Here is a 72089-nt window from a genome sequence, read left to right on the forward strand (position 1 = left end):
TAAATGTAACACCCCAAACCTGGCCTAGACGTTATGGCCGAATCCAAAGATGACACAAAGAAGGGTTTTGAAAACGAAGTCGTTACGATAAATCATTCCAGCTTTTAACTCATATTTGCTTATATCTATTGTCAAAAGTGTTATTTAATTATTTTATTTACCAAAACATGATTTACAATGAAATTTATAGAAAATTTTGTTTTTGAAAATCCTATTTGTAATTTTGGAAAACCTTTGTTTTAGTAAAAACCATGGTTTTAGATATTCGTCGCAAATAAAATGTTAAAACAAAAATTCAAATCCCAAAATTCAATCAAATAGTCTGGAGAGTCCAATTATTACAAAAATCCAGAAATAATCCTTAAATTAAAATAAAAACCATAAACTTAAACAGTTTACAAACTCGTAGTCACTGTGAGGCTTTGTCACACCGATCCGCCCAAGTCTATGGATTACCTGAATAGAACAGACAAACAGAGATAAGTCTTCATAAACTCAGTGTAACCCAACAGAAATAGACATGCAATACATACAGAAATCTCATGTACAGTCAGATATGGATTCGGACTTATGTCCTTTTTGGATACAGATAACAGAATCAGATAAGCGGTACAGATATGCAGAATTCTACCCCTATCCTCTACACACCATCTCCGACCACCCCATCACACCATGTGGGGTTAAAAACACTCATCCATCCCTACACACCATATAGTGTCGATGCGACACATTACAGATAATATGCAGTCAAGCTGTTAGAATATATTTGAAGTGCCACCGTATAAATCACTTCCTCCACATATACAAAACCCACCCAGTCACAGATACAGAAATAACAGATATAGTAATATCATGCATATCATGCTCATAAACAAATATCATATAAATTTGATTAGAACAGATATACTCATCAATATCCTACACAAGGCAGACTATCAGAATATCAGATCACATAGTTTACAGTTTGGTTAGCCCTTACAGACCCTATAGTAGGCCCGCAGTCGATCGGAACGAACCGTACGACCCTAGGGAAAATTTTAGAATTATAGGTCCACATGCACGTGTGCCTTGCCCGTGTGGGCCAACACGCCTAGATTGGCCTTGCCCGTGTGGGTCCACAAGCCCAGATTGGCCTTGCCCGTGTGGGCCCACACGCCCAGATTGGCCTTGCCTGTGTGGGCCCACATGCCCAGATTGGCCTTGCCCGTGTGACCCACACGATCTGGCCCAAAACCCACACGCCCAAATTGGCCTAGCTCATGTGGCCCACAAGGCCACACCCACACCACCACACGATCGTGTATTACGCACGACCTTGCTCTCGTCAAACACACAACCGTGTCTCGCACACGGCCAACCACACGGCCAGGCACACGCCCGTGTGGCATCGACAGTAAGGTTTTTGGTTTTCACTGAAGCTTGTTTTTCTGTGTTTTGGGAACACACCTAGTACGGTTTTGATGCGAAAACACTCTCAAGCCAACAAGCACCTAAAATCGATACAACAAAACTTCTAAAACCAGTCTAAACTCAAGGTTAAACCGAACTCACGGATCCAACAACAGTGAACTCTAGTGTTCAACACTTACCCAAATACACTGAACGACTTCGACTATAATTCTGTGATAAGAAAGTCCCATTCTGCACGAATTGCTGCTGCCAAAACCCAAATATCAAACTAACGCAAAGTAATAAAGATAATTCTTAAGAGTTGCCTCTAGAACGAGCAAAAACTCATTACCTTCAATTACCCTAACATGCGAAGAGTCAAAAGAACGTATAACCGCGACTTTGGAAGAATAATTTTTAGTAGACTAAAGAAAAAGAAAAGAATTTTTTGATGGATCGAAGTCATAGAGAAAACAACGTCAGAAATTTTTTTGAAAGAGAGAAAATCGAATTTTTTGAAAAAAAAACAAAAATAATATCATATAACCCCTATATCCCAACTCCCCATTATTCTCTCATCCACAACCACCCACTCACCCAGACTCCCACTCCCAACCAAACACTCTCATCCAACCGAAACAAAAAAAATAGCATCCACGCTCTCGCAAGGATTCGAACACAGGACCTCCAACACACTAACTCCTTACCACTCAAACCAGCAGGCTCATTCTAATATGGATTAACAGACAGTTTTATATAAGCCCACTCAACAAGGGTAAGGCTTTGGGTCTAAAAAAAAGTTTGCCAAAAGCAGGATTTGAACTCAAGACCTCACACACACTCCCAGAATACTTAACCACTTCAGCAGATACATAGTTGTGTCAGAATTTATAGAAACAAAAATAAATTTACCAAGGCGTTACAATGATAAAGAGTTTATATAAAGTGGTGGATTAATTACAAAGTGATGTTAATGCGAAATTATAGTAAATAATAAATCTTCATGATGTTAAGGATTAAATTGGTAAATTTTGTCAAACTTATAATTGAAACAAGTGATATGCTTGAAAAATTGTTATGTGAAATAAGATATTATAATGAATTATTTGATTAAAATTCTTAATGGTGAAAAATAAATTACATGACAATATGGACTAAATTGAAAAATGTACAAAAGTTTAAGCATGAAACAATTTAATATGTGAATAAGGAAATTATAATAAAAGTTTAATGGATGCGTTACGAGATGATGAAATATGCATAAAGTATTAAAAATATGAAATTTTTATGATGACAATGACTAAATAGTTAAACTTGAGAAAATATTTGGATGAAATAGTAAAAGTTAAATATATAGAAATTTGATATGTGAAATAAGATATTGAGATAAATTATGTGATTAAAGTGTAACAACAAAGAAAATTGATTTAATATGTTTAGTTAGCGAATATTGAACTTTTATGACAAAAAGGGACTAAATTGAAAAGTTATGAAACTTTATAAGAAAATTTTTGATAAATGGAGAATGTAGTAGAGAATGTAACGTTATAGTGCTTTGACTCGATGTCCGGGTCGAGTATGGGGGTGTTATAGTGAACAGAGCCTTACCGGTTTGGAAAATGTCTGACAAAAAAAAATTGGTAAGACATTTTATAGGAATAGGGGGTAATTTTATGTTGACTGGAAAACTTTTTACGTTGACCATCCTATTTTACATGAAACAAACATCGAAAAAGATTAAAAATATTTTCTGTAAAAGCTTTTACGTTGAAACAAACGGAGCCTTAATCTCTTTGGGTGAATTGGCTTTCTCTACACCACCATGATCCTCAAAAGCCACTTGTTTACCTTGTAAGGAAATCACCTTTTTGTTTTTAGGAAAACATTCATTATTTTTTTAAGTCAATTTCACTTAAGGATTCAATTTCTTCATTATACTCGTGGCATCTTGAAAACAGCTAAGGTTTTCGGAAAAAAGATTTATATGCCCATTTATTTTGAAAAATAACATAAATCATTTATTTTAAATAATAGTTTTCTAAACCAAAATTTCATCCAATTATCAAAAATTTAACCATGACATGCTTTAGTTGAGAAAGAAAACAAAATAGTTCTAATCCTATGATATAGAGGTAGAAATAATTAATAATTACAATCTTGAAAATAAATTGATTAAAGGAAACTTAAATGGAAGCTTAAAGAATAATAACTATGGTCGTCTAGTCTGAGTCCTTCCAATGCCGATTTGAGTCTTAATTCTTTGTGTTACCTAAGAGGGGAGAGAAAGAGGGAATGAGCTTACAATAGTTCAGTGTAAAACTAAATTCTAAATCATTACATATAATTGTTAAACAGTAAGGCATACAATAGCATAGTAGTAAACTAATCATTTCTCATAGACATGATTTTAATCAATGTATAACAGTTATATGGGATGTAATGCAATTTATAGATCAAGTTTCCACCCATCCATCCTATCTGTCCTCGAGCATTGCTCGACACTCCAAAAACCCACATTAATAACTGACCATCCCAGATCTGATTTCTAATGACGATGGTCGTTCACTTGTCATATTGTGTTGATGACTTTTACTACAATAACTTACCATCTCGATTGCCCGGTGTTAGTGGCTTTTTAAACTATCATCCTGGTTTGGTCTGATTTTAATAGTGTTTTTAAACTATCATCCCATCCTATCCGGTTTAGATGACATTACCGCTTAATTCATGCAGTACTGACTTTCTATATGGACCTAATTTGCCACTGTCTCCTACGAAACTCCTCCATCCTCTATACCCAAATTTATGTAAATATGCACATATACTTTGCATGTTTTATGCTTTTTATCATCAATTGATGCAACATTCAATATCTCATACTTAGCATGTAAGTAGCATGTGTTCATGCATTCATCAATTTCAGAAATACACCAATAATTTGTGCAAGTAAAACAAACAATCTTAGATGTATAGGATTTATTATAAACTAATAGGCTTAGTCATCTAGCATAATATATAGAGGTTCACATGACTTATAGGCTTCGCATGTACCTAGGGTTCACATGGCATATAGGCTTGCAGGTACTTAGGGTTTGCATGGTCATGTAGGCTCACATTCCTAGGGTTCACACTAGGGGGTCGCACCTAGGGGTCGCATTCTAACATATACAAGGTTTGCATAACTCTTATACAGGGTTTGCATTTTTAACACGAAAGGCTCGCATAAGCATGGTTTGCATTTACACATACATAAGGTTCACATAGTAATCATGTATAGGGTTCGCATATGCATATATATATATATAGTTCGCATACTGCTAACACATAGGTTCACATAAAAGATAGGTTTTTCATGCAATATACTTTTCGCATAAACAATCTCCTAGGGTTCACACATACATATATAGTTTGCATAATGCAAGGCTCGCACATGACGCATGCAAGGTTTGCAGGTAACAATATACAGGTTTGCATCATCTAGACTCACAAGCAGTAACATACAAGTTTGCATATAATAGCACACAGGCTCGCATGTATAATAGTTTATGGTTCACACATATTAACCTAGGGTTCACTTGTTAACCATACAAGGCTCGCATGAATATATTTAGGGTTCGCAAAGGTAATCCTCTATGGTTATGCATGGGGGTTCGCACAAGGCCTCTCACACAGATTCACGTATGGCTCGTACATACTGGGGGTTCTTCTTAGGTTTGTTTAATCTTTGTTCTCTACTTTCTAATATTTTCAATTATATACAAAGATTTAGGTTTAGATCCCACACATGTTTTGAAGACTTAAAAACCTTAGTTTTTGGAGAGGAGATTGAAGATCTACTTGAGGGATGATTTTGGCTCCTTAAGCTTGAAAGTTTGATTTGGAAAGAAAGTGTTCATAGATGTTTTCTTGAAATTTTGATGGATGAAGTTCTAGGTTTTGTTTTGAATTTGGTTATTTATAATAATTATTTTTTTTCCTAATTGGAATAGGTTTTAATAATTCATGTAAGATTGGGAAAAATTTTAAATCACTAACTTAATTTTTAAAAAGAAACAGTTTTTGGGTTGGGCTATTTTAAAATTCATCACTTTTGGTGGGGCAAAAATAAGGGAAAAAAAACTTTGGTTAAATGCTCAATAAGGGGTTAAAACTTGAAACCAGTAAGTGGGTTAAGGTCTTACCACTAAACTAGTAAGTTTAATTCCCTTACCCTATATTAAAAGGAAGATAAAAACTAAAATTTTCTGTTATTTTTTCTTGACCCAATTTTGAGGTGGGACACAAATGATATTAATAACAGAAGTTTAACATCTAATTTGATAAATTAAAAATTTATAAGCAACATGATAATTTATTTTTATAAGGAAAAATGATAGTCGATGTTCAACAATTCGTCAAGTTGTTCATTTTAATTAGCATAATAAAAAGCATTAACCATATAAAGAAATTAAAAGCACAGCTGGTAGAGACAATTACACTAACTATAAATTAACATTATTTTATTTTATTTTTAAAATCATGTAATGGCATCATCAGAGCCAAATATGAGTAGCCAACTAAAAGAAGTTTCTTTTGAGTTCACTACAAATCCCATTCTCTCAAAAACTTTTTTCAACCCTAAATTCACAATACTATTAATGAATTTATATTACATTCAAATATGTTGTATTTTAATATTCAAAGGTCTAATAATATATACACTAAACTCTCTTTATAATAGCTCCATCTGTTTTTCAATATTTGAGCTATTATAGACAAGTAATTGTTATACACCTATAACAACATTTGAGATTTAGATCACATATTTAATAAAAATTACAAATGTAATTATATTTTTTTAAAAATTATTTTCATTTAATAAAATTTTAGGTAAATTTTAAATATTTTATTGAAATAACATCTCAACTAAAATATATTATTTTTATTTTACTTAGGAATAGAATTAATTTCACTAAAATTTAGTACAAGAGGTTGTTATAGATAACTGATTTAGTAAAAAGTGTAATTCATAGTTTATAATTGTTGTTATAGGTGAAAAGTTGTTATAAACGATAAAAGGTAAAACATATAAAATGGATTCTACAACAAATTTAATTTAATTATTATAGTGAAATGTTGTTATAAAGGGTTGACTATATTCTGATTTAACAAAAGTTGTTAATAGAGTTATCGGTTGAACTTTAATTTTTAAATTGAAATGAAAATAGAGAGCCAGAGGTATGAGGTATAAGTAGACCATTTAATATTGTAATTAGAAACATTGAGAATTGAAAAGGTCAGTTGCCAAAAAAAACCAAAGTGTTTTGGGGTCAAAAATATTTGTTTTGGTGAAGATCAGCCTGAATCTTATGACGCCGTCTGAATTACTTACAACCACTTGGGTGTTGCTATGCATTTCTTTTGCTTCTTTGATTTTATTTCCCTCATCACGGGTTAAGTTTTTTTTTTTAGCTTATGATTGACTTTTAGCTTTTAATCACATCTTTGTTTTTGCAATAATTGAGTTTTAATATGTTTAAATGTGTAATTTAGGATTTAAGAATTATCTTTTTGGGTAATTTAAGTATTGTAACATTCTTTTCTTTACTTATAGATATAAAAAGTTTTTTTATAAAAAAATTTAATTACGTTCGTCAATTTAATTCGCACGTTATTGAGTTCTTGTTTTTAACCAAATAAAATCAATTAAGTCCCTTTGTTAATGACTTCCATCTTTAATCATGTTAAAATAAATTGACAGACCAATCGGATGGCAGCACGTGACAAATCTTGATATAATCTTTCATTTTTCTAATAAAAAAATCATAAAAAAAAGTTATACAAATATTAACAAAATAAAATTTTATAAAAATATTAAAATATAAGTTCATAAAAACTTGTAAATGTTATAAAGCTTATCAAAAGTTGTCATAAATTATAAAAATTATAAAATTATAAAAGATTATTAAAAACTTATAAATATTACCAAAACTTATAAAAATTCTAAAATATTATAAAATTATAAAATACATGTAAATTGTAAAAAAAGTCACTTACTGATTCTTCATTTTACAAATTAAACCCCTAAATCAAAACAAACATGTGGCATCAAACCAACAGTTGGATAATTAGAATAGTCGTAAGAATATTTCATGCTAATATTTGCAATAGTTGGATAATGAAATTTTAGTTTTATGATATCTAACCGTACCAAAAATATTGTATAACATGCAATAGTTAGCAAACAATTTTTAACTTTTCAAAGTTCAAACTATTATATTATACTTACAAATCTGAAGATCACAAATTTAAAAATAAAAACAATAAATTATTAATAAAAAAGAAATGATCTTGTAATTGTTGTTTTAACAATGGAAGGTCGAGAACATTTGATTTAACAAGAAAATGACGCAACGATATGACTACTATTCTCATTATTCAATTATTGGTTTTATGCTACATGTTTATTTTAATTTTTAGGAGTTTAATTTTTAAAATGAGGAACCAATATATGATTTTTTTTATAACTTTTATAAAATTTTAATAGTTTATTAGAATTTTTTACAAGTATTTATAATTTTTTATAAATTTATATATCATTTTTAATTTTTAGTATATTTTATATTTTATTATTTTTATAAATTATTTGTAATTTATTAAAAAGTTTATATGCTTTTATAATATTTATTAGTTTTTGTGAATTTTTAAATACTTTTTATAAGTTTTTATAATTCTTATGATTTGTTGATTTTTTTATTAGAAAAATGAAAAAGTAAATTAAGGATTGCCATGTTTTGTCATTTGATTAGTTAATCTGTTTATTTTAACAATTAATGTGGTTAAAGATTAAAATTGTTAATGAAAGTATTTATTTAGTTTTTTATTAATGATAAATAATTAATTAAATACGAATTAACGGTTTAATTGATTTTTTTTTCTTTAAGGACTTTGGATACCTATAAGATTTTTTTTTTTTTTTTTGGCTTTGGTGATCTCTTTTTTTCAGTCAATTTTGCCTGTTAATTATCGTCATTTGTAGCCAATTATTTTTAAATTTGTTTAAGCTGAATTTGATTAAATACCGATTAACAATGCAACTTGCGGAGCCTTTATTACTTATTAGCTACATTTTGTTTAATCACAGTAGAAAGACAACTTTAAAGCACGGATGAATGGGTTTTTTCGGGTTCATATTAGGTTGGATTAATTTGTATCCGCTTAATTTAAACTTTAATTTTTTTTAATTATTTGGGATTGAATAATTTAAAATTTTAATTATTTTGAATTTGAATAATTTCGAGTTCAAGTTAATTTCAGTTTTAAGTCGATGAGATCGGGTAATTAGGCTTTTTAAATTGACACTCGAGTTAAGTTCAATAGAGGTGGCAAATGTGGGGTTTAGGGTAGTTTCAAATCAGGTTACTTAAGGGATTTTAAATTGTTTCAAATTCAGATTATCTCAAGCTCACATCTACTTGAATAAGTCTATTTTACAAGTTATAAATATTTTATTTTACATGATTACTTTTAATCATTAGTGGCTTTGATTCTAACATTTTAAGTTAGCTTAGATCATATTGGGTTCAATCTCAAATGTTCTTTAGCTAGCTCAGGATTGTTTTACCAGCTCAATAGATCGCTTTTAAGTTACTTGTTTGAATTATTTCAAGTACAAATAATTTTAGTTCAATTTATTCTGATTTATGTATTTAAATTCGAGTTAGATAATTTTATGTTATCGAGATTTTTATAATCAAATTAGGTTTGACATCAAATTAATCGAATTGAGGCATGCTTAACCATTAGCATCATTCCCGTCACTTCTAAACATCTTTTAACTTGAAATTTTATTATTTAACATCATGTTTGCCTCAACGGAATTGCTATGCAGTTACATCCAAATTCTGTGGGGACCACCATTCCATTTTTTGGTTCAAATCATCCCACAGAATATGTAATCTTTATTCCCGCTCCATTCGTTAAAAATGTTGAATGGTTAGTCGGCACTTAGCCCATGTAATGGTTATTCAATAAATACAAGGAATAACTTATAATTTTTTCCTTCCCAGCATAAGACATGCTCAGTGGAAAAGACATTAACGATTTTGGTTGGGACGAGCATAGGCATATGGTTGTTGCTAAAAATGATGTATGGAACTCATATATAAGTGTAAGAATTATTTCATGTCTTTATTATCTTGTTTTGACCAAACTTATATCTAATGTGGATTCCTTCTTTTTTTTTATAGTCATAAAACAGCCGGTCAATGCAGACATCACATTTTCCCTTATTATGACCAACTTACTTCCATATATGCAAAAGATCGAGCCACTAGGAAAGATGCTCAAACATCTGCAGATATTGTTGAAGAAATAGATGTTGAGGATATACCTACTGCAAATAATCTTGAAGAAGGAAACAATTACCATGGATGCGAAGATGATGTTTCCTTGGATGAGATGGATGTCTCGACTACACAATCGCAACTGTCGAAGCCACACCAAGATGGTTCCACATTTTCAAAGAAGAAAAAAAATTATGATGGAAGTGAACAAATTTCTACTTCAATTACTGATGTTGTCGTGTTATTGAGGGAAAACATACGGACTATTGGCCTTGAACTAAGTAGGAGTATTGCCTCCAAGAAAGTGCTTCAAGAAAGCACTCAAAAATTATATACGGTCTTATATGAAATAGAAGGATTAATTGAGGATGAGCACTATCGTACATTGAGCAAAATTCCAGACCATCCAATGCAAATGCTCATTTTTTTTAGTCTACCTTCTTCTATGCGATTGAAATGGGTGAGAAGATTTCCTTCTGACTACTAAAAACCATGGTTGCGTTGGTGATGCTTTGGTAACTTTTTGTATTTGTAATATTTGGATGGTATAATGACATGATAGAATGCCACAGACAGTTGTAACTCTTTGATGTTGTAAAATTTAACATATAGATTATGACATATAAGCTAATGACATCATGTAACTTTTTGTTAATGTATGAATATTTGTTTGGATGTAAAATATAATTCTCAACCTATTCATTACTTTTAATATTTTGCTTTTTACTTTAGAAGATAATTAAATTATTTGTTTTGCTAATGATATTTTAGTATATTAAATATGCATTGCAGTTTAAAAATAATAAAGTAGGTTATATATTATTTTTATAATATTATATATTATGATTCTTATTAATTCATATTTTAATAATAATTATGTTAAAATATGATAAAATTATTTATTTTTATTTTTATTAAATTATATTTAATAATAATCTTATTAAAATTTAATAATAATAACAATAATCATCTAACTAAAAATTTTTGCTAAGGGTACTTTGGTCATTTAAGTCTTTTTCCTTATGCTATTATAACATATATTCCATTCAACCAAACATAATAATACTATTATAGCTCTATTTCATTCTATTGAACTAAACAATTGAATTACTGATTACAGCCCTATTGCATTCACCCTAACCAAACGTGCTGTAAAGTTATAAAAGTCGTAATACATTCATTTAATACAAGCACTAAATTAAATAAAGGGTAAACTACAAAAATAGTCACTTTTGTTTGCCTCAAGTTACATTTTAGTCACTTATGTTTGAAAAGTTACATTTTAGTCACTTATGTTATTATTTTGTTACGAAGTGATTACTCTGCCGTTAAGTTCCGTTATCTCCCTAACAATAATCCTACGTTGTAGTCCAACTAGATTTTAAGTGCCAACTTGGATTTCTAAATGGGATAAGTATAGATTTTTAATTAATTAAAATTTTAAACCCTAAACCTTAGATTGAAAAAACCGTCCATCTCTTCTCTTTTTTTAGTTTTCTTTTTCGCCTCTTTTTTTTTTTAGTTTTCTTTTTCATTTGATTGAAAAAAAACTATTATCATCTTTATTGAATCAAAATAGTAAAAATCAAATTGACTGTTTCATCACTTGATTGTATTTTTTATTCAACATAGAAAAACAAAAGATGGATTCAATGGAGGGTTTAGGTATGTCTTATTTGCATCTGTCTATCTCTTTTATTCAACATGGGAAAACAAAAGATTATATTTTTTATTTTTTAATGAAAACCCTAATTTAAAAATCTTAATATTTTTTCCTTTATGATATTTTCTTTACAAAAGAAGAAACCCTTAAAAATAACCCAAAAGATCCAATACTTAGTAAATATCCATGTGGTCTGAATACTGTATAGTTTAGAAGGATGTGTAGCACTTTGTTTCTTATCGTGAAAGTATGGAAAGGAAATGTTAATAATTGTAGAAAGTTTCATTAATTAGTAATACAATCGTTTAGTTTTTTATCATGAAAGTGTTGATTGCTAAACAATCTGTAAATGGTTTTTACAGAGGATTACAAATGTAGTTGTCTGACATTTTCTTGATATACATGTATTCAAGTCATAGTTTTTGCCATAGTTATGCTTATAACTATGCAAGTACTCTAATTTTGTTGCTCTTTACTTCATTTTCATCAGTTTATATTGTTGTGTTTTATTAGTAAATTGTTATGGGCGTTACAGGAAATGTTCAATTATATGAAAGAAAAAAGATATGTTTGATTATGTCAGACTTTATATTTCGTGTTATTTAGTTTCTTATTTCTTGTTTTGTTGATGTCTTTACTTCACGTTTTTGAAGTTGTGTCTTGGAGGTTGTCTGTCACAACCTAATTTATTTTCTTATAGACTTAATTTAGGTGATACTAAACTTAGGGCCTTTAATTATTTAATTATTTACGTATGATTTTAAAAACTTGTTTTCTAGTAATATTTGGTTAATTAAGTTAGTAAAGATGTAAGTAGAACCCATAAAGACTAACTAAACAAGTAAAGCTACCTAAAAATAAGTCATGAAGGTTAATTATATTATATTCATATAACATTGTTATGGGAGAATTTGTAAGTTCTCTTGGACTTCTTTTGGATAGCTGAATGAATAAAATGCCATGCATGGTTTGACAATGTAGTGTAACCAAATTTATGTTCAAAGATTTTTATTTAGGTGGTGTTTAAGTAAGGTAAGGCTCAAATTGTTAGTTGGTTAGTCAAATAAGTAAATTCAACTAACTTTTTTTTACGTAGCTTGAATTCTGTTACTTGGATGCAAAATTTTTAACTTTAAAATGTTATTTTGTTTGTAGCGTATGGCCAGTATATGCTGGAAACGAGAAGTATGAGGTAGACTGTGGATTAGGTAAGAAACATGTGGTTAACCTCCTCAACTCCTCCTGTTCATGCAGAAAATGGGACTTGTTAGGAGTCTCATGTAAGCATGCTATTTCTTGCATGCAAATACTTACTGTAAGCCCTGAAACTTATGTCAATACATGTTATACTATCACTACCTAGTTGAATATTTACAACCACTTGATTAACCCTGTAAAAGGTAATAGCCCTAAAACCGTAAACCTTTTTGAAATATTACTTATTTGTAAAATGTGTTTGACATCTTTAAATTTTTGCGTATAGGTCCTAACATGTGAGAGACATGGAACCCATTCCTCTTTTGATTAGAAGGCCCCCAAGAAGACCCAAACAAACAAGGAGGAAGAAAGTTGATGAAGCAAGAAAAAGTGGATCAAAACTAAGCAAGACAGGACAATAAGCTAACTGAACTAAATGTGGCAAACTACACCATAATACAAGGACTTGCAAAGGGATTGTTGGGGGAAACCAAATGGCAAACCAATCATCGAGCCTACAAATTTCAAACCAAGCCACTTCAATGGATAACACATCAAGCCAACCACCCTTAACCCAACAAAGCTCAAACCTTACAACAAATTTTAGGGCCAAATTACCTTTCAAAAGGAATGATCCACTTGGTCAACGAACAACAGTTAGATGGATGCCAACTCAATAGATCAATGACTCCAATCCAACACAACTATCACAATCTGAAAAACGCCCAAGGATGGATCAATTGCTTTAACTGAATTGGATTTCATTTTGTTGTACAGTTAGGAGTATATTTTGTTTGGGGAAATCTGTTTTGTGGACAAATATTATATCTTTTTGGAAGGGTTGTTGAATCATGTTAACAATAGTTAGATTATACGTTTTTTCTTAATTTAGGGTTTGCAAACATTTTTTTTGAAATGTTAAACTATTGAACAATTACTTGAGAAATGATTGCATATCCTTGAGGTAAGTAAACAATTTACATATCTCTGTTACTACCATAGTAGAGTTCTAAGAACTATCAAATGATTGCAGAGAAGGAATCAAATAGGTAAAAAAAACAAATAAGTTAATTTCACTTGATTATAAGTAAAAGTTACACAAATCTACTTTAACTGCAATGTAATCAATGCTTTCCAACTTTTTGGGGTACAAATGTTATAATATCTTAGCAATCAATGTAGCTTCAAACATTGTTTTCAGTCTCACTTCATATACTCTTTCAAAGGGGAGTAAAATAGTAAACAGTACATGAACCATAGATGTAACACCCCAAACCCGGCCTAGACGTTATGGCCGAATCTGGTAATGTTACAATAAAGGGTTTTGAAAACGGTGCTAATTCGTTACAGCTTTATATAGTTGTTCGATGAATCATTCAAGCTTTATAACCCATTTTCCACTAAATGTAACTTTTATTGAAAACATTATTTAACTAATTTATTTGCCAAACCATAATTTACAGTGAAAGTCTTAAAAACCGTTATCTTTTAGAAATTCAGCTCGTATTTTCAGAAAAATATCTGTTTTCGTAAAACCTAGATTGCAGTCAAACGTCAAATTAAAAGAATTAAAACGTATCCAAAACCAAATTAAAAACCAATAGTCCAGAGAGTCTAATAAATACAAAACTCCCAGAAATAATCCTTAATTTAATTAAAACCAATATTTAAAGACAATTTACGAACTCGTGGTCACCGTGAGACTCCGTCGCACTAATCCGCCTAAGTCTGTGGATTACCTGAACATAACAGACAAATAAATGTGAGTTTTCATAAACTCAGTGTGTAACCCAACAGAAATAGACATGCATTACAAATAGATATCACATTCACAGTCAGATTCAGATTTAGACTCGGACTTAAGTCCTTTAAAGATACAAATACAGATATAGATAGCAGAATCAGATATACAGAATAGCAATATGGAATCCTACCCCCATCCTCTACACACCAACTCCGACCATCCCATCATACCATGTGGGAATAAAAACACCCACCCATCCCTACACACCACATTGTGTCATTACGACACATATCAAATAATACGCAGCCAAGCTAACAAAATATAGGCAAGGTCGCCATACAAAACACTTCCTCTACATATACAAATCCCACCCCAGTCACAGATATAGAAACAACATATACAGTAATATCATGCATAGCATGCTCGTATACAGAGGTCATATGTATATACTTATCAACATAATCAGACATGCAAACAGTATCCTACCCACAACAGAATATCAGATTACCAGATCACATAAGTTTTAGGGTTTAATTAGCCTTTATCAACCCTATGGTAGACCCATAGTCGATCGGAATGACCCATGCGACACTAGGGAAAAATTTAAATTTATAGGCCCACATGCCCATGTGCCCACGCCCAGATTGGCCTCACCTGTGTGGCCCACACGGCCTAGTCCGTGTGGCCCACACGCCCAACTTGGCCTAGCCCGTATGACCCACACGGCCACACAGCCGTGTCTTGTACACGACCATACCTTCGTCAATCACATGGTCGTGTCTCGTACACAACCAATCACACGGTCAAGCACACGCTCGTGCAACGTCGATAGAATGGTTTTTTAGCTTTTGTCAAAATTCAATTTTCTGCGTTTCGGGTACACACCTGGTACGATTTTTGTACGACATCACTCTCAAGGCATTCGGAACCTAAAACAGAGTACCTAATACCTTTAGAAACCAATTTACAAGTCTAACCCGATTTAACCAAATACACAAAAACTGACTCACCGCTAACGAAAACAACCATGACCTCGAATCAAGCCATAGCAGTGAAGCTTTCTGCCTCACAACCTTCACCTAAACATAAATTTCATCGGTTAATCACCAATTAAAGGTTGCCAATTAACACCGCTAATATTTCAAAACCAACCGTTAATGACAACAGAGTTCTACTTACCGAAATGAATAAGAAACAAAGTAGAGGTTTACAGAGAAGGAGAAAGAAAAATGTTAGAAATAGGGAAAATAGAAGAAATTTGACGTCAAATTTTTTTTAGAGGAGAGAGAAAATCTTAAAAAAGAAAATAAAAATAAAAGATATCTATAAATCTTTTATTTTCCTCCCACTAACCCACTAACTAACAACCTCCTCAGACTTTTAGCTCAATCGAAACTCTATCAGTCAACAGAGCAAAAATTAACATCCACGCTTGCGCAAGGATTTAAACACAAGACCTCCAACACACTAACTCCCTTACCACTCAAATTAGCAGGCTCATTCTAATATGAATTAACAGATAATCTTATACAAGCCCACTCAACAAGGGTAAGGCTTGGATTTAAAATAAATTTTTTTTGCTAAAATGAGACTTGAACCCAAGACTTCACACACACACCCAAAACACTTAACCACTGAAGCAGATACACATTTATGTTAGATATTTACAGAAATAGAAATAGATTATTCAGGGCATTACAACTCTACCCCTTAAAAGAAATTTCGACCTTGAAATTTACCTGATTAGAACAAATGAGGATACTGCTGATGCATCGAGTCCTCAAGTTCCCACGTGGCTTCCTCAGTGTCATGATTTCGCCACAGAAACTTCACTAACGAGATGGACTTCCTCCTTAGAACCTTAATACCACGATCCAAAATTTGAACCGGCTTTTCCTCAAAAGTTAAATCTGTTCTAGTCTCGATCTCCTCAACCGAAACAACATGAAATGGATCAAACAGGTACTGCCTCAATATCGAGACATGAAAGACATCGTGGATATGGTCAAACTCTAGAGGTAACTTCAACTGATAAGTGATCGGTACTACACTCTTCAGAATTTGATACAGCCCAATAAACCTATGGCTCAACTTGCCCTTACGACTGAACCTCAGAACTTTCTTCCATAGAGGAACCTTAAGAAAAACAAAGTCACCCACAGAGTATTCGATATCTCTCCTCTTTAAATTTGCATAGGACTTCTGTCTATTAGAAACTACCTTCAGACGATCCCGAATTAGTCTAACCTTATTTTCGGTCTCAGAAACCAACTTAGGACCAAAAACCCGACACTCACCTAACTCAGTCTAACATAGAAGAGTACGATACTTACGACCATACAAAGCTTCATAATGTACCATCTAGATGTTAGGCTAGAAACTGTTATTGTAGGCGAACTAAGCTAGCAGCAAATAATCCTCCTGACTACCTTGGAAGTCTATTACACAACTCTGAAGCATATCCTCCAGTATCTGAATCACCCTCTCAGATTGGCATCGGTCTAAGGATGGAACACAGTACTGAAGTCTAATCTCGAACCTAGAGTCTCGTGCAATTTCTTCCAAAACCGAGAAGTCAAGCGAGGATCTCTATCAGAAATTATCGAAACTAAAACCCCATGCAGTCTTACAATCTTGGAGATATAGAGCTTGCTAACTTTTACAGAAATTCGTCCGTCCGAACCAAAAAAAATAAGTGGACTTGGTCAATCGATCCACGATGTTCCAAACAGAATCCTTCTCAGTGGGTGTCAATGGTAACCCACTAACGAAGCCCATCGTTACTCGTTCCGACTTCTACAAAAGAATCTTAATGGGTTGTAGAAAACTCAAAGGCAACTAATACTCAGTCTTAACTTGCTGGTATATCAAACAACAAGCAACAAAATTCGTAACCTCATCTTTGAACCCCGGCCACCAATATAGTTCACGAAGATCTCGATACATCTTATTACCACCAGGATACATAGCATAAGGGCTACTATGCGCCTCCCTCAGAATTGACTGCCTCAGGTCAGAATCATTTGGCATACAGATCCGACCTCAAAAATACAGAACTCCATCTTTATTCAGCTAAAAATAAGAAGTATTGTCACTCTCAATCTTACGGAATCGCAAACCCAGAGATTCATCCCCTAACTACCTATACCGAATCTGATCAATCCAAATCGACTTAACTTGTAACTCGATTAACAGACCCCTATTATCAAACAAACTAAGACGAGTGAACATCGCCCTCAAATCAGTCATCGCTCTATGACTGAAAGCATCAGCCACCATATTCGTCTTACTAGGATGATACTCTATCGTACAGTCATAATCTTTGAGTAGCTTAATCCATCGACCCTGTCTAAGATTTAACTCCTTCTGAGTAAGGAGGTACTTGAGGTTCTTGTGATCACTGTAGATGATACACCCCTCACCCTACAAATAATGCCTCCAAATCTTAAACGCAAAAACCACAGCAACCAACTCGAGGTCATGTGTCGGATAAGTCCCTTTATGAGTCGCAAGTTGTAGGGTCACAAACGCCACAACCTTACCATCTTACATCAGTACACATCCCAAATCGACGTGCGACGCATCACTGTACACCACAAACTCTTTACTAGATTTAGGCTATATCAGAATAAGAGCCTCAGTTAGAACAGACCTAAGTTTCTTGAAGCTTGATTTTTGTGCATCAGTCCAAACAAAAGGAACACCCTTGTGCAGAAGCTTAGTCAAAAAAGCTGCTATCAGAGAGAATCCCTTGACAAATTATTGATAATAACCCGCAAGACCCAGAAAACTACGGATCTCAGATACGTTCTTAGGCTATTTCCAATCAAGCACAGCCTCGATCTTTCCTGGATCAACTTGGATCCCCTCAGCAAAAACCATGTGCCCTAGAAAAGTTACCTTTCGCAAACCAAAACTCACACTTGCTCAACTTAACGTAGAGTTACTTCTCTCGGAGTATCTGAAGCACTACTCTAAAATGCTCATCATGCTTATCCTCGGTCTTAGAGTAAACCAAAATATCATTGATGAAAACTACGACGAACTGATCCAGATATGGCTGAAAGACTCGGTTCATCAGATCTATGAATGTAGCTAGAGCATTCGTCTAACCGAAAGGCATAACTAGGAACTCATAATGTCCATAATAAGTCCTAAATGTAATCTTATGAACATTAGCTTTCTTAACTCTAAGTGGATAATACCCAGAATGGAGATCAATTTTTGAAAACACAAAAACTCCTCAGAACTGATCAAATAAATCATTGATCCTCGGAAGTGGATACTTATTCTTCACCGTTAGTTTATTTAGTTGCTGATAATCAATACACATCCTCACAATCCCATCCTTTTTTTAACAAACAAAACTAGTGCCCCCCACGAAGACACACTAGGATGGATGAAACTACAATCTAGAAGCTCTTAAAGTTGAGCCTTAAGCTCCTTCGGTGCCATACGGTATGGAGTGATAGACACTAGAGCTATACCCCGTAGAAGCTTAATACCGAACTCAAATTTCTAATTCGAAGGTAAACTCGGTAACTTCTCAAGAAAGACATCTGAAAAATTCCCCACGATTTTGATATCTTCGACAGAAGAATCCCTAGAAATAGAAACACTGACGTAAGTCAAATACGCCTCATACCCTTTTCGAACCAATTTCTCAGCCACAAGAGTGGAGATCACATTGGACAGATAATCTCGACGCTCACCGATCACCACCATTTCTTTATCATCCTCGGTCCTCAGAATGACCCTCTTAATCGCGTAATCCAAAATAATTCGGTGCTCAACCAGCCAATCCATACCCAGAATCAATCAAACTCTTCAAACGGTAACTCCATCAGATTTGCCAAAAATATGGCCCCTTGCACTTCTAATGGAATATTCCTATAATAACCCGAACAGATTACCCCAATGAACTTAGTACAGTAATCTCACAAAAAGTGCTCTCAACAGAAATCCTCAGGTTTTCAGAAACAATACTAGCTATATAGGAGTGTGTAGAACCTATGTCTATCATAGCAGTATAAGGTATATTAAAAATAAAGAACGTACCAGTGATAACATCAGGAGCATCTCTATCCTCTCGGCGTCAAGCAACATAGACTAGTGCAAGCTGTCTCACCTCAGTCTTACTAGCACTTCTGCCTGGTACTCTCTGTCCTCGGCCCAAACCATTACCACCCCTAGCCGGTCCACGGCCCCTAGGTGGTTGCTGAATTGTCCTCTGAAGCTGTACAGAACCCGGTTCCAAAGTTTACATCTGATCAGCCAGCTGTGGATACTCTCGAATACAATGCTCCAAAGGCCCACACGTCAGACAAGCCCGTAACCTCCTCCAACACTCGCTCAAATGGCGCCTACCATAATTCCCACAAGGTTGAATCCTAGTAGAAGCAACAGGAACTCCTACTCTAACTGGCACATCAGGTCTGGCTCGTTCTTAGGCCTCTGAAAAAAACTAAAGGGCTCTGAATCCCTCTTATTCTTACCTCTCTCTCGACCCTATTTTGGCACTCCACGCGCTTAACCTTTTAGGTGATCTTCGCCTTCTCAACCAAAACCACAAACTCTCACTCCCTTTCTAGATTAATCAGTACCCTCAAATTATCCCTCAAGCCATCCTCAAAGCGGATGTACTTCTCATACTCAAACACCACCATGCCTCGAGCAAAACGGCTCAACCTCTGAAAATCGACCTTATACTCGGCCACAGATCTATCACATTGTGTGAGATTCATGAACTTACGCCTACGGGCATCTACATAGCTCGCGTCCACATATTTCCCCTAGAATGCAGTCTTAAAGAAATCCTAATTCAGATGATCCGGCTGAGTACCCTCCTCAACCAATAACCACCACTGATAAGCCTCATTGCGAAGCAAAGAGACTGCACCCTTAAGTTTCTGCTTAGGTGTACAGTCAATATCATTCATGATCCTCTCGGTGGCCTCCAACCAATACTCGGTCACAGTAGGGGCGACTCTAGTGACACCCCTAAACAGCTCAGCTCTATTGGATCGGAGTCGTTCAGTTACTGACCTACGGCCCCCAAATCTAAAATGGGGTCCAACGACCCTCTCCAACACCCTCAGCATGACTTAGGACAGTGCGTCGTCCCTAGCAGAATAGCTTTGAGACCTAGTCTCAATAGCAGGCGAAATCGGTGTCTCACTCGTATCTAAATTTGGCATACTGCCCAAAGAGGAAGACTTAGCTCGAGCCCCTCTACAGCCTCTACACGCCCACAAATACCACGACTGCGAGTTCCACAAGCGCTCATCATAATTCAAATTTGTCTACATTATAAAATTTTATGCATTAGTTCCAGTATTTATTAGCGGATATTTTATGCGTAATTTATTATAAGTTTAGAAATGTTTTCAAAGGTTTCAGTCTCTAACTAACTCAGTACAGTTTCAGAACCCGATAATTTACGATAATGCCAAACCAAACCAAAAGGAGAACTTAATAATTCCAACAGCACGATCGAACAATGGATTCACGAACTGAAACAAATAAGAAGCAAAACAGGTGTTTGTAGAGAAGGAGAAAGAAAAATGTCAGAAAGGGGAAAAAATAAAAAAAATTTGACGTCAGATTTTCTTTGGGGGAAAGAGAGAAAATTTTAACAAAAAGAAAATAAAAATAAAAGATATCTACAAATCCGTTATTTTCCTCCCACTAACCCACTAACTCACAACCTCCTCAGACTTTTAGCTCAACCGAAACTCTATCAGTCAACAAAGAAAAAATTAACATCCACGCTTGCACAGGGATTCGAACACAGGACCCCCAACACACTAACTCCCTTACAACTCGAACCAACAAGCTCATTCTGATATGAATTAACAAATAATTTTATACAAGCCCACTCAACAAGGGTAAGAGTTGGATTTAAAATAAAAAATTTGACAAAAATGAGACTTGAACCTAAGACCTCACACACACACCCAGAACACTTAACCACTGAAGCAAATACACATTTGTGCCAGATATTTATAGAAATAAAAATAGATTATTCAGGGCGTTACAATAGACTTATAATTTTGAGCCACACATTCAAAAATCCACATCAAGTTCCTAATATCTTACTCTTTTAATCTCATGTACACAAAGAAAACACCATAATGGAACTACAAGTGAAATTTGATGCTTTATTTATTTGATGAAGAAAATAGGAAATATAAAGAAACAAAAGCAATCATATGACATTGTTGTGCTTTTCTTTGAGTATTGTTATTAACAAAGATAATTTGATGCTTGAGAAATAAAATATAAACTTGTTGCTCAAAAGCTAGGCAAAGCCTTTTCACTTATTCCTCGTAAAATGCCTTGTCAAGCATTTGGCGCTCTTCATAAGATAGTTTGGAGAAAATTGATAGGTAGGGAGGATATTTTTCCATCACAACACGGACCTAGACAACAAACGAAGCAAAAGACTAAGAACTCAAAGTAGCTTCATCTATGAATAATACGTGAAACAAACCTGATCAATATCCTCACACACAACAAGTTCCTTATAGCCATAGGGATAATTGTTTAACATGAAGTAGCATTTCAAATATAACATTCAAACAAACTTAATACCCAAAATAAAGAAGCATAGTCAAGCCAGAAAGAATGAGTTTACAATAGAGTAACACGCTAGATAATACCCAATGGTATCTTAAAACTTTAAAATTGGTTCAAAAAATCAAAGTAACACGCTAGATAATACAAACTATGCTTTCACTCCTTATTTTTAATGGAATAACCATGTTATATCTGGCACGTATTTGAACATGAATATAAAAATACAACATTTCAAAGATCTTCCAAATACATTGAAAAATTAAAACAAATTTGACATTTCTGTACCATTATAGGTCAAAATATGGGTTTATTTCAATAACTGGCATTCCAAAATAAGGTTATCTAGTGCAAGAGATAAATTCCATAGCATCAAACTATGACCATATGATTAGACAGCAACAAGTAAATAAATAAGATCTACAAAAGTATCAGAATTCAACATAATATTTTATCATACAATTATCCATACCCGAAGTAACTAGCTTCAAAGTTACGAAAAAGTTTGATACAAATTTATCTTCGATGTACTGGCAATACTAAATGAGTCTTTGCAAGTAAACTCTTATAATTTTCAGCCAAAAAAAAACCTTACAATGTCTAAGTAATGTAAGAAATTGATGCTAACGAATAATGAGACATGCGGGTAAAGAAATGGGACGGATATAAAATGATACAATTTGTTCATATGCAATGCAAGGGAATTCGTCATTTGATTGTTCAAAGGCTTATATCATAACTACAAGATGAACGGAATCTAAAAATGGCAACTGTATTTTCATCAAACGGTGAGGGACACACCATTGTTTGCTACAGTAAGGTTGAGTATAATTGTAGCTGCCTTTAAAGACCTATCTTCCAATGAGTTGAACTAAAAGATCAGTTTTCCAAAAACTATTAGAATTTATGGGTTGTTGACGCATTTAAAACGAAGAGGAACATATGTGAGCATCATATAATAAAATTGGTATTAAGGCATAAATGTAGAACTACATAAACTAAGGAAAAAAATACCATGCATCAGATGTCTGATATCCCAAGGCTGGATTTTCGAAGCAAGATTAAAGCATCTCGGTATTTATCACACCAGGACTGTAACGACCCAATAGTTACGGTTGTCGTAAAGTGTATTTTCGAGACTCCATTACTGTAAATCAAACTCGTAAATATTTATTTAAAATATTTACGAAGCTAGTTTTGTAGTTAATTAGGTTTTGGTTAAGTGAATTTGCATGAATTAAGAGTAATTAGGTATAAGGACTAAATTGCATATAGAGCAAAGTTGAATTATAGATAAAAAATTAAAAGGACTAGAGAAGCAATTTTTTCATAGTTTATAAATGAGGCGGCATAAGGATGAAATTATTATAATATTTTAAGTTAAAATATATATTATAATATGTTACTTAATATTTAAGTATATATATTATTATAATAATAAAACAAATAAATAAAAGAAAAAGGAATAGAAAACCAAAACGAAATAGAAAGAAAAAGAAAGAAAATGGAGAAAGAAGAAGACGAAAGGCAAGTTTCTAGGTTCAATTGGTTAGTCAATTTAGTCTCTTTTTTCTTGTATTTTTTTATGTTTTTGGAATTCCAGTGTTAAATACTACCCGACTCATGTCGAAATTTTAGAAATTATTGAGTTTTTAAGTGTTTATGTTGAATAATCTTATTATTAGGGATTGAATTGATAGATTTTTAAGCTAGAAATGAAAAAGAATTAAATTGTAAAATAAATTGTAAATTTTGAGTAATAGGGACTAAATTGTGAAAAATTCAAAATTTATGGGTTTAAGTGAAAATAGGGAGTTAAATTTAGTTTAAAGTGAAATTTGTGTAGAAATATAACATTAATTGTGAAGAATAAAAATTAGTCTTGGTTTAGGGACTAAATTGAAAGTTAGGCAAATATTGAGTCAAAATTGAAATATTAAATATGAAATTGAATTGTGTTATATTGATGAATTTTAATTGTTTTAATTCCGTAGGTAACGTCGTACCGGAATCCTCGACTAAAAAGGGGAAAGATAAAGTCGACGTCGAATAGCTCAGAATTCTTAGTTTGTATTTATATAATCTGAAATTAGTTATTAATTGTTATAATTCAATTTAATGTATATGGTAAACGTTCAAATGAGAATTATTGTGTTTTACAATTGAAATGGATTGATTTGGTATGTGATGAATTTATTGAATTTATATTGATTGAATTGAATTAAAGTTGATAGAAATGGATTGAATTGGTATATATATTATGAATGTATTGATTATTTGAATTGAAATGAATATATATGCGTAAATATGATAACGTGCAAATATGATAATTGGATATTGGTTGTATTTGAAAAGTAAATTGGAACCCTATTAACTGTATCGGGCTGAGTCAGATATAGATGGCATGTCATAGGATTGGAAGAGTTTAGGGATTTCTTCAACTTCAAGTCGATGAGGCACTGGGTGTCAATTTACTTCGGTTTAACCGATGAGACACTGTGTGTCAAATTTATATAGTGTTGGGCGCAGTTATTACTTCGGATTTATCCAATGAGGTACTGGGTGCCAAACTGGTGTGTTTGGTTGGATCTGTGTATCCGTCCGAGTTCGAGTCGTATTAATAGGGGTAAATAAATAATAATATTTTATAATTGAAATTGAAATTGAAATGGCATGGTATGAGAAATGGAAGTGATATAGTGAATGGAAAATAGAATGTAAATATGTTGGCAATACATGGAATATATGAGTTATATACTCATGAATTGAGTATGGTATGAAATGATGTATTCATGAAGTGAGTATTGTGTGGCTAATGCCATTATATGAATAAATATGGTTTGATATGTGAATAACCATTTATATAACAATTGTGTAAATTAGGATATTGTTTAATAAATGAAAAATGATAGTCATGATACTAGACATTAATATATCCTTATAATTTAATTGTGCCTATTATATTATTTTGTTTTTAAATATTCGGATTATAGAAATACCACAAAGTTTTTACTCAGCGTACGATTTTGTTTTCCGTGTGCAGGTTAGGTACTTAACTTTTGATCGTCGATTCAACATCCAACAACGATCCCGGTCTCAAATGTGGTGATGTTTATCCTTTTGTGTCGTCATGTACCTAGTGTCTAAATAATAGTTATTTTGTGGATTAAATGTAAATGAGGTTATAAATTTAATATTGGTTTGGTATATACATATAAACATGTGTTTGTTTTTGAAATTTTATTATGGCATGTTAAATTGATGTTTAAATATTCATAAACTAGGTAAAATGTTTATAATTTGAATTTGAATGATGTTTTGATAATATAAATTGATGATATAAATGTTGTACCAATGAGGGTACATTGGTTAGGCACCTAGGATGATTATTTTGATATGTTTTAAATGTGTTTGATTGTGTTTTAAATTGGTTAAACGAATGATTTTTGAATTACTTAATGTCCAAGGTTGCAGGGAATGATAAACTTATTATTTAAGGTATATTCTGGCCATATGACCGTGTGAACCCTACCGCTTTGAAAATTTTTAATATTCTCGAAAAATTCTCTGAGTTTCTAAATTACTCCCGACTTTACATGCTTCCTTCTAAAAGCTTTAAAAAAACATTCAACTGCTTATAAATTCATTTTTGTTGTTTACGACAATGGCTCCTTCATTTCATGTAAACAACTATGAATTTTCGTTTAGCTATGCCTTGGATGATTTCCTGTATTAAACATGATATTTAAAAAAGAACAATTCAAGATGTACAAAAATGTGTACAAGATGAAATCATGAATTTACCAAAGCAGCACCAGATCTCCCCCATCCAGAAGACATATTAACAATATCCCCTCGACTTTTTGGCAGCATCAACGAGATAAAATGGCATAACACATTTGCAATCCCTTTTACATTAACATCAATCACAATATCAAACTCTTCAACAGGAACCTCCCAAATTCTATTGTTTTTATTTATTGTACCTACATTGTTTACTGCAAATACCTTACAATGTTAGTAAAGAACCAGATTTGTAATTGAAAAAAGCAATTAAATTGAAAATCATGAAAGAGACTTACCGTTTTGGAGATAAGGGTCGTACTCGGTGTCGGAGAGATGCATCTTGATATCATCAAGGGTTTAGCAAACCATAATCATCCAAAAATCCAAACATTGGGATTGTCAGAGGAGACCAGAACCTTCGCACCCAGTTGCCGTCGGGATATCATTTTTCTCGGCAAGGATTCAGTTATGCTAGACAGCGGAAGATGTTTGATGCGGAAGGTGAAGAAAACAAAACAAAAGAGAAGAGAGAGGGAGAGAGAGGGATTGGAGATATGGAATGAGTGAATTTGGGGGGATTTGTGTGGGAAGAATGTGATGGTGAGGAAAGGTGGGGAATATTCGGTAATGAAAGAGATTAATCGACTCCTTTTTACCTTTTTCATAAAATTTATTTAATTAAAATTTTTTTTTATCCTATTTGAAAATTTAAGTTGGCACTTAAAATCTAATTGGAGTGCTACATAGGATTATCGTTAGGGAGATAACGAAATTTAACGGTAGAGTGATCATTTTGAAACAAAATAATAACACAAGTGACTAAAACATAGCATTTTAAATATAAGCGACTGAAATATAAACTAATGCAAACAAAATTAATTATTTTTATAGTTTACCCTTAAATAAATTACTCAACAATTAAAGGAAAACTAAAATCCACCGTAATCTAAAGTGGTCTTACTTCAATAATTTTAGGCAATTTCAAGCAGTGTTTCCAAAATATTTTCAGGGAAATCATTAATCATAAACACAAATTTCTCTTTTTTTTCATGTGATAAACAACCAATATCATTATGGGAAATTACCCCCTTCTTAAGTCAACAAAGCTGGCCTGGCCTTAATTTTCAGATATTTTCACACCCTCAACCATTCTTCATTTAAAGATTCAGTTGCTTTTAACTTTAATAATTTAATCTTTCTATTTATCTAATTTAAAAAAGAGTTAATTCCATTAGACATTACTAAACTATGCCCTCACTTCAAAGCATTCTAACTACATCTTAAACTATTGACTTTCGTAACTAAAATTGTTAAATGACACATTAAATCTTATGTAGTTGAATTTAAAATGAAAATTTTAAAAAAATAGAACATTGTTGTATAACTTTTAAAGGTAAAAACTAAAAAGAAAAGATAAAAGAGAAGAAAGAGTCAACTAAAAGCTTCTATAAAATCTTCAAAAACCTCAAAACTAATATTTTTAAAATATTCATTTTTACAATATTCATTTTAAATTATATCAAACAAGATATGATGTGACATCTAATAGTAAAATTAGCGATATAATGGAAGAACCTAATTTACATAACCTCGATAATGGGATGTTTGATGCAATTATCAAGTTTAAAAATAAACGTCAAATGGATAATACTATTAATTGACCTTTATTAAATTTAAATTTTTTTTAACATTGAAACTTTAAATAAGATATTTGAATATTAAAATATCAAATATTTAAAATTAAAAGAAATTCATCATGTATTGAGAAAGCAACTAAATAATTGAATTCAGAGTAATTGGACCATCAAATTACATTCTTCCGTTCTTAGATAAATGGGTGAGAATAGAAAATTACACGGATAGTTAATCATGATGACTTTTAATTTTTTTTTTAAAATTTACATTAAAATATAATTAACCAAATCCAATATAATTCATGGTAATTATTGAAGAGAAATCCAAATCTTGTAATTACAATATCATACCATCCATTTTAGTTGTTAGTTTTGGTCACGTGATGAACACTTTGGTTGATGGATTAAAAACGTGTTGTAATTAAAGTAGGTTCATCCGTTTTACTTTTAAAAGGTAAAAATGGTCCTCTTTTAAATAAATCAAATTGCATATAATGATTTTGAGTTTTCGCTTATACAACCCTAAATGAGCATGCAAATGTAAAGCAAGTCTAATTTGAGCTTACTCAACCCCTTTTTTAAATATCATTTTAGATTTTCTTAGATTTTATATATATTTTTAAAGGTGGACAAAAAGAAAATTCAGAAATCAAATTGAGAGAAGATGCCAAGATCAAAGGCTGCATCTCATTTTCAAGTATTTTAAGAGTAACAATGGACTAAAAACCGAAATATATTTAGACGTTTGAATAAATAAATATGGTAAGACTTAAACTTAAAAATATAACCTATAATCAATCTAAACTCATACAAATCCAACTTAATTTAATCTTATAAATAATCCGAGGTTTAAAAAATGGGTTGAAATTGGATCTAGAATTATCTTTAAATAATACTTAATAGAAAGAAATTTGGTATGATAACTAAAGGTTTTGTGCCTTGTAGTATTATTTTAACTCATTAATCCGGCTTTGTGATTAAACCATTAAAGTTATTTTTATTTAATGATAAAAAAGTCATTAGATTGTCAGGTAGGAAATGTAAAGTCTCCTTCTTTGTCCATCCCCAATCCCCATATATAGCTTCCATAAAAAGGCCCCCTTCAAATTCGCACACAAACAAAATTAAATAATGTCCCCCCAACGCTACCGCCATTTTCCGCCCTTCCCTTCTTGCTTCCGCCCTTCCGCCGCCGCAGACAACCGCCATATGCCGTCGCCACAATCCGCCGCTAAAACTAGCCTCGCTACAAGTCTCTACGACACAAATATAGGCCTTTTTTCCTTAACCTGGTCCCGCACCTTCCTTGGCCACTCCCTCCACCTCCACCACCACCACCATCACCACCACCTTCCCTCTTCTCCTCTCTCCGTCCTTTCATCCTCTGCCCTCCATTTTCATCTCAATATCAAATCCTTTGCTTTTTGGAAGAAAAAAGGTTGTAAAAACGTCAGCAGCGCCACTGTCCCTAATGTGAAAATTTTCTGGGACCTTTCAAGGGCAAAGTTCGGATCCGGACCTGAACCCGACTCTGGGTTCTTCGTTGCCGTCGTTGTCGACGGTGAAATGACGCTTCTCGTCGGCGATGCTACCAAGGAAGCTTATACTCGAACTAGAGCTCAAAACCCTGGGAGTAGAGGCAGCCAAACTCTTGTTTTGAGAAAAGAGCACGTGTTGGGGAGCAGAGTTTACAACACAAAAGCCAGATTCGGAGGCAAATTAAGGGATATCTCGATCGATTGTAGGGTAAACGAGGATGCAAGGCTGTGCTTGAGCGTGGATAACAAAAGGGTATTGCAAATAAAGCGGCTTAAATGGAAATTTAGAGGGAATGAGAGGATTGAAGTGGATGGGGTATGGATAGGAGTCTCGTGGGATGTCTACAGCTGGTTGTCCGATAAAGATGGCAACAATGGGCGTCCAGCCGTTTTCATCTTCAAGTTCGAGAACCAAGGCACTGAAACCATGGAGGATCCTTTCAAGGAGGGTGTGGTTTTGGGGCAGCAAAGTCCGTGTAGTGATGGGATTGAATGGAAGAAGAAAAGGAGAAGCTTGTTGAGGAGTGCTAGGAGTTCTTCGTCTTCCTCCATTTCGATGTCTTCGGCTTCTTCGGGGTGCAGCTCTTCGGTAATGGAGTGGGAAAGCGTTGAGGAGAGTGAGTTATGTGCTCCCATGGGCTTCTCTTTGCTTGTTTATGCCTGGAGAAACTGAAAAGATTGTGCCTTTTTTTTGTGTGTGTTCATAACATTATTAGTCTCTATTTATCACTAACCCCATTTGTTTTTAGAACTTAGCACAGTAAGTAAATTATAATTGTAGAGATCCATGACTCAACCTTTTACCAATTTAGTAGCTACATTCGATCCCGATTGAATTGAATTCCAAAAGATTTGTGCGTAAGAGACCTCGCATACCTTATCACTCATTACTCCACCCAACAAGATGGTTGTATTTTGCTAGTTTCTTTTTAGTTGTAAATTTGAGCCCTTTGGTTGTAGTCTCAGGAACCATACGCGGAGATTTAATGAGCAGAAGAAAAATTTTGCTTGATTTTGCCTTTTTCGTTGGCATGAAATTGTTCCTTGTTTGATTTTACCAACCGACTTGGTGGAGTGCTCGACTTTTAATCAGGGAGAGAGGTCGAGAAATTAAAAGAATTTGGAGGTCAAGGTTAAAAAAAAATTATGTTAAAGTGGTCTAAAATTGAATGAATAGTTCTTTGGAGTGATCAAATATGCAATTTCTGATAAGCTGAAAAGGATTAAAATTAAATTTTAAATTTGTAAGGACAAAAAAGGAAATCATCCCATTTATCTAGGGGAGGACTTTGTCCCTGCTTCTAATTCTAGTGATCAGGGATTAAACACAGAAAACTGTTATTAGTTTCCAAACGTTCTGTTGTTTTTTGCCAACATTATTATGTTAATGCTTGCATGTGAGATGTGGGTCTGGGGTGTGTGAACCCAGATTGAGATCAGCGACCGACAAAAAAGGTTGAACATGTCCTGGATCTCTGATTGAAAACTGAAAGGTTACTTCGTCGGTCGGTTAGTGAGAGTGACCAAAAATGTGGTACTTGATCCACAACGGCAACCCAAGGTGATGAAAAGCAACCCAACTGTGTCGGGCTTGACCGTGTCAATCTGACAACATGACTGATTTTCTCTGATGTTGCCTTTCTTTGTGGATTTCCACAACGGTTGCCCTTAAAGTGAGAATATGAATTCTCATAAATCTCTTCATTTTATTAAGTATATTACCAAATAATAGATAAAGTATAGTCTTATCACAAAAAAGACATCAAATTATATTTTTTATACAAGTTCAGTTTACATAATTGTGATCTTATGAGCTAATAATTTTGATTAAATAAAACCTTATAAGTAGACACTTATAGATCGAAAATCGAGCTACAATAACTTGTAAGAAATTTAAAACCAACATGAACGACTGGTGGCATCTTAAAAATTATCAGAGAGAACACTTTAAGAGTTTTTGGATCTAAGGGACTAAACAATTTCTCTCCTAAATAGACTTTCAACTCTCTTGCTCTCATTCTCTCTTTAATCTTTTTTGACACCCCCTTTTTTGTCACCTTAATTTGCTAACAACTTTCTGCCCTCCAATATATACAATACCAAAATAAAATATAAATATTTATATTCGATAATGTTAATTCAATTGTTGCTCACCTTACAAATTCTTATAAAAGTTGTCAATGTGACATATGACCTGGTATATGTTGGTATGATGATGTATGTATTAATCAACATAAAATGATGTTGTATCAATAATTTACAAGAATTGAATCAAATTATAAGTTTATGTATACAATTACACATTAAACTAATTTTGAGATTTACCCCTTGGATTTGAAACTTTTAAGTAAAAGTACAAGTACGTGGGACATAATTGCTGGGGTTTTTGTTTGAAAGGAATGGTATTAAGTGGTGTGATAATAGCTTTTGAACGTTTCAATTTAAAATGAGAAAGGAATAAAGTTATATGTTAGGCTGTCACTTGTTTCATTCATACAAATAAAAAATTCTTCTTCTCTTTTATTGACGTTGTTTTTTCCAATACGAATAACATACTTTATTTTATAAGGAAGAGATGCTAAATATGAACAATCATTGGAATTTCTGATATTATTGCTATTGCAATTGATTTGGAGGTTTATGGGTTAATTGTCAACTTCATCTTCCTACTTTGCAAAAGTTGAGATTTAGTCCCTTTGTTAAATTATTGATTTAGGAGCCATCATTTATATGCAGTAAAGTATAGAAAAAGACAATCATTTGGAGGGGTGTTTGTAATGAATGCCATCCACGTTTCCTTCTTCAAGTAGGAAACAGAATCAGAGTTGAAGCAATAGAATTAAACAACCCCTTTTTCTCCCTTGTATTGCAAGCTTCAAATTGAGTTGGCTCCAATCATTTGATAAAACCCAAGTTGGGTTATCAAATGTAAGGAAAGAAACACGTACCACATACCCATTGTTTCAATAAATAGTATCTAATCACATTGTCTTCCTCACGGATCAAGTGATGTCATTTCTTCCGTATACCATTTTTATAAGTCATCACATCTATCAATTTATCCACTTAAATTTAAAATTCAATACCAAAAGCTTCGTTTAAAAATTAAAATATGGATCAAGTTTAAGCTTTAATATTCAAGACTTGAGTTAAGTACGAACCAATTTATTTTGTGCTTATAATATTTGTCACATAAATTTAAATTTGTAAGAATATAATAATATATAAATATTAAAAAATATGTTAACTTGAATATATTTAAAAGTAATTTTATACCCTTCCATATGTTTTTGTATGATTAACATTTTAATGATTTAGTAATTGATTTTATTAAAATAATTCAACCCTTCCATTAACAAAAACTATTAGTTGACCGATTTGACCATTAATGACCTAACTTGACAAATGATACTAACATGACATGTTGACATGGTAGATTACATTGATGTGGCATGCTAAAAATAAAAAATTATATATCTAGATTCATTCAAGATGAGTGCAAAACTATAAAAAATTTAAACATTGTAAAAAATATTAAAAATTACTAAATATTATAAAAATATTGTAAATATTATAAAAATTTAAATATGTAACAAAATATTAGTAATTTATATAAAATTATAAAAAAAATAGTTTTGCATATATATATATTTTGAATGCCAACTGATGCTATTAATTATAAAAGAAATTGAATCAGGTACAGACCTTAAAACAAATGACCCTTCAATTGTCCTTCTTTAATTGGACACTAGAAAGGTGCTTTGAAACTCGCAAAATCATAAATATAATTAACGGAAAGCACACAGAAAAAAAAAACAAACTTGGAAAAGGAAACAAACAGACTCAAGCTGAACAAAAAGAAAAAGAAAAAAGGCCTGGAATCCCATTCTTTTCTTAGCACTTTAAGCAACTTCTTTTGTGCATCAGCCATTCAAGAGACCGATTACCCATGAACATCCAAAAGCTGACTTTTCGAACCCTAGTCTCTGTCAATCTCCACGAGTTCATCGGACTGACCAAACGCACATAGTCCAAACTCAACAATTCTAGTCATCCACCATCATCGCCACTACTCCTATCGCGCTTCACCAGTCCTTCCTCCGCACTCGATACATTTTCCATCCAGCATTGGGGATCTTCATATCTCCGCCCTTCCAATGCCATCCCATGTGCTGTTTTATTGGCTTCCCTTGGTACGCATTTGAAATGCAATCTTTTAAATTTGGGGGGTTCTCCCTTGATTTCTTGGATCAGACTGCTAATACATGATCTATCTTCTTCTGCAGAGTTTAGTTTTCTGATTACAGTTAACGCATCTCCCTCAACACATATATCTTGAAAGCCTATTTCTTCTGCCATAGTAACAGCCTGCAAACACGCCTTCACCTTAGCCATTATCGGATCTGAAATATTCTCCCATGGGTAAGTACACGATGCCATCACAAATCATTCCTTATTCCGCGCAATGATTCCTGAATATGATCTTCGAGAATGCTAATTAAACGAAGCGTCAAAATTAATTTTTATAACATTATCAATAGGTGGTTTCCACACATAGTTATTAATCTCATGCACGTTCTTCAAGATTTCACCCATTTGCGTTATTTCTGTGCAATATGCTCTGATAAATCCCACAATTTCATGTGCTCGTTCCCTTGTCCTTTCATGGTAGATTCTGTTTCGATTGTACCATAAAGCCCAGTAAGAAATAGTTATAATTTTGCATTTTTCATTACTATGATTCTCAAACTCTAATGCTAACCATTTTTCCAATTGGATTCTCTGTTGTTTGTTGGATTAACCACCCTCAAATCCCCCAATACCTGTTGAGTAAAGCTGCAATCCCGAAAAAGGTGGCTCACCGTTTCTTCTTCTACTCGGCCTATTAGACAAAACGTGTTTACCACCAACTTGCGGGCTCTCAGATTATGTAGTACATGCAGAAATTCATTAGCAACCTTCCACATATGTATACGTATCTTGCTTGGCACATTAAGAGCCCATATTTTTGTAAAGAATTGATATAGAAATTTATTTTGTATCTTAGATCCCTCCCCTGTAATTAGCCACTTATAACCACTTTTGACTGTATAAATTCTTATATTATCGCCTCTCTATATTAACGCATCCTGTGGTTCACTGTTTGCCAATGGGATTAAGAGGATCCTTTCCAGCTGCTCCTCGCCGAATAATGAACGAATAGCATCCTATTTCCAGGTAACAAAATCCCTATCAATTAAATCTGACACCATAATGTATAGAATATCAATATGTTGACAATGCACCCTACCATTTCCTAGTCCCGGCAACCATGCATCATTCCAAATATTTACGGTCTTACTGTCCCCGATTCTCCATCCAACCCCCACCTCAAGGAGTCGTCTAGCTCCCCATATACTTTGCCAGGTATAGGAAGGGTAAGAACCTAACTCTGCACTCATGAATTCCCCCTTTGGGAAGTATTTTGCTTTCATTACACGTGCAAACAAACAATTAGGCTGCATAATAATTTTCCACCCCTACTTCGCCAACAGGGTTGTATTAAACATTGATAGTTCCTTAAAACCTATCCCTCCCTTTGTTTTGGGGATACACATATCACTCCATTTGCACCAATGAAAGCCTTTGTCAGTTTTGGAGTTACACCACCAAAACTTGCACATTATGTTCTCAAGCTCACGGCAAAATGAAACTGGTAACTTAAAACATTGCATCGCGTAGATCGGAATAGCTTGTAAAACGGACTTTAGAAATACTTCCCTACCCTTAGCAGATAAATAGTGCACACTCCAATTATTCATCATCTTAACAAAGCATTCTTTAATTTCAACAAAAGCATGATTTTTCCTACATCCAACCATTATTGGCAATCCCAAATACTTATCTAGATTATTAGAAATCCGCACTCCCAAAATTCTACCCACCTGTTCCTGTATTTCTTGTTCAACATTACCACTGAAATAGATTAGATACTTGTCGAAATTAACCAATTGTCCCAACACCGCTTCATATTCCTTGATCATATTTTTCATAATATTTGCACCGTCAGTTGATGCCTTTTCAAACAACACACTATCATCAGCAAAAAATAAACGTGTCACCGAAATACCGCTTCTCCCTATCCTTGCCCCCCAAAAGCCTTCACTCCCTCCTAGCCATGTCAAGTAAGCGTGAGAATCCTTCCGCACAAATTAAAAACAAATACGGGCTTAGAGGGTCACCTTGCCTTAATCCTATTGTAGGCCAAAACTCTTCCTCATGTGTTCTATTAATCACCAGTGTATACAATACACTTGTGATACACCTCATTATAAGTGAAATACACTCCTCACAAAAACCCATTCTACCCATCATTTTCTTCAAAAAACACAATTCGACCTTGTCATACGCTTTGCTCATATCGAGTTCTAAAGAAAAACCTCTATTTGAATTCCCTCTTTTTCTCTTGAACGAGTGTAAAATTTCATATGCCACAAAAATGTTGTTTGTGATTTTCCTTCTCGGTACAAACGCCCATTGGGTGTCATCTATACAATAGTGAAGCACTTGACGAAATTTGTTGACTAACACTTTTGAGATAATTTTATAAATCACATTGCAAAGGCTAATAAAACAAAACTGACTCATAGACTTCGGTGAATTCACCTTAGGAATAAGAAACTTGTATGGTTCACCTCCTCTATGTTCCTTCGACCATTTAGCACATCCAAACAATACCTAGTAACTTCATCCCCTACTACATGCCAACACTTTTGAAAAAATATTACAGAAAGTCATCTTTATCCGATGCTTTAAGAGGAGCTATGGTTTTCATTGCCTCAACAACCTCTTCTGATTTAAAATCCACCATTAATTTCTCATTAAACTCTTCCGTAATACATGGTGATATTGCCGAGAGTAATTTATCACAATTGTCGACCTCTTTTGACGAAAATAAATCTTTAAAATACCCTGTAGCAGTTTTAGAAATTTCGTCAAAATCATTAATCTAATTCCCAAAATCATTTTCCATCCCCTTAATCATGCTCTTTTTCTTATGGTAGGAAGTAATCCTATAAAAGAATGTCGTATTTCTATCCCCCATCCGAAGCCAATTGATTCTCGCCCTTTGTTCCCAAAATAGTTTCTCCCTATCGGCTTCGAAATTCAACTCCAATTTGACCTCTGTAATCTCCGCCAAAACTGCATCACTAATCTCATCAGCACTCAATTCAAACAGTCTAGAATTTAATTCTGTTGTTTGACATTCTCGTAATCCTTTCTCCTTTTTTGCCTAATTTCTCAAACTTACCCCTAACTCCTTCAGCTTCACCAGAATATCTTGTTCATTTAAAGTCCACCCATGTTCAACTCGCTCCTCAAAACCTTTATCCAATATCCAATCGGCATTGAAAAGAAGTTGCCATTGTCGTTTCCCGAATCGTAAGCTCTCATCCCCATTTGTATCCACGACCATCGAACAATGATCTAAAAAACTATGTTGTAGATGACTCACCGAGTACCCTGTAAAAAGATCCCACCATTCTGGGTTAGCTACCCCTCTGTCCAATCTTTCCCTAATATTATTTCCGACCAACCTACATCTCTCCCATGTGTACCATTGCCTAGAAAAACCTAAATCACTCATCTCACACTCTTCTAGCACTGCTCTAAAAGCAACTATCTATCTTTACTCACAAATTCTACCCCCTTGTTTTTCAAAAGAAAATAGGATTTCATTAAAATCTCCCAAAATTAACCATGGCTTATTCTTCCCACGCTTCAGATGCCTTAATAAATCCTATGACTCCTTTTTAGCATGCTCCATAGGCGCTCCATAAAAACCCGTGAATCTCCATACTACCATCTCATTTCCTTCATCCACCCCCACATCAATATGAGACTTCGAAAAAAATTTTAAAGATAAATTCAACCCCTCTCTCCACCCTAACGATAAGCCCCTTATAATCCCTTCCATGTCGACATCAATTCTATGCTCAAACCCACACTGCCGTCTTATTTTCTCCATTTGTTTACTAGAAACCTTTGTTTCCATAAAAAATAAAATTTGAGGCCGAATGTGCCTCAACTTGTTTTTGAGACGTTTGATTGTCAGTAGTTACCCCAGGCCACGAACATTCCAACTGAAGATTTTCATTGTGTCTGGTCGGCCTGCTTGTTAGCAGCCGCCAATATTGCATTTTCCATTCCCAACTCCAACAACCCCTTTATTGTTATCTAAAACACCTACTTCTAAATTAAATCTCTGCAATTTCTTCCCATCAACAAATTCGACAGGCATATCTTTCAACTCTGATCCATCTCCCATTTTCTCAAGTTACCCCATCCTATCTTCAATCCTTATGTCAATGGGCTTCCTTATATGTCACACAAAGTACCCTACCGAACCCGTACCTCCTTTATGTTCACTTCAATTGGTTACATAAGTGCCAAAACTCCTCTCTTTACTTTCCCCTTCAATTTCCATACTTGCCCACCTATCATTCTTTGATTCCTCCCGCAACCATTTACTCACCAACTGCCTTCCCCTCCTTAGCATAGCCCTCAAAGATAGGTCTCGGCCAAAATCCACTTGTTGATTACCTAATGTTAATCTAACCAGATAGAAGCCCTCTTTATGACCAAGACGGCCACATAAAAAAAATAAAACAACGACAATTTTTCATATTGAAACAACGCATATATAAATTTGTTCTACCCAATACCAAACCGTTTCTTCCTTTTAAGTAGGATCCTAATATCAATTACAACTCTAATCTGCATAAACTTGCTTATCCCCCTTGTCACCAACGATGCATCATACTCCATGAATTCTCCAATAAAGTCCCTGAATTGTCTTGCCATCCCTTCCATTATAAATCCAACGGGTAAATTGTGGATATGCACTAAAAAAATCGTAGTCCAGAGAGGAATTGTAAATGGTTCCTTACCCTTTCTTAGTTTATGGAACACAATAATATGTTGATTGAAAAACCATGGCATACCATTCATAACTTGCTTCAAATTAATCTCGCTATAAAACCGAAACAAAATATGATTGTCTTCAATCTCTGTGATAGACACCCCTCTCAGCGGATGCCACAAATCAACCAAAATATTTTTTAATGATGGAAAATTCACAATACTATCCGTGAGAACTCAACCTACCAGCACAACCCATATTCTAGACAGCTATATCGTCCCCTACCACCTCCATGGGATCTTTCTCTTCATCCATAATGTTAATATTGACCAGATTTGTATTCATCATATTGAGATTAGCCATGTCGCACCCACAAACCTAGAAACCAAGAACTCCGCTGGCAACAAAACCCTAACAAATAAAACTCCAAAAGCGAAACTCGTGCAACAAGGCAGACGGAGAAAACCTAACCTTTGACACAAGACAGACTTTGCTATCAAAATTATTATTTAAAATTTTTAAAAAGTAAACCCAAAAAATCTAAAGTAATCAAAGATTACACATATTTCATATAGATTATAATTTTATTCTACAATGCTTACTTAATGCACCTTCATTGAATAACTATTTCAAATCAAATTAACTCACCCACAAATTTATACTAGTTTTGCATTTTTAAATTTAAAGCAAAGTAAACCCCATATATACCCAAACCAAACAAATAAGATAATAATTAAAAGAAAAAAAACATACATACATATGAAAGACTTGATAATATATGTATTTGTGTTGTATTAGAGTACAAGCTTAAACATAATCCTGCTCAATATTCCCTAGGCTTGAATTGAATCATCACTATCCATCAGACTTTCCCTCAAAACCTAAAACTTTCTCCTCCTTAGAAGTTGAGACTTTCTGTTTAATTTAATTATGCAAAACTAAATCTGTAAAAAATTTAAACATGCAAAACTTTTTTCTTTTACAATTTTATATAAATTACTAATAATTTTTTTACATATTTAAAATTTTATAATATTTATAATAACTTTATAATTGTAAAAATTGAACGTCAATAATGATTATATATAATGATCGCAAAGCAATAAGAAAGAAAAAAAATAAGAACACACAGATTTTACGTGGAAACCCTTTTGGGGGAAAACCACGGGCGGAGGAGAAGAAAATTCACTAATGTCAAATTCGAATGATACAAAAGGATTTTAGACTACATCTATTTATAGGTTAAAAAACCTTATTCTAATCAATGTCAAATAGAAGCAGTGTAGTAAGGTTGAAACACCTTCGACCCTCGACCTTCGCCCCCACAGATCTCTCTATTTTGTCACTATATTTTATTTCTTTAACAGAAATTTGGGTCACACAACTCTAACAATAATTTTTAAATTTTTCATAATTTTACACTCATCTTGAATGAATTTGGATAAACAGTTGTCTAGATTCATTTAAATCTGGACAAACTGTTGTTCAAGTTCATTTTAGATGTATATATATTTGATTAATTTTAAAATATATTTTTAAAATTTAATTTTTTCTGACGCGATATGTCACATCAGTATGTCTACCATATCAACATCGTCTGTCACGTCAGTTCTGTTAATGATCAAACCAGTTAATTGACAATTTCCGTTAATAAAAAAATCTAATTGATTTTTTAAGAGTTATTAAGGATTTGATAGGATGAACTTTTTTTTTCCTTATAGCTTAATTGCTTTTTTATTTTTTCTACTAAGACGGTTTTCTAACTTTAAGCCAAAATTAATTAATTATACTTATTTTGAAAGGGTTTTTAGCGACCTATCAACATATATTCACTATCAATATATAAATTTATGTACCACATATCAAATATAAATAAATTGTATTATTACTTATATTAATTAGGAGTAATGTTTTAATAAACGGATCGGTGATTGAATAAATTAGATTATTAATATTTAATTCAATTGATTTGATTCATGGAGTAACAATAAATAAATATAAATTTATAGAACGTGTTCAACCAGTTCAAACGTCGATTTTTTATTCTAATTTCAAATTTTTTATCAATTTTAAATGATTCACTTAGAAACTAATTTAACCGCTATATCCAAATTAATATATTAATCGATTTTCAGTCCAGCTGATTAGAATTCAAATATTAGGAGTGATAGAGGACTAATTCTTGATCCAAACTTTGATAAATTTACCGGTTAATCAATTTATTCAAAGTAATCATTTAGGTTTATCCAATCCCCAACTTTCCACATGCTTTTAGGAAGCCATAGCTATCAATTTTGGGGCCATCTACTTCACCAAAATTTCCATGTCCTTCCTCTATGGATTGATTCAATATGTACCAACCAACACCAAGCCAAAAAAAAAATCCTTTAATTACGTTTAATATATGTACCTTTCAAGTGTTGGTAAAGATTATTTTGAAACGAGGAACCAATAAAATCCCTCCGGGTATTCATGTTTTAGTGCCAAGGTTTCAAAGAAAAAGAACATGTATCATACCACCATAATTTGGTTAAAGTTAAGTCAGCCAAATTAATTTAATTAGTTTAATCGATTCTGGTTTCGGTTAAGTTGATCGATTACTTGAATCTATAATCCAATTCAGACTTAATATATATTATATTATGGTACACTAGGTAAAAATAATTATGTAATAAATAAATATAATTTTGATTGAAATAGTGAAGTTAAATAAATAAAAACTATATTATTTTAGATTTAAATTTTATTATTAGAACTATTTATGGGCTGGGTCACTATTCGATTTAAAAAGAAAAAATTTCAAGTTCAAGGATGTTTTTGAGACAGCTAGACCCATAAACATGTTTCATTGTTCATAATATTAATAAAAAATTTGAAATATATTTTACATTAATATTTATATATTTTATTATTAAATTTAAAATTTTAAAAATAATCTTAATTAATTAAATCAAATTTAGGTTGGGTTAGGCTAGTTTGAGCCAATAAAATAATGGTCCAAGCCCAACTCAAATCGGACTAGGCCTATCGGGCCAAGTGGGTTGCCTTGCTTTGTCATTGGACAACTCTACTTATCATATATATGATTTTTCGAGATTTTATATAATAATATAAGAAGAAACAAAAATCCTCAAAACAATATTTATTGTCTTGTAAATAATAAATGAATTTTGGCAATTTCGTAGTTGAGTTGGAACTCAATTAATGGGTGATTTTAACTTAGTTAAACTCTTAATTTATATAGTATAGATTATTTATTTTAAATATAATAGTTCCCATGTCATGTGTTGCATGTAATTTTACGTATTTATTTTTTAAAATTATTAAATAATATATTCTTATAATTTAAAAAAATATATTTACTAATTAAATAAGAATTGTCTAATTTATAATAAAAGTCTATTAATTTTTTTTTTAAATTGAGAGAATAAAATAACATTTTAAAAGTAATGGAAATAAAAAGTTAGAGATACTGATAGTAAAACATTAAGTAATTAGATAAAATAACTTGTTATTTGACTATGAGTAAAAATTTTGTCCTACAAAGAACCATTGTTTTAATAATTTATTGCTTTTGACGTGATATTTCACAACATAATGGTAAATAACATGCATAATTATGCAAATATTGTTAAAATAAGAAAATAGTAAAACTAATAGATTTCAAATAATAAAAATTAAACATCTCAAATAATAATGAAAATCATACATTTTTTTAGTGATTGAAACAAAACTCATTAAATGATGCTAAAATATGATTTTTCTAGTACTTATTTATAAGTTATTTTGAATGAAAATGTATTGCTAATGCATATATTTATAGTCTTAAATATTAGTTTTAATTGGTATATAATTATAATACTAATTAAGTGATAATAACTGCTACATTGATAATAAAACAATATTGATGAAATAATTCTAATTCTAATTATTCTATATTAATAATTTGTTATGAACATTGTCGAAACCATTTTTTTGAAAACAAAAAATAAGTTGTCGACTTTTTTTTTAAAAAAAACAAAAATTAGAGTCGCTATCGATTCTTTATTGAGGTGTGATCGGCTCACATTAAAAACGATTCTGGTCTGCGAATTTTAAGAAAACAGGTTCGGGAGTCAGTTACGCACGAGGAAGGGTTAGCACCCTCGTAACGCCCAAAAATCGGTACCAAATTGATTATTTAATGTCTTAGGGTCGAGGGTAAAAAGTTTTTTTTTAAAAAAACTCAAATGATGAAATCTAAAAAGGATAATCAAATGTTTAAGTCAGACGAAGAAATCGAGACCCAATACGTTGGGTACAATATCTCAAAATCCCCAAACTTTGAATATCGCTTTATTTTATAAGAAAATCTTCATTTCGAGAAAGCAATATGTCATGCCCAATACATTAGGACACAACAAATTAAATTCCCGAAAATGATTTGTATACTTATGCATTTTGAATAAAGAATATTCCCGATTATTTATGATTAATAAAGAAAATCAGAACCCAATACGTTAGGGCTCAATTTCCTCGAAAATCCCGAATATCGATTATTGCATTATTTTAAAGCTTTTGAATCGAAAGAAAATGATTTTAATGTTTCGACGAAACCAAAATATATATTTTTAAAAGGTATGTTAAAAAGTTAATGTACAATATGAAACAAACTTTAATTTAAATTATATGTATACATAAGTATGATATATAAACGAATTTTGCAAATATGTGTATGGATATAAGAGGAAAAAATGCATAAGTATTATAAAATGTTAATGCATATATCTATATGAATACATAAGTCATAAAAATAAAATAAAAATAAAATACATATAAAATATATTCATACATTTTTTTAAAAAAAGTATAAGTATAATATATTAGTAAATATAAAAACGTGGAAAATATTTATAATAGCTTTGAATAGAGTATAAAAATATATATGTACATGTAGGGGTGAGCATTCGATCGAATCGAAAATTTTCGAGTTAATCGAGTTTTTGAATCTCATTTTATCATCCTAACTTTATTTGAAATTTTCTCGAATCGAGTCGAGTGAGATGGAATTCGAATCGAATCGAATCAAATATATTTGTTCGAGTTAATTTTAAAAAATAATTTTGGATCCTTGTAACCATTGTCACCCATCGTAATAAAATTTGTCCACCTTAATCAAAATTTTTATTAACTTTCATCACCTCATAAATTATTTATTAATTTTTTATATACTGGTTAGCTTATTTGTTTGCTTAGTTGTTTCAATTATCTTCAGATTCTTATCACTATGTATTTTGGAATTAAAAAATATATTAGATATAAAAATATGATTTTTTAATAAAAGTTATTTTAAAAATAAAATGTGAAATTGATACCAATATAAAATTTTAACACAGATATTTTATGGCATAATTAAGAATTCAATTTTAATATAAATATTCAATATGACTAAACAATTCAATAATATAAATAATATAAAATGTGAAATTTAATTTAATAATATAAATAATATATATAAATAAAATTATTGCTATTTATGTTTAGTGATTTTTTTTTGGATAATTTTGATTTTTTATTTGAGAGTAAATGGTGAGAAGTAAAAGTTTAGGAGGAAAATAAAAAGTTTTGGGGAATAAAAGTTTGAGGGAAAGTAAATAGGGGGAGTAAAATTTTGGAGGGAAAATATTAAAAAAATTGGAGGGGGGAGGGTTTGGGGAAGATGGGAGGTGGGATGGGAAGAGAATAAAAGTTTTAGGGGAAAAGTGGGAGGGAGTAAAAATTTTGGGGAAAAATAAAAGGTTTTGAGGGTTTTGGGGAGTAAAATTTTGAGAAAAAGTAAATGCAAGAGTAAAATTTTGCTGGGAAATGGATTTTGGGTAGATTGGGGGGTTGGGAGGGGAGGGGAGTAAAAGTTTTGGGGGAAAGTGGGAAGGAGTAAAAGTTTTAAGGGAAAAATAAAAAAGTTTGGGAGTTTAGGGTAAAAATGTAAAATATTATAGTTTGATATTCGAATTATTCGAATTATTCGAGTTATTGGAATTCGAAAACTCAACTTGATTCGAACTCGAAATTCGAAAAAAAAATTCGAGTTGATTCGAATAACTCGATTAACTCGAATAACTCGATTCGTTTAACTCGAAATTCGAATTTTTTTTCGATTTTTTCGAGTCGAATCGAATTTTGCTCACCCCTATGTACATGTTATAAAAAATTGTATAAACATATAAATTATACAAATTGGGAAAACATATAAAGATTATGAAATATAAATGTATATATATAAAACTGTGAAAATAAAATAATAATAAAATATGTATATAGTATATATATTTAAAAAATTAAAATATATATATGTATTAATATGCATACACGCATCTATAAGTAAGTATAATAATAATATATAATATAATAATAAACTAATAATAATACAGTAATAATAATATAAATAAACAGTATTAACAATATAATAAAAAAGCTAAAAATAACAAATTAAGGATTAAATTAAAAAACAAACAGAATTTGAAAATCAAAACAAGAAAGTGAGTAATTTAAAACACGCGTAACAGGGGGAGGGCCGAAGGAGCAAATTACCCAAAAACACTGCACAACACTGGACTAAAATAAAACAGATTCGATATTTCATGGAAAAATTTGAAAACAAAAAAAAAAGGTTTTGAAATGATAGGATAAAATGGAAGGATTAAAAACACAAATAACCCATCAATGTTTAAAAGTTAAAATCCATTTCATTTGCAGCCAATAAAACCCATTTCAAACCCTAAAAATTATTCTATTTCAAATGCAGCCACAGCAACCAGTCCCTTCCCCGCTCCTCACACCGAGAACCAGCAAGAATCCCGACGGCGTGCATCTACTGGTAAGAAACTTCTATTTTTCCCTCGTTATTTCGTTTATTTGTTTTAAAAAACAAGGAAGAAAATAAAAAAGGAACAAAACAGTAAAGAGAAAGGAAAAACGGAACCCACTCAATACCTTCAAAATTGTTTTTTTTATTCTCTGTTTTTCTGTTTTCTTCAATACTTTTCAACACATGCTCCCCCCACTTTTACAAAATCGATTGGCTTTTATAGCCACTCTTTACAGAAGCAAAACACTCAAAAAACCCCCCATTTTTTCTCTCATCTATAATATTGTTCTTGGTTCATTTGTAAGATGAACACGCATGGTGGATGCGAGGAATCGCTGAACGTGGGGTGATGGGGACGTTGCTGCAAATGGAGAACGTGCGAGCGGTGCGATCTGCGGTTTCTGCTTCCATTGCTACGGAAAACATGTTGTGGGCTAGGGTTAATTTTAGGCCAATTGGGCCAAATGTATTTGGGATGTTGGTTTTTAGCCAGACCAAAATTGGTCTATTACAGCTGCCCCTCTTTACTCGTTATCGTGTAACGAGAACAGAGTAAAGACTTTAGAAATGACCAATTTTGCTTGGCTGTGTTGGGCTTTGGGGCTCTTCTCCTTCAAGTAGTTTCATTCCATCCTACTGCATCTTCAGAGGTATAGGAACTAGGGCTTCAATCCACTCTACTACAACGTCAGGGAGATAGGAGTTGTATCTTGTAGCTTCTCAAAAGAATAAAATTTGCTATCTCTAGTCTACTCCACTGCAACTTCGGGAAGATAAGACTTGTAGCTTCAATCTGCCCCACTGCAACTTCAGGGGGATAAGATTTGCTTTTTCAGTCTGCTCCTCTGTAACTTCAAGGAGATAAGACTAAATGCGATCTGCCCTCTGCAACTTTAGAGAGATAAGATTTTTTATTTTAATCCACTCCACCGCAACCTCAGGGAGATAAGACTATTGGCTTTAATCTGCTCCACTGCAACTTCAGGGAGATAAGATTCACCATCTTCAATCTGCCCCACTGCAACTTCAGGGGGATAAGATTTGCTTTCTCAGTCTGTTTTAACTGCAATGTCGAGGAAACAAGATTCGTCGTTATGACTTCAATCTGTTCCGCTGCACCGCCAGAGAAGTAAGATCCGCCATTGTGGCTTCAATATTTTTAATTGCAATGTCGGGGGAACCAGATCCGCCCTCGTAGCTTCAATCTGTTCCACTATACCGCCAGGGAAGTAAGATCCGTCGTTGTGGCTTCAATATTTTTAATTGCAATGTCGGGGGAACCAGATTCGCCATCGTAGCTTCAATCTGTTCCACTACACCGCCAGGGAAGTAAGATCCGCCGTTGTGGCTTCAATATTTTCCATTGTAATGCTAAAGAGATAGGATTCGCTGCCCACAGCTTCAATCCACTCCACTTCAGCTAATCCAAGCCTTAACACCAGGGAGATAAGACCCGCCGTCGTGGCTTCAATCTACTCCGCTGCGACGCCAGGGAAATAAGATTCACCGTTGTGACCTCAATCTATTCCATTGCAACGTCATGGCGATAAGACTGGTGTCTTCGATCTACTTCGCTGCCAGTATAGGAAGACATGATCTGTCATCTTCAACCTACTCCACTACTACCCCGGGAGATAAGGCTGAAGTTTCACCAGTTTGTTTTCTGGGGAACATGACTTGTATAATTCAAATCTATGAACCTAATTATACTTAGTGATTAGGATGTCATGATCAGAATGAATCAAATGCTCCTAAATAGACATGTATGAATAATATTTGAATGAATGTAGAATATTTCGAGAATGATCCCGCTCAGGTTGTCATTACTCAAAATTTATTAAGACCGTATAACTGACGCACTACAACGTCCTCTTGCTCAGCTCGCATCTCCAAAGAAACGCTTGATCAGATTGCCCCCACTGTGAACTTCAAAGTTCAATCCACTGGGATGCAACATTTGTACCATCTTTCTCCCGCTGTAACCCAAGGGTAGAAAAATCTAGCCTTTTCTCAATCCTCTCCTATCGTAAATCAAGGATACAGAATGTAAAGCTCTTTGGTCTTTTACACCAATTCTAGGGCGCCATGCCAAATGCTCATGTACCAATGAAGGATTTTCTTCTCCACGAAAACCTCTTCCTATCACAAGATGATCACCGCTTCTTTGTCCAATGAGGCTTTGTCACCAGCACAACATCTTGTCACTTTGTTCAATCGATGCTTTTAACAACAAAATCCAAAGAGAAAGTCTTAATTTAGACTCTTCATTCTTTAGACTCTTCATTCTCAGATTTCCAACCTTTAAACTTGGTGCGCTCTTAACAATAGTCCTGTTTCAGGTTCCCATATTATTTAGAAACTTCTAGAGTAATATGCAAAACTTCCCTTGTGAAAGTTTTATTAGTCCATTAATCGTTATTCTAATACAACATGCTTGCAAAAAGAACAAAGCAATGGATAAAATAGAATTGATTTGAAAGCATAGCTTGCAATGAATAAATTATCAAGAATATTGAGAATAAAAGAGAAATTGACCTGTATCTTGAAAAAGAATGAAGTATTCAAAGAATAAGCAAATATAAATAGTATAAAAATTAGGTGCCCCAGATATCGCAGCTTGAACTTCTCTGTACAAACTTTTTGAAGACCATTCTGAGTTTGACATATGCTTAGAAGATCTACACTACTTTGTCGATGCCCCAAGATGTCGCGTACCCTTTCCTGCCGTCTTAGGCATAGCAAGATCACCGCACGCTCCATTTTGATCAACTTTTGAGTAACTCTGATCATCTCATGCCCCATTTTGATCCAAAATTTGAGTCGTCCTTTCGGGTTTTCAACTCAAATCCCCTTTGGTCTCAATGTGCCCTTTGCGGGTTTTCGCTTTGGCCTCTCCTTTTTCTTTTATTTTTCTTTTCCTTTTTCATCATTTTTATTTTCCAATTTTGATTTTTTTATTTTGATTTTGATTTTTTCTGATTTTTGATTTTTTTAATTTTGATTTTTTTATATTTTTCTTTGATTGAATCTAAACTCATAGGATTTAGGCAAGTCCTGGTTATCCCTTTCGATCAGAATCAATGTTATTCCAGATAAGGCCTTCCCCATAAGATCTTCCACTTTCCTTTTGTATGCGAAAGATCTTCTTTAATATTAGATTTCTCTCATAGAGCCTTTTAGGGTGAATTTTATCTATGACAAAAAAACTTTAGGTTTTCCTCTATAATACGGAAAAATGACAACTTGACTTCAACGGAGAAAACTATGATGAACCAAAGAAGAAGGCATTGCCCCGATAAAGAATTCTAACTGCATCGTTCATGATGTTAATTTTGAACATACTGCAATTTTTTGACGTCGTGTTGTTGCTCAGATTACAATATCAGTGCTTAACCTGGGCATGTTCTGATATGATCATGCGAAGACATCTTCGAATTCTTGAAGTAACTCAACAACGTCTTTCTTTTTTCTTCGGTCATGTATGATCCCTCAAGGTCACAGTCTCCATTGTCTTCTCGTAAGGTAAATTTGTTTCTCTTCTTGCTCTACCACCCTCAACAAATCAGGAGATAAGCTACAATCTATGTCATTTTCAAAGTCATGAAATCCCTCTAAACACATGCCTCGCTCAAAAGGAAATTCTGAGTCTGTAGCAGCGTCATTCATGTCATTGATATTTGGGGACCCATAATAAATATCAAAGAATATACAAAAGAATGTATAAATTGATGAATAACTATTTGTACAATTGATTATAAATGAATGAATGAATGATTTGGAAGAAAATCCAAAAGAATGAAAGAATAATTATTCAAAAAGAATGAAAGAATATTGGCTCAAAAATGAATGCAAAGATGAATTTTATTAGAATAATGACGTTCAGACATGAGCCTATTTGACAAAGGTATTCTTATCACTTCTAGGCTAAAAAAGCAATAAGAGTGTTCTGAACATTACTCTGAGCAAGCTCTAAATACTACAGAGATCTCTTCCACAGTCCAATTATTTTGCTTGCTCTCAAGTTCATAAGGGCAGATTTCTAACAAGGTCCCTCCTTCAGTTGTGTCTATGGCATTGATATGAACACTTTCTAACTTTTCCTCATACATCAACATGATCGAGTAGTGGAATTTTTGTACTGGATGAATCATCAAACTTGACAACACCCATGTTGATGAGTCTTTCAACTAGCTTTTTAAAGGTAGTGCAATTCTCTATTGAGTGCCCCGTAATTCCCGCATGGTAGTCGCATTGTGCGTTCGCATCATTCCATTTGGGATACGAAGGTTGCACAGGTTCTGAGTAGAATGGAGATACCACATGCGCATTAAATATCTTCTGATACAACTCCTCATATGTCGTTGGGATGGGTGTGAACTGGAGCTTCTCAGTACCTTGTTTCACACCTGAGTCTTGTCTTGATGAACCCTGCGATTAGCAACCACCTTTCTTGGCTGATTCACCGTAATCGATTTACTGTACGAATTCACGTTGTTCACCTCATTTTCTTTTCTCCTTAAGGCTGACCTATTGTTATCATCTTCTGCATCAATTTTCCCGCTCTTTGCAGCATTCTCAATCATTTCACCATTCATGACTATGTCAGAAAAGCTTTTTGTGGCACTTCCTAACATATGTGTGATGAACGGGGCTTTCAATGTATTTATAAAGAGCATTGTCATTTCTCTTTCCAAGAGCAGTGGCTGAACTTGGACAGCGACCTCCCTCCACCTCTGTGCGTACTGCCTAAAACCTTCATTCGACTTCTTTTCCATGTTTTGCAATGTGATTCTATCAGGAACCATTTCTGCTACATGACTGTATTGCTTCATAAAAGCCAGTGCCAAATCTTTCCAAGAGCTAATCCTAGCACAGCTTAATTGATTATACCATTTAGATGTTGCCCCCATGAGGTTATTTTGGAAGCAATGTATTAATAGTTGATCATTATTGACATACCCAATCATTCGTCTACAAAACATGGTGATGTGGGCTTCAGGGCAACTGGTCCCATTATACTTCTCGAATTTTGGCATTTTGAACTTGTGAGGGAGCACCAAATCTGGGACCAAACTCAAATCCTTAGCATCAAACCCGCGATAGCTCTCGGTGCTTTCCATTGTCTTGAATTTCTCTTCAATCCATTTCCACCTTTCCTCTAGTTGCTTTGGTAATTCATATTTTATTTTTTCTTTTTCAACTGCCTCATCAAAATCGGGCACAACAGGATTGACAAGATTATTCTCAGGGCTAGAGCCTGATCCAGCTTGGAAATTTATTGACCTTGAAGCGTTGGCCTGAAACTGCTGAGGCCTAATTCTAGCAGAAGATTTGAATGGGTATACTTCAACTTCGGCTTGCACACGTGGAGGAGTAAAGCCTGAAGGATAAAGAGGTCCATCATTGCCTCCCTCTTCAACATTAACCATAGGGCCTTTTCCCTTTTCTTTTCCACTGGTCAATAGTTGAGTTAATTAGGTCATCATATTCTCTTGAGATTCCATCATTTTATCCATCATATTCTACTGAATCTTCTCAAGTTACTCTTTCATTTGCTGTTGAAGTTGATCATGCATTTCTTTTTGGAACTGTTCGAGCCTTTCCAATATTTGGTCCATGCCTGTTGACTTTGCTCTGTATTGTAAGGGTGTTTGGTTGATTGGTTGGTTTCCAGGTTAACTGAAGAATGACTTTAATCGATTAGGCTCTTTTAGTGGACTTAAATGCGTATGATGTCATGTAATGGAATGCATGAAATGAATGCATAAAGAGACGTTGATTCTGATTCAATTCCATTTAGAAAACTTTACTAGAAGACAAATTTCTTTACATAAGGTGGATATATATATACGGCTTTTCCTTCATACTCCAGGCAAAGACATCTTCTCCTTCTTCATCCGGATGCTAAGATAAACCTCGCGAATTTCCAATGGATATCACTACTAACTCCTTTTGCTTGATTCCGGCCGCAATCCATTGTCTGCCTATCCTCGCAATGCTCATTAGCTTCTTTAAGGGAATTGGAATGTTGAAAGCTCTTAGACAATCATCTTGAATCCTCGAGCCACGAAGTAAAGTCACGAACTCTTCCGTCGCCTTTCTTGTGTTTCTCGAAAAATATTCAGGCAGCCGTATTATTTTCCATTTTATCAAGAAATCCGTTTTCTTATGACAAGCTCTCTACTTAGATATTGAACGTGAATCAACACCTCTTTTCCATGATGCAAATGCAATGCAATTAAAATGTCATGCAGTCAAAACAAAACACAACAAGTTAGTATCAGGTATAAACATTAAAAGAAATAATAAAAACTCCTAATCAGGTATCTACTAAGGTTTAGAGTAATTCTACCTAGGGTGAGTTCCTAAGGTTCACTATATGAAGTTTGGCTTCTAGAGTAAGGGTACCCGAACCAGCAGATTCCTCGATCCTCACCCATTATAGGCTCATATAGACTGAGTTCAGTTCAAGTGAATGCATTTCCCTATGGCTACACGGAGATAAAAATCTCACGAAGACATGGGTACAGATGTATCCCGAAAGCGATCCACTATTCTGCACGGAGGTGAAAACCTCAAGAAGGACTAGCTTCTCACTCCCACTTAGAGGGGTAAAATCGTCCATGCAATGCAAAATGCAAATGCACTAACAAACTTAGACCAATTAAGAAAACATATCTTGATAAAAACCAATGAATACAAAAGAGGAAAGCGTGATTTAAAACAAATTTAAAATCTCTCCGACAAAAAGACAAAAACTAATCAATTTATGGCTCGACTCTCTAGGGTCCCCAGCAGAGTCGCCAAGCTGTCGAAACCATTTTTTTGAAAACAAAAAAAAAGTTGACTTTAAAAAAAAAACAAAAATTAGAGTCGCCACTAATCCTTTATTGAGGTATGATCGGCTCACCTTAAAAACGATTCTGGTCTGCGAATTTTAAGAAAACAAGTTTGGGAGTCAGTTACGCACGAGGAAGGGTTAGCACCCTCGTAACGCCCAAAAATCGGTACCAAATTGATTATTTAATGTCTTAGTGTCAAGGGTAAAAAGATTTAAAAAAAAACTCAAATGATGAAATCTAAAAAGGATAATCAAATGTTTAAGTCAGACGAAGAAATCGAAACCCAATACGTTAGGGTACAATATCTCAAAATCCCCAAACTTTGAATTTTGCTTTATTTTATAAGAAAATCTTCATTTCGAGAAAGCAATATGTCATGCCCAATACATTAGGACACAACAAATTAAATTCCCGAAAATGATTTGTATACTTATGCATTTTGAATAAAGAATATTCTCGATTATTTAGGATTAATAAAGAAAATTAGAACCCAATACGTTAGGGCTCAATTTCCTCGAAAATCCCGAATATCGATTATTGCATTATTTTAAAGCTTTTGAATCGAAAGAAAATGATTTTAATGTTTCGACGAAACCAAAATATATATTTTTAAAAGGTATGTTAAAAAGTTAATGTACAATATGAAACAAACTTTAATTTAAATTATATGTATACATAAGTATGATATATAAACGAATTTTGCAAATATGAGTATGGATATAAGAGGAAAAAAATGCATAAGTATTATAAAATGTTAATGCATATATCTATATGAATACATAAGTCATAAAAATGAAACAATAATAAAATACATATAAAATATATTCATACATTTCTTAAAAAAAAGTATAAGTATAATATATTAGTAAATATAAAAACGTGGAAAATATTTATAATAGCTTTGAATAGAGTATAAAAAAAATATATGTACATGTTATAAAAAATTGTATAAACATATAAATTATACAATTGGGAAAACATATAAAGATTATGAAATATAAATGTATATATATATATAAAACTGTGAAAATAAAATAATAATAAAATATGTATATAGTATATATATTTAAAAAATTAAAAAAAATATATGTATTAATATGCATATACGCATATATAAGTAAGTATATAATAATATATAATATAATAATAAACTAATAATAATACAGTAATAATAATATAAATAAACAGTATTAACAATATAATAAAAGCTAAAAATAACAAATTAAGGATTAAATTAAAAAAAACAGAATTTGAGAGCTGAATTTGAAAATCAAAACAAGAAAGGGAGTAATTTAAAACACGCGTAATAGGGGGAGGGTCGAAGGAGAAAATTACCCAAAAACACTACACAGCACTGGACTAAAATAAAACAGATTCGATATTTCATGGAAAAATTTGAAAACAAAAAAAAATGGTTATGAAATGATAGGATAAAATGGAAGGATTAAAAACAAAATAACCCATCAATGTTTAAAAGTTAAAATCCATTTCATTTGCAGCCAATAAAACCCATTTCAAACCCTAAAAATTATTCTATTTCAAATGCAGCCACAGCAACCAGTCCATTCCCCGCTCCTCACGCCGAGAACCAGCAAGAATCCCGACGGCGTGCCTCTACTGGTAAGAAACTTCTCTTTTTCCCTCGTTATTTCGTTTATTTGTTTTAAAAAACAAGGAAGAAAATAAAAAAGGAACAAAACAGTAAAGAGAAAGGAAAATCGGAACCCACTCAATACCTTCAAAATTGGTTTTTTTATTCTCTGTTTTTCTGTTTTCTTCAATACTTTTCAACACATCCTCCCCCCACTTTTATAAAATCGATTGGCTTTTATAGCCACTCTTTACAGAAGCAAAACACTCAAACCCCCCCCCCTTTTTCTCTCTTCTATAATACTGTTCTTGGTTCATTTGTAGGATAAACATGCATGGTGGATGCGAGGAATCGCTGAACGTGGGGTGATGGGGCCGTTGTTGCAGATGGAGAACGTGCGAGCGGCGCGATCTGCGGTTTCTACTTCCATTGCTACTGAAAACATGTTGTGGGCTAGGGTTAATTTTGGGCCAATTGGGCCAAATGTATTTGGGATGTTGGTTTTTAGCCAGGCCAAAATTGGCCTATTACAAACATAATTTTATATTCAAGATTGAACAGAAACATTATTAATAGGGATAAATGTCAAAACTACATATGAACTTTGGTTTTATGTGTAATTTTATATCACAACTTTGATTTTGTGCAAACATGAAATTTTGATTTGATCAAATTCTCACAAACTATTAACACAATTACTGATATAACATAATTTTATGTTTATTGCAATAATTATATTTATCCAATATAAAAATAAATTGATGTATTTATTTATTTATTTAAATGTGTATAATTGAATCAATGTTAAAGTTTTATGTATACATTTGAACCATAATTAAAGTTTCATGTGTTCAATTGAACCAACTTAAAGTTCATGTATAATTTTGAGATTTATCTCTTATTAATAAAATAATTATATTATATTATTGATTTTGCAGATTTAAAAAATTACGAGAAACATAGATAAGACAAAGTATTAATTCTTTATTAATCGAATTTTTTATCTTATTTTTTCAAATAAATATGAGTTATACTATTTATCGAGTTGAGATTTCTGTTGAACCAAACGATTTGATTAGACTCAATTAACATTCATAAAAAAAATTAATATTTAATTTAATTATAAAATATATTTAATTTCTTTTGCCTCTTGACATAAAAATTAAGAATAAATAAACAAAATTATAGATTATAGATTAGATTACCAATATATTAATATTGTTATATATATATAATATTAATCTCACATTTAATTTTTATTAATTATAAAAATAATTTTAACATTATTAATTATTATCATACTTAAAATAAAATCATATTTATATATAAATTTTATATTTATTTAATAAAAAATTTGGGTTTTTTTTTATTTTTAATTTATCCGATTATATTAAATGATTGCATAGATTTATAATTTTATAAATTGATAATATATTATATTATTTTTTAACTAGAACTTTTAAAATATATGATCAAATTAATTAATTTTACATTAATATACTATCATTTTAAATAATATTATTTTTATTATTGTCCCATAATAATATTAATAAATTATAATTCTAATGTCAATTTAGTAGTATAATTAACAATAAAAGGTATTCTTATCAGTTCAAATATTTTTCTAAATAATATATAAATAATTTATTTATATATAAAAACAAGTCGGCTAACCAAATTAAATGATCAAACAATCGACATTAAGTCAATCCAATTTGTTGATCAGTTGGTGCAATTAGTATTAAAAGTTGTTGGTTAAATCGGTTAAATTTTAAAAAAAATTTGAACGAACAATAAAATCAAATACTCACCCCTAATAACAATAGTCTTGATGTTTATTAAAAGTATTTTAAAAAAACAATTCGATTCGGGCTTGAAATTTCTTCCTAATTAACTTGAAATTAAATAATTTAATCATAAAAATAAAAAAAAAATTTAACCAAACATGAACTAATTTAAACATCAACCTTTTGAAAATTTTAAAATTGGAGTTGATGTGAGAAAAAATCAACCGAGATACTGCATTGATAGGTATACATTAAAGCAAGTTGGAAACAATTTGTAGAAGCATTGGGCTTTCCACACCTCCATGAGCCTTTAAACTATTGGGCTTATCTTTCTCTCGTTCAACGAAGATGTGGGGCCTTAATTACGGTTCTCTTCATCCTTCATAGAAAACTGTAATTAATTAATCATGGAATCTCATCCACTTTTTCGGTACTTGGCCCATTCATTTATTTTATTAACTTAATCCCTTAATTATTTTTTATTAAACATAATTCAATAAAATCAAATTTTAATAGAATTTACATTTACCGCTAAAAGCATTTATAAAGTTAATATTTTTAAAATTTTTATGATTTTGTAAATGAAATAAAAAAAAACATTTTCTATGTCATTTTTTAGATGATTAATTTCACCCTAATGTTTATTTCTTTTGCTACTCTAGCCCTCATCCTTTTTTTTTATTACTTTGGCTCAACCTTTAGAATTTAGTCAAATTACTTTTCTTTGAGTAGAAAATTGAGTGAATTGTTAAAATTTTCATGGCAATTATATGATAGCTCGTATGGCAGTCTGTCTGCACTTTATAAATTAAAAAAAATACATAAAAATTAATAAAAATTTTCATGAAAGTTCATAAAAAAAATTATCAATGTCAACAATTAAATACATGTGGACTACACGTGGGTTGCCATATCAATTCCATTAAAATTTTAACTGTTCAATCAGGTTTTTTGTCCAATAAAAGCAAATTAACTAAAAGTAAAAAGTTGAAGGCCAAAGTAAACCCAAAAATAGAGCAAAAGTGAAAAAAAAAGTATAGACTAAGGGCTAAACTTGTCATTATGCCTACTTAAGATTTAACTTTATTTGATCTTTAATTTTGGTAATAAAGCAGAGATGGAAACATAGAACTAAAGTTTATAATGTCTTATAGTGACTCTCCATTATCTATCATTTTGTATTTTAGCCTAAAGCTCTATAGGCGATTGATGAAGAATATGTAAACTTATGTCTTGTTCCATGACCAACTTGGCTAACCTTTTCGCTACAATATTCTCCTCCTGATAGGTGATAGCCACTTTGACTTGTTATTCACATTTAAGCAGTCTCATAATCACATGAGCCAAAGAACTAGGAGGTGGAGAATTGAAGGTACCCTTAAGCATTTGGACAACCTCTAAATTATCCACATTTATAATTAATTGTCGATATCCCATTGACCAAGCCATATGCACGCCATTGAAGATGCCCCAAAGTTTAGCTTCGGGAGTGGTTGTAATACCTACGTTCCCCATAAAGCCTATAATTCATAAGTCATTATGATCTCGAAAGAGCTCACCAACTGATGCCCTCTTCTTATTTGTAACGCCCTCGACCCAACCCAATCTACCGGAGCCAAATCTCAGATGTTACGCCCTTCTTACAAATGTAATTGAAAATTTCTTTCTTATTCATTGATGTAAACATCTATCTTTGTATAACAGAATCTTTGATGGGCGTACATTGTATAGTTACACTTACATTTCGCCTATGCACAAATTGCTATATATGGGTACTATAGAATTTCTTGTGAAACTACAATGTATGGTTATTATCTCGACTCAATAAAATTTCAGGCTTTTCTACTTTATCTCTTTTAGACTATTGAGTACATATTGCTTTGCTACTTGTTGACTTATGCGTAGACTTTAGCTTGCCACTTATCTATTTTGGGATACTACTTAATAAACTTCAGTGTAGACTCAAACACACCATTTTACTTCTTCTGTATGCATAACAGCCCAATGCGCCACTTCCTTGGCGTAGCCCTAGCATCGTCAAATGGCGTAGACTGCGCCCAATACTTATCACTAGTCTTATCATTATCTTTGGGTGGGGTAGATTGCGCCCAATACTTATCACTAATCTTATCATTACCTTAAACCCTTTCTTTGAAACCTTTTTCTTGGTGGTCATTGTTTTATCAGTGCGGTCACTTATCATAGCTTTTCTACGAGAGTTTGTCAAATCATTCCTTTGTGATGCCATGTTAATGTTCAGACCCTCCATAGCCACTACCGCCTTGTTTAAGGTGTTATCCAACGAGACTTATTGTTCAAAACTAACCTTGTGCTGGGCGATTGTATCTTTTATATTTTTCATGGTTCACCATCAAGTCCTATGCAGGCTTTAAATTTTCACTCGTTTCAGCTATTGGGTTAACCACCCATTTCCCTTTGGCCTAAGTATTTTCACTTACCACCTCTTTACTCCTATTATCTTGGTTCCCAAAATTAGTTTCCTATTTTTCACGTGTAGAAGGGGAATCATCATCCATAGTATCCTCAAAAAAATCTCCTCGTCCATCTTTTAAAAGGCATCAAAATGATTTTTCTGGGATTTATCCATATTTCCTCTCCCATTATTTTTGCTTTTGAAATATTTTCTCAAATTAAAAGGTTTCCTTTGTCAGTTAGAAGCTTGCATCCATAGTCCGAACATGGCCTCCTCTCCTGAGTTTCCTGAGTTCCCGTCATTTAACTTATTCACTTTTCAGCCCCTGTGTTGATGCTGCTTAAATCCCTTTATTTGTGCATATTTCCTTAGTATGGCCATAACAAACACATTTATAACAAATGCTGGGTAATCCTTCGTACTCAATAATTTGCGGCCTGCCATTGATTCCTACATATGGAATGAGAAGCTTATTGCGATCCACAATGATGGCAACGTAAGCAAACTTACCTCGATTCCCTATATTAATATTGTAATCAATACGAATAATCATTCCAATGACCGCCGCAATCGATTGAATAAGTTCTTTTGTATAGTACTGATACGATAGCCTCTGCAACCTAATCTAAGCAAAAATCTTGGATGGTACATTCCCAGTAGTTGAAAAATCTCTACTCTTAGGCTGGATGATCAAATAGTGCTCGTAGATCATCCAAGGACCTTCAGAAAGAGATTTGGTATAGTCCTTCACACAATTGAACTTAACACCATAGTAGTTGTTATCCAGGTCCACAACTTGAAGGCACTACACCAAAATAGGCTTTTAGCGGCGCTTTTTTAAGCCACAAATACTTTTAGCGGCGCTTTTAGAAGCGCCGGAAAAAATGCCGCTAAAGACAAAGACCTTTAGCGGCGCTTCTCCCACAAACACCGCTAAAGACCAAGACCTTTAGCGGCGCTTATACCACAAACGCCGCTAAAGACCAAGACCTTTAGTGGCGCTTTTCCCACAAACGCCGTTAAAGACCAAGTCCTTTAGCGGCGCTTTTTCCACAAACGCCGCTAAAGACTAAGACCTTTAGCGGCGCTTTTCCCAAAAACGCCGCTAAAGATCAAGACCTTTAGCGGCGCTTTTTATCACAAACGGCGCTAAAAACATAATATTTAAAAAAAATTATTTTAATCAAATAATATTTATTTTTATGATAAATATTATATTATATTATGTTTTATTTTTTAAATTTGAACTTTAAATATACTTTTTAAGGATAAATAAAAAATATTATTTAAATTAAATTTTCTATGAAAATTTTAACTTTAAAACTAAATATAAAAATTAATGAATTTAGCTTTAGAATTTAGGGCCGTAAATTAATAAGACAATTAAAATCCAAAAGTTAGAACTCAAGTTGTCGTAAATATTAAAGTAAAAATAAAAATTTAGAATCAAAACTAAAATAAACAATGGAAAGATAGCTCAAATGTAAGTTTTTGCTACAAGTTACATAGACAATAACGAAAAATTAAACACCACACATAAAATTTATCAAACTAGTTAAGAAATACATGGTGCAGCCATGCAATATAAATAGTTAAGAAATACATGGTGCAGCCATGCAATATAAATACAATAGAATCATAGGGTAATTTTGCATAAATATCTTCAGAGTACCAAGAACAATTTGTCACAAAATTATAAAACATGAAAAAAAAAAACAGGTAGCAGACAAGCTATTTGTTACTTTTTGTTTTGCTTCCAAGGCTTCCTCAGCTGCCTTCATCTTGGCAATAAAATCATCTTCATCATCCCTGCTTAAGAAAACAAAGAAGCTATAGTTAAACAATTTAGAACTTGAAAAAGAAAAGAACCATGTTACTCGGACTTAGGAATTAATAAAAATATACATATCAAACATGCCTGCAAGGTGAAAGTCAGTCCACTGCACCAAGAATAGGAAGAGGTGTGCAGTCAGACTGTATGACATTCTCATTTGAAGTCATTCACCGTCATATTCCCTCTGAAAATCAGAAGCCCTGCACCTTGCATTACACGATGGCCATTTACACAAGATGAGAAGAACAAAATTAACGTTAAGTTAAATGGATAAACAAAAAGATAAAAAATCTATAAAGATAACGAAAATTATCCTCACAAACATTCAATCTCTGAAAAGAAGCATTGCACTGTTTTGTTACTCTATTTTAACATTACCAAAATAAAAGATTATATAAAAAAATGGCACTCATAATTAAGAAATATAGTGTCCAATTGGGGAAAATAAGTGCCAGATAAAGAAATTGAACTCAACCTATCATTTAACTAGAAATATTAAATGCATTACTCACTTAAAATAAGCTGGAAGATATAACTTCATCAAAAAGGTACTATATCAAAAAGGTATTATTTTCATCAAAATCACGTTTCTATTATTTCTATTATTAAATCCCATTTCGTTCATATATTAGGAGAAAGAGAGATCCGGATCCAATTAACAAGCAAAAAACTGTAGCCAAAGTAATGGCTAAAAGAGCAAAACCAAGACATGAAATTTCCTCACATTTTAGAACAGATCTAAGAAAATTAAGCAACACCCAGATCATAAAATGGCTTGAATCAATCAAAAAACACTAAATTTCCCCCCAAAACACACGCATACACAGAATCATCGATCACATTTGATCTTCCATCAAATCACACTGAAAAAAAAACAAAAGAAAAATGAGAAGACTTTTTGACTTACAAGACGTAAGAAGAGAGAGCTCAATCAAAATCCAGATGGAGAAAGATGAACGACGAAATCTTAGAGCGAGATTTCAGAGGAGAAGCTATGATAATTTTATTAAAAACAGTATATATATATATATAAACAAAAAAAAAAAGAGTTTAAATGAACAGTTTGAATCAACAGAAAAGAAAAGCTATGATAATTTTGAAGACTTTCATGCTTAGATAAATTAAGTTGAAAAAATATAATTTCAAGGCAAAGTATTTCAAAGATTACTACAAAGCATATCCTGTAACAACAAATTTAAAATCTAATTCATTCATATATAGCTATGTGTTCCAGTCACTAGTTCAATACTTGCGTCTTTTTTAACTATTCCTAAGTGATTACCTCTTCGTAGGTTCATAGTGATGGGATCGTATTGCAATGAGCAAAAGTTTGAAACTCCTTCCAGATACAGAAAAGGATGCCTACATTCACAGACCCTAATATCAAACTATGAAGCTTAGAAAGAAATTATAACCATCCATCCATTGAGCACAACAAAAATGAATAAAAAAATTAGCCAAGTATCCATCCTTAACCTGCTTAAAGAAGCCATACACCAAGGCAACTGTCCATAGAGTATTCTTGAGGTGATTGCGGATTCCTCAGGTCAGGAACTCATTCCAAACAAACATGGTCTCATAAAGAACCTCACCTGGTTCATTATTATACAAGTTCTTTTGAAGACTACACATAACATTGTATGAATAGCTGACAAAGAAGTCCTTTGTAAGATCCACTGAGCTTAGGAGCTTCTTGTACCTAAACAAAAATGAAACAACAAATATCAAATTACAAACCATATGTGTAAAATGCATAGCAGAATAAAAGAACCTGGGTTAAAAACAAACACAAACGAGACTCTATCACATACAGACAATTTTCTACTTTTCACACAACAGAACATAATAGAATAGAACATCTTTCTGCAAAACAATGACTCTCTAGCTGTAGACGCAGTTCTTTAACAGAATAGAAGAAGACCTGTTCTCTTTCCTAAAGTCCGTAATGCTTAGGTTAACAGATGAATTTGGGAGGGGAATCATTTCACTTTTCGAAATTGCATATACATTGTGTCTGAAAAGTATTACAAATTTAATAAACCCTAAAACATTACCCAAGAAAAATTATTGGATAAGAATTTACATAACATTAACAGTCCCTAAAGTCATATTACAAATTTGCAAACAAACATGATTTATGGCAATACGCGTATTTACACAACAAAAAAAAAGAAGAAGAAGAAAAAAAAAGATTTTTTTAAAGCAAAGACAGAAAAAGAAACTAAAACAGAGATTCTTCACCTTCTTCAACCTTTTTTTTATCTCTTTATTTTAGCGAACAACCTTACTCCCCCTCTTCGTTTCCTTTATCTTTCAACTCCTCTTCCTCCGATTTCCTTTATCTCTTTATTTTTCTTACGAAAATCTAAATCATAAAGAAAAGAAAGCAAAATTGGAAGCAAAACAGAGAAGAAGAATGAGAGAAGAATATGAAAAGCTTACAGTGATAGAACAACCCAAAAAACAGATGAAGGCAGCCAAGTCGAACACAAAGAATACAATAATAATGGAAGAAGGAGACGCAAATATATCTTCTGCTTCAAAACATGGAAAGGTTTTGTTCAAATCTCTTTTCATGCTTATTCTTGGTGGGTTTAGACTTTAGAATTGATGTGCATCTCCATGACTTAAACTGTAGGTTGATGATGAGTGCGTAGAAAGTTTTATGGAGCAACTTAAAGCCAAAGTGAAGAGTGAAGTAGATTATTCAGACTTCCAAATCTTAGAAGAGGATTTAGGGAAGGATTTGAGAATGGTTGGGAGATTTAGTGTTCCGCTACGCCTGGCTCTTATTGCAAACAAAATCAAAGATGGGTTTGGCTTCACTTGGGAAGAAACACAGAGTTGAATAACCTTCTGGGTTTCTTTTTTGGATGTGGGAAATTAGGGATTTTAGGGGGGAAAGTTGGGGACTTCGGGGGAGGGGGGGGGTAGGGAATTTTAAAAAATGGTGCTATTTTTTTAAAAGTAAATTTTATTTTGTGGCGTTTTGCTATTTCTTATCTATTGCGGCGTTTTTTACACAAACGCCGCAAAAAATTATTTTATTTGGAATAAAACGAGGGAATTTAAAAAAATGGCGTTATTTTTTTAAAAGTAAATTTTATTTTGTGGCGTTTTTTATTGCTTATCTATTGCGGCGTTTTATACACAAACGCCGCAAAAAATTATTTTATTTGGAATAAAACGAGGGAATTTAAAAAAATGGCGCTATTTTTTTAAAAGTAAATTTTATTTTGTGGCGTTTTTTATAAAAACGCCGCTATTGCTCATCAAAAACGCCGCAAAAAATTATTTTATTTGGAATAAAACGACACTGTTTTGCTATATAAAATGGCGCTATTTTTAAAATAAAATTATTTTTGTGGCGTTTTTTAAAAAACGCCGCTATTGCTTACCTTTTGAAAAACGCCGCAAAAAATTATTTCATTTGGAATAAAACGACACTGTTTTGTTATGCTAAAAATCTTTTATTTTGTCTGTTAAAAATTATTAGTTAAGTGATTTTATAAAACATTTATTATTTTTTTATAAATTAAATTTTTATAAAAAAAATCAAGTACTCTCAAAATAAATATCGTATATTTTAATAAGAAAAAAATGATTAAATAGCTGTAATTAATTATTAAGTTAGAATTATTCAATGTAAGCAATTAATCTCTCACATATCAAGTTTCTATTAAAGATTGAGACATTTATCATGATTTTATATTGTTCATTTCCAATCTAATCTCCATTTTATTAGAGATATTTCTTCCTAACTAAAATATAATTATTTTGCTAGATGTTCGATGTGGAATAATTTTAGTTTTTATATTTTATTTTTATTTGCTATAATTTGGTCCTATATATCCAAAATAGATAGTTACCTATCTGTATCAATTTGTTACATATTTTTATTAATTTTTTTAAATCTAATATTTAAATATATCAAATGGTTTAGACTAAATATTTTTTAGTCATAAACACCGCTAATGTTACCTTTTCCGGCGTCTACAGAAGAAACACCACTAATAAATTAAATTCTTGTAATGAAACGACACCGTTTTGAAAAATTCTAATACATATTAGCGGCGTTTTTGCTATAAACGCCGCCAAAGCTCGGATATTTTATAATTTTTTTTATTCAATTATTGTATATTGCATATCAATTTTAAATTAATAATCTTTACAACTTATTATTATCTCTTTTACAATTATATAAGAAATTAATTAGTATATAAATTAAAAAAATACTAATTAATCTAAACCTTAAACCCTAACTTGACCCCGAATCTCTAAACCCTAAATCACTAACTCTTAACCCCAAACCCCAAACCCATAACCACTAACCCTTAAACCTTATTTAATATATAAATTAAAAAACACTAATTAATCTAAATCCTAAATCCTAAACCCTAACTCGACCCTAAATCTCTAATCTTTAAACCCTAAACCCTAACCCGACCCCGAATTCCTAACCCCTAAACATTATTTAATATATAAATTAAAACACACTAATTAATCTAAACCATAACCTGACATCGAATCCATAAACCCTAAATCCTTAACTGATATTAACCTATAACCCCTAACCCATAAACCTTAAATCACAACCCTTAAATCAGAATCCCTAATCCCATAAACATTCAGCTCTAGACTCGAGATCCAGCTAACACTTTTTGTTATCAAGGAAAAACAAGCAGCTTTTTCTTTCCAGGAGCAAATCGTCCAACTAACCCCACCGACTCTACTAGCTAAATTGAATCCCAACTTCACTTAATTATTTTCTAAAATTCAATATTTAATAAATTTTATTCGAATTTCCATATTTATAATATTTTCCTATAACCATTTCTCAACCTAAAAAATCTAGCTAGTATTAATTTCTAGTGGGTATTAGACCAAGTAACAACCTCATTTGTCCCCTTTCATTCATTTTCTGTTCTTACTCTTGAGTAGATACTATTAGGTCATTGTTGTGTTCATGTTTGATTAACTAAATATAAAATTATTTTTGGTAATAAAATTATCAATATATAATATTATTTATCACGATATTTGGTGTTTTATATTACTTTTTTTTATTTATTTAATCAAACTATCAAAATTTATCATTCTTATAAAAATTTATTCTATTTTTTATTCTTTACAACACAACAATTTAAGTTTTATGATATTTTATTTTACTCATAATTTAATATATTTTTCTAGTAAAGTAGTTTAAATAAACTGTGATTGAAAAATAATAATAAATAGTTAGGAGTTAGGACGACTTCTCTTTAATAAAAACATTTTGTATTAAGCAATGTTATTTGTTATCATTTAAATGTAAATTTGACCAATATATAATAAATACAACGAAATATCAAATTTTCAACTTATAAAAAAAATATATATAATTGGAACATTACTTGAGAATATATCAAAGAATGAGATAATTAAAATGGATTTAGATATTATTATTAGTGGCGCTTTTTCAAAAACGCCGCTAAAGGCCCCAAAAACTCAGAAAATGGTGTCGTTGGGCTTAGGCTTTTTGTGGTGCTTTAAAAAAACGCCGCTAATGCTTATTTTTAGCGGCGTTTCCAAAAAGCGCCGCTAGTTCTCGACCTTGAGCGGCGTTTTTATAGAAGCGCCGCTAATGCTTATTTTTTAGTGGCGTTTTTTGTCCAAACGCCGCTAAAAGCCTGTTTTGGTGTAGTGAGGGATCATTCTAGTTGCCATAATGGAGTTAAACAATTCACTGAATCCTTGTATCCAATCGCCTTACCCAAAAACAAACTATGACAACATTGGTCATAGTTTTATCAATGATGCCGTGTACTCAATTTGAGAAATAGATCTTCATATAGGGTTCATCTGTATCCATAAGCACATTCTTAGTAGAAAGAATTAACTCTTCCTCCATCACCCTTTCATCAGAGGAATTGTTATAAATCCATGAACCATTTATTACAGTGTCCTAGAACGAACCCTTAGAAACAACAAGACTTAACGTGCTAGTACTCTCCTCACTAAGGGTTCTATCATCTCTATTTTTGACTTTTTTTCGTCATTCTTTCCTCCTCTAGTGTTCCCGGATCACCATGGTGTTCATTAGTTGACTTTAGCATCAGCAAGATAAAATCAATTAAGCTCTTTCATCGTTAAAGTTTATAGTCAACCATTACAAAGTAACCATAACTATTTTTTTGGTGTTTTCACCACATGACACGTCGAGATTATGCCATGTGACAAAAACTGGTATTTTATATTTAAAATATATCATAAAAATTATCAAAAATTATTAAAAAATTGTATAAAATCATAAAATTATAATATTTTTTTAAATACTAAAAAAATATAATAAAAAATCAAGTGAAAAAATATAATAATATAGAAAATTATAAAAAATATTATAAATGAAATTTTTTAAAAATTTAGAAAACATTAAAAATTATTTAAAATAAAAAAAATTGTAAAAAGTGAATTTTTTAAAATATAGAAAAGCGTAAAAAATTATAAAAATATAGAAAATTACAAATAATATTATTACAATTATTCAAAAATAATATAGAATTATAAAAAGAATAAAATTATATAAAATATAACAATATAAAAAATGTTTACAATTTTATATATATCCTCGATTGTCACTTGCCTTCTCAACCCATTTTGCCACCTTAGTTTACATCTCAAAACACTCTCCTGTCAACGATGATGGATAAAAAGAGTGCAAGCTTTGGGGAGATCTACGGTGGATGAGCACAACAAATAGCTTTATGGATCAAATAAATATTTTATAAAATTTAGTAGTTATCATAGTGTTAACGATGATTAGTGTGCAAATGAAAAGTAATATGTTTTTCGACATAATGGCTTATTTAGCCCTCCAAATTTTTTAAAAAAATCACTTTAGCCTTCCATTTAATTTTTTTACCTTTTTTAGCCTTTAAAATTGCATTCTTTGTGAAATCACCCCAAAATGGATTGAAAATTTAACATTTTTTAACCTTGCTAACGTGGCATACACGTGGATTGTCACGTTAGCAATTAATTATTTTTTAAATATAAACATTCAAAAAATTATAAAAATATTTTTTATTTTTTTTTAAATTAATTAATTACTAACATGGCTTACACGTGGACTTCCACATGGATGCTACGTCAGCAAAGTTAATAGATGTTAAAGTTTCCACCAAGTTCAAGAGATAAAAGATGAGAAAAATTAAATTAGAGGGATCAAAGGACTTTTTTGTAAAGTTGGAGAGCCAAATTAGTCAATATGTGTAACACCCCTAACCCATATCCGTCGTCGGAACAGGGTTACGGAGCATTACCGGAATTTACAGACCAAATATAGTTATTTCATATCATTTAACATTCATATAAGAAGTCAATCATATTCTATCATATTGTCCCTTATATGAGCCCTCTAGGCCCAAAATATGCATTAAAAACAAGTCGAGACTAAACCAGTTGCACAGAGAATTTTTCATAAAATTTTAAAATTTTTCTTAGATGTAGGGGAGACACGCCCGTGTGCCCAGGCCGTATGGGCATTCGAACTAGGACACATGGTTGTGTCCTAGCCCGTGTCTATGCCTGTGTAACTCTCTGATTTGGGTCACACGGCCAAGCCACACGCCCATGTGAGCAATTTAATTTGCATTAATTAGGTGTAGGGGTCACATGGCCAAGCCACACTCCCGTCTGGATAATTTTGAGCATTCTGTTTCACAATTTTTAAGATGCAGGGGACACACGGCTAGACCACATGCCCATGTGCTAGGTCGTGTGTCACACATGGCTGAGACACACACCCGTGTCTCTGCCCTTGTGGATGAAAATAGGCCATTTTCAAGGCCACTTCTCTCACCCAATTTGTCTTCCACCTACATCAACACCTTAACACGCAATACCAATCATTCCAAATCAAGCTAATACCAAGTGTAGTATATGTTATAACATCCCATATGTCTAAGTATTCAATTTCCCGTAAATAACCCAATTCACATACATGCATATCTTTCCAATTATACTAACTCAAATCAATTAATTATGAACCTATATAATTCTCCATCATTTAACCAATTCAAAGATTCATCAACCACATTAAGTCCATATATAAACACATCAAAATATGACATTCACAAGCCATTTCAATAGCTAATTACAAACAAACATTTACATTGCCATCATTGGTCATATTTAGCCTATACATGCCATTATAACCAAAATTAGTTTGCTATATATATAATACCGAAGAGTCCGAGGGATAGTGTAATGTAGCTCCGACCAGCTTCCAACCTTTACGAGCCTCCGAATACTATAAAACAGAGAAAATAAAATAGAGTAAGCATTTAATGCTTAGTAAGTTCGTATAACGGGAAATTAACTTACCATTCATTTTCATTAAAATAAACAAACAAAATGCATCCAAGCAATTTGGCTAATAGCCTAAACACACAACTTCATCAAACATGTTAGTCATTTATTTCACATGAATTTCAAGAATCATGTATGAGCTCATAAATATCAAATTTCCATGTATTTCGTGTATATACAAGTAACGATTTACTTTGAATTCATTTATTTTTCTCACATAAGGATTTTACCTATTGAATCACTTAAAATATCGATGGATACCCAGGTAATACACATGAAGTGTACAAAATCTATACTCCGTCAATTCATATTCAGGAATGCTCATATGAGCAGATAAACGGGAAGCTTTTTCAAGCCATATAATAGGAAGCTCATGTAAGCCATGTAACGAGAAGCTCCAGAAAGCCATTATCGAAAATCTCATATGAGCCAATGTCGGGAAGGTTCAAGCGAGCCAATATCGAGAAGCTCTGGGGAGCCATTAACGGAAAGCTAACAAAGAGCATTTAATCGGGAAGCTCATGAAGAGCCATATATTGAAATGCTCATAAGAGCTACGATATGTCCACAACACATGTAAGATCACAACCAAATTGAGATGCTCTGAAGAGCTATTAACGGGAAGCTCGTAAGAACCATATAACAGGAAACTCATGAGAGCTAATAACAGGACGCTCTTTTGAGTCGTGGTGTGTCTACAACACATGCAATACCACAACCAATCGGGAACCCTGTATCCATCGAATTTGATTTATTCAAACGGGACTTAATACTTGTCGGATATATTTGGATGTGTGTTCAATTTTCATACATGTCAATTATACAATTCAATTCACGTACACAACATTCAATTAAAAAATATAAATATACAATTTATTTATACGAACTTACCTCGACAATGTTCGTGTACACAAAAGTTACTAATCCGCTACTTTCTCTTTTCCTCGGTTTAACTCTGTATTCACTGAAAACGGGTTGTCACAACTTTCCCCATTAAAGAATTTTCTTCCTCGAAAAGCTTACCAGTAAAGAGGTTTGGATAATGCTTCCTCATTGTTTCCTCTAGTTCCCAAGTAGCTTATTCTAATTTGTGTCGTTGCTAAAGAACTTTTACTAAATCTACATTTTTATTTCTTAACTCTTTCGTTTCACGTGCCAAAATTTTGATTGGTTCTTCATTGTAAGTCATATCAGGCTGAATTTCAATATATGTCAGACAAATAACATGTGAAGGGTCTGACCGATACTGTCGTAACATAGACACGTGAAAAACATTGTGAATCTTTTCTAGTTCTGGTGATAAAGCCATCCAATATGCAACAGGTCCTATTCTTTCAGTGATTTCATATGGCCTGATAAATCGTGGACTCAATTTTCCTTTCTGCATAAGATTTCTGACGATCAGAAGCTGCTTTCAAGCTGTCTCAAATCACCTTCGCTTTTTTTCGGTTTCACGGATAAGATCAACTCTATGTATCTTTTTCTTACTGAGCTCAGTCCAATACAACGGAGTTCTACATTTACGACCGTACAGAGCCTTGTACGGTGCCATTTTAATACTTGACTGATAGCCATTATGAGCTTCGTGCAAAATCTTCTATACAAGCTCTGAATTTCTTGGTACACATACTCTGCCTCTGTACAATAGACAATCATCGGGTCCAAAATGCTAACTCAAATGTTGACTCACATTGTACCCGTTTAGCTTGTAACTCCACATCATTTTTCTGAGCTTCACAAATCTACTGTAGAAATGTCAGTTTAGCTTTTAGCTCAACTATGATTGAACCATCATCAGACAATGGCAACCAGGTATTCATTGCTCACAAAAGAAATAGAGACTTTCTGCTCAGAGCATCTGCAACTACATTGGCTTTTCTCAGATGATAATCGATAACTAAATCATAATCTTTTAACAATTCAAGCCACCTGCGTTGTCTCAGATTCAAATATTTTTGTGACATCAGATACTTTAAACTTTTATGATCAGTGAATATATGTCACTTATCACCAAACAGATAGTGTCGCCAAATTTTCAGCAGAAATACAATGGCTGTCAATTCTAAATCATGTATCAGGTAATTCTTTTCATGTGGTTTTAGCTGTCTAAAAGCATAGGCTATTGCTTTACCTTCTTGCATTACAACATAGCCTAAACCATTCAATGATGCATTACTGTAAATTACAAATTCCTTACCCGAATCAGGCTGAACTAGAACTATTGCTTTAGTCAACAAAGTTTCCAATCTGTCAAAACTCTACTGACACTTATCGATCTATTGAAATTTCACATCTTTCTATAACAACCGTGTCATCAGAGAAGCTATCATCGAAAATCCTTTTACAAATCTCCTATAGTAACCAGCTAATCCCAAAAAACTTCTGACTTCAGACACATTTTTCGGTGGTTTCCAGTTAACAATTGCTGAAATTTTATTTGGATCCACTCTAATACCTTCAACAGATACTATATGTCCAAGAAAACTAACTTCCCGAAGCCAAAATTCACCTTTACTAAATTTAGCATACAGTTGTTTCTCACGCAAAGTTTGTAAAAAAATTCTCAAATGATCATTATATTTTTTTCATCCTGAGAATATACCAGAATATCATTAATAAATACAACAACAAATCTATCTAGATACGGTCTAAAGATTCTATTCATTAATTCCATAAATACTGTAAGTGCATTTGTCAAGCCAAACGGCATCACAAGAAATTCATAGTGCCCTACCTGGTTCTGAAGGCTATTTTTGGCACATCTGAGTCTTTCACTCGTAACTTATAGTAGCTAGAACAGATATCTATTTTCAAAAATACTGTAGCACCTTTCAACTGGTCAAACAAGTCATCAATACGAGGCAGTAGATACTTATTCTTAATTGTGATTTTATTGAGTTACTGATAATTAATACATAATCTCAAATATCCACATTTCTTCTTAACAAACAGAACCAGCACACCCCAAGGTGAAGAACTAGGTCAAGTAAAACCTCTGTCAGTCAGTTCTTGCAACTGTGCTTTCAAATCTTTTAATTCTATATGGTGCTATAGATATTGATGTTGTCCCCGGAACAAGATCTATAGAAAATTCAACCTCTCTGACCGACGGTAATCTAGGTAATTCATCCGGAAACACATCAGGATACTCACAAACAATTGGCACTGACTTAATCTTTGACTCTGATACTTTAGTGTCTAACACATAAGCAAGGTAAGCATCATACCCTTTTCTGACATATTTCTGTGCTGACATGGCTGATATTACATTAGACAACCCATCCATTTTATCTGATTCAATATAGAGTATTTCACCATTCTGGTATTTTAATAGAATATGATTTTGTTTACAATTTACCATGGCATCATGCTGCGTTAACCAGTCCATACCCAGAATCACATCGAATTCATCAAATGGTAATAACATCAAATTAGTCGAAAAATAGTAACCCCGTACCATTAGCAGACAATTCTTGCAAATTTTATCCACCATCACATACTGGCCTATGGAGTTTGATACTTTAACCACAAATTCAATGGACTCAACAAATAAATTTTTATTAGACACTAAATTCGTGAATATGTATGAACGAGTTAATCCAAGATCAATTAAAGTAGTTATATCAGTATGAAGAAGAGAAAAGCACCAGTAATAACATTAGGTGCAAAGGCATCCTTACGTGCACGAATAGCATATGTCCTTGCCAGTGCTTGTACTTTAGATTTGACGATTGATTCATTTGTCGTACCTCAACTACCACTCACATTATCGAGGTTACGAGGTAGTTTACCTCTCGTAGCAGGGTTGCTCGACCTTAAAGTTTGAATAGTATCTTTTTCAGGCTTTTCTGCGTAGTCCCTCAGATAGTGGTCAAATGAACCACATCTAAAACATGCTCCACTTCTCATGCAACACTTACAAAAATGCAGTTTATTACAATGTTTGCATTTGGGTTTGGGACTTCCAACACTGCCTGCACTTGTTACAGATGTAGCCTGAGATCTCGGATTGGAACGTTGAATACCTCAGTCTCTCCCAGAGTGCCCAGTAGATGTGATAAAAAGATCATGATATTTCTTCGATTTCTTTGAAGCCGACTATTGTGACTTTCCCGAAAATCTTTTACTTGAAGTTTGGGATTCCATCTATGCCTGTCTCTTTTCTCTACTTAGTTTTTTAGCCGTATGAACTCGGTCGACCTGTACCACAAATTCTTTTAATTCCAGAATCATAACCAACAACTTGATGTCTTCATTTAAACCCTCTTCAAACCGCTTACACATAGCGATTTTAGTCGGGATACACTCTCTAACATATTTACTCAGTCTGACAAATTCTCATTCGTACTTAGATATTGTCATATTCCCCTGTTTAAGCTCTAAAAATTCCTTCCGTTTTTGATGCAGGAATCTCTGACTGATATATTTCTTTTTGAACTCCGTTTGAAAAAATTCTCATGTAACCCTCTCTTTCGATACAACAAAAATCAATGTATTCCACCATTGATAAGCCGAATCTTTTAACAGGGATACAACATATTTCAAACATTCGGTTGGTGTGTAAGATAATTCATCCAGAACCCTGATAGTGTTTTCTAGTTAGAATTCAGCCCTTTTTGGATCGTCTTAAGCGGTAGCTCTAAATTCTTTTGC

The 72089-nt window shown here is 32.7% G+C and overlaps 1 protein-coding gene and 3 long non-coding RNA genes across 10 annotated transcripts; 2 read left to right on the plus strand and 2 right to left on the minus strand.

Moving 5' to 3' along the window:
• Positions 1-25552: 25552 nt before the first annotated feature.
• On the minus strand, positions 25553-26327 carry LOC107900362 (uncharacterized). The gene is made up of 2 exons (XR_001684915.2): positions 25975-26327; positions 25553-25890 (listed from the first exon to the last, which is right to left on the minus strand). It is a non-coding gene; the product is annotated as an uncharacterized lncRNA (long non-coding RNA).
• A 2019-nt stretch (positions 26328-28346) lies between these two features.
• Positions 28347-29859, plus strand: LOC107901666 (uncharacterized). Its single transcript, XM_016827754.2, has one exon. The coding sequence runs from the start codon at positions 28444-28446 to the stop codon at positions 29521-29523; it is 1080 nt and encodes a 359-aa protein (XP_016683243.1). The 5' UTR covers positions 28347-28443; the 3' UTR covers positions 29524-29859.
• A 2679-nt stretch (positions 29860-32538) lies between these two features.
• LOC107901665 (uncharacterized) lies at positions 32539-33967 on the plus strand. The gene is made up of 2 exons (XR_001685355.2): positions 32539-33043; positions 33137-33967. It is a non-coding gene; the product is annotated as an uncharacterized lncRNA (long non-coding RNA).
• A 25199-nt stretch (positions 33968-59166) lies between these two features.
• LOC107901664 (uncharacterized) lies at positions 59167-61748 on the minus strand. 7 transcript variants are annotated; one of them, XR_001685351.2, is made up of 5 exons: positions 61530-61730; positions 61329-61452; positions 60564-60786; positions 60370-60449; positions 59167-59287 (listed from the first exon to the last, which is right to left on the minus strand). It is a non-coding gene; the product is annotated as an uncharacterized lncRNA (long non-coding RNA). The 7 variants fall into 7 exon arrangements; XR_005914565.1 differs by adding an exon at positions 59995-60079 and having other exon boundaries at positions 59173-59293; positions 61329-61730; XR_001685354.2 differs by lacking the exon at positions 61329-61452 and having other exon boundaries at positions 61530-61748.
• Positions 61749-72089: the final 10341 nt, after the last annotated feature.

The sequence above is a fragment of the Gossypium hirsutum genome, chromosome D06, assembly GCF_007990345.1.
Source record: "Gossypium hirsutum isolate 1008001.06 chromosome D06, Gossypium_hirsutum_v2.1, whole genome shotgun sequence".
Lineage (NCBI taxonomy): Eukaryota > Viridiplantae > Streptophyta > Magnoliopsida > Malvales > Malvaceae > Gossypium > Gossypium hirsutum.

What these genes read in the sequence shown, in the direction of transcription:
- LOC107901666 (XM_016827754.2), top strand. Translation starts at nt 28,444, where the DNA reads ATGTCCCCCCAACGCTACCGCCATTTTCCGCCCTTCCCTTCTTGCTTC.